Raw genomic sequence first — 67,819 nt, 5'->3', positions numbered from 1 at the left:
CAGTAATGAGAACGCATGTTCCGCGAATAGAACACAATTGCATGACCTTAGTGAACTCCAGCCCCTGTAACATACTGATTTTCGTTTATTGCCTTAGACTGCCCCCTAGTGGAGAAAGCACTACTTGACCACTACCTGATGACTTGACTACCACTTGATGATCATCGATTAATGACATGCGCCATCTAGTGGACAGTTAGGTTCACTGCCTCACAAGCTGTTCTACATGAAGAAGAAATGCAGTCTGTGTGAAATCACTTAAACACACACAAATACTTCCCAAGGGGAGTGTGAGAATACTCTGATGATGTTCCTGTAGTGTTTCTGTAGTATTTCTGAACATCACACTGCGCTTGTTTCACAGGGGTGGGTAGAGTACTGAAAATATATATTCAAGTAAAAGTACAATTACTCCCTTAAAAATGTAGGCCTACTCAAGTAAAAGTACAATTACTCCCTTAAAAATGTAGGCCTACTCAAGTAAAAGTACAATTACTGCCTTAAAAATGTAGGCCTACTCAAGTAAAAGTAAAAAATTCTTTTTGAGAAACTTACCTAAGTAAAAGTAAAATAGTATGTTGTTAATAATAAAGTACTCAAATAACAAGTTAATTTCCATTTTTTTTTATATATTAAAATAGTTAATATGGGTAAAAACTTTAAGCACTTAGCCTACAGGCATGTTATCAACTCCCACTATCTACCCCCCACTCCACCTACTGTATACCCTTCTCTCTTTGCTTTGCAAATGTTGATCTAAGAGCAGTTGTCAACAAGGTTTTCTTATTGGTGGCCTATATTCTGCAAATGCTGACGATGCGGTGTCTCTGACCAACAACCTGCTTGTCTGAAAGTGTTCTAATGAGAAACAGTAGCCTACTTATTTTTTCTTCGAGGCAGTTAGCACCTCGGTCTCTTTTTGGTGATGCCTCTGGCTCTCTCTCCCTGCCGATTTAGGGCTGATTAGTGGTATATCGATATGGAAAATGTAGTTGTAGGTATATAGAAAATGTATTTGAGTAAAAAGTAGATTATTGGCTCAAAATATTACTCAAGTAATAAGTAGAGGTACAATTTTAAAAAGGAATATGAAGAGTACACATTCCTTGAAAAAACAACTTTTTCACTCATGTGCGTTACAAGTAGTTGCGTGACTACCCACACCTGTTGTTTCATCTGTACAGGGTTTTAAAAAATACAACTACAGTGGTTATTTTTTTATTATAAGCTTGAATTTATAACAGTTCGAGACAAGCTGTTGGTAGACTTTATGTCTAATGCCATCCCCAGCCGCCATCTTTGTTTAAGTTTATTTCTGGGCTTTTTCTGTGGTGCAGAACACTGGCGTGCACAAGCAAAATATACTTAGATGTTCTGCCAAGTAAACTTAAGTATAACTGCCAACTATAGGTCAGATATACTTAAACCTTTATGTATACTTATCAGTACAAGCCAAGTATAAATCAATTTAGAATGTCTCTGGTCAGTACACAAAAAGTAAACTACATATTTTAACTAATTATACCAACAGTGCACTTCCATAAACTTTTGGTTAGGATATCAATCAGTTCCCACCTACTTGTCCAGTCTCTCACTCAGACACACAGGTATCTGATTGGCTACTCCCTCACCCCCCCCCCCCCCCCCCCACACACACACACACACATTCACAGGTATCTGATTAGCCACTCCCTCATCCCCACCCTCCCTCCTACAACCTACAAGTTCTGATGAAGCAAAACAGAATCAAACTCAGCTGTCACTCTGCTGCTGCTTGAGTGTGCACTTGGGTGTTTGTTAGAGCTAGAAAATGGCGGAAGTGATTTCTCAGGAGGAAGACTCTTTCACATGTCCAGTGTGTCTGGATATGCTGAAGGATCCAGTGACTATTCCCTGTGGACATAATTTCTGTATGAGGTGCATTGAGGGCTGCTGGGATCAGGAGGACCAGAAAGGAGTCTACAGCTGCCCCCTGTGCAAACACACCTTCACTCCCAGACCTGTCCTCTACAAAAACCCTCTGATTGCTGAAATGGTGGAGAAATTTAAAAAAGGCTGTAGTCTCCCCAAGGTGACGTAATGCAATGCATTGTGGGGGAAAGGAGAATCACTTCAAATGCTGTGAAATATTACCTGCTTTTTCGTATTATATTCCGTTTTGTGATACCCAACAACATCAAATACAATGGATAACAGTTTAAATGTTTATTATCAACAAGCAAATTGTGCAAATTCGTTGGAAAATGAACCCTGCAACACGGCCTGAGGCTGCAGGTGGCCTGAACACCTGGCATAGGATTCTAATTGCTTAATGGCCGTATTATGATGTCATAATCGGCAATGTTAAGTCTATGGGGATTTTTAAAAAGTTTTTCTTTAACCCTTAAAGGAGTACCGTCACACCAGTGTGACGGGAATGTTGAGAAATGAACGTTCTAAAGAATATCTGGGTTCATTGAATTCAACATAGAATTTTAGAACCTTCAATTGTTGCGGAACTTAGAACGTTCAAAAACCTACACCTTTAAGGGTTAATAGTTTAAAAAGTATAAAAGTTTCAAAGTTGAAAAGTCATACCAACCCGATCTGTTTGAAGACCTACGTTACAAAGTTTGAACGAAGTTTCTAAGTTAAACTGTTCAAGAGAATTTGCGTACGGAAAAAGTGGTAAGTGGAATAATAATAATAAGAAGTTGTTGAAGTTGCCTAGGAAGAACAGTACAGTGCATTTTCATGCACTGTAATATGAAGAAGAAGAAGAAGAAGAAGAAGACTTCGGATAACAGAACAGTGCATTTTCATGCACTGTAATTACTGAAATTGTATGATGAATGACATGGTTAACAGATATGAAACACATAAGCAGATGAATGGCATGGAAGACAGACATAACAAACACGTAAGCTGACGTTCGCGCTCAGTCTCAGTTAACGTAAGCAGCGTGTCACTGCGGTGGCGGTAGCTATGTGCCCCGTCACATATGCAGGGGCGGACCTGCCATTAGGCATGGTCAGGCAATTGCCTGGGGCCTCGGCCACCAGGGGGCCTCGTCATCCCTGTATCGTATTTTGTTTCTTTTTTTTTTTTTTAAATAAATTATCACTGCATCCAAACAATATATTCTAATCCATAATAAAGATTGAAAAAATATTTTGCCTCATGATTACTCATAAACTCATCATAAAATCAAATGACTGCAGGTCTGCTTCCTGTCACCATACACAGGTTTCCCGTTTACCAACAAAACTAGATGCGCGCGCAGCCGTGAGGCAGAAGACGCTTGGTGGCCGTCCATAACGTTATAAACTTAACCTAAATAGTCAGCTGCTGTAAGCTACAATCAGATTTTTTTGTATACCCCTGTTGTCTCAATGATAATAACATCTCATTTCAGACTATATTTCAAAGTTTGACGTTCATTTGGATTATTAATATAACATCGTATTTTGTCATTTTTGGCGAAGACACGCATTCCGTTAGGGATATTGAACATATTTAACATTCTCTAACCATCGTGATTTCGAATTGGTGCCCTTTTCAGCACAAAAACTCATTTTATTCTTTTGCTCTTTTGCATTGCTCTATGCTGTTCTGTGGTGCTTTCTGCCTCTTGGTTGCGCACGCATGTTTTCGTGACGTTCCATAGAAATCCATGTATAGCAGCAATTAGCTATCTGAACGAGGTCTTGTTGAGCGATTGACAGCCAGCCGTGAAACGTTTCCAGAGTGGAAGTGATAAAAGAAAAAGAAAAAGGGAGGAGGAAGAATTTAGAAAGAAATTGCCTAAATTAACCAACTTCTTCCAGTCGAAGAACTCTTCCACGGAAGAAAGTAGCCTAATTAGGATAGCTCTTGCACTAGGCCTACATATTCTTCTACTGATGATGCTTATAATGTTGATCTAAGTGAAACAGTCGTGAGGGACAAGATCACTGACACTGCCGAAGTCCGCATTGGTGCTGTTGGTGCTGCTACGGACACCATTTCAGTAGCAGAAGCTTTGGGTGCAAACGAAACCAGTACGTGAGTAGCCCTAACACGATACAGTTATCAGTGACGACCCTGCGTTATGGCCAGACACCGTAAGAGATGCAGAGCGAGTTGAAATCGTTAAAAAAGGCCCTGTGCAAATTAAGAACTTTGAATTCCCCAAAAATGCAGATAAACCACCCAGAAGATTCACGGTTGAACATTATTACATGACCATGAAAAATGGAGAAAAAATAAACAGAAAATGGCTAGTTTATTCGGTCAGTGCAGACGCTGTTTATTGTTTTAGATGTCGGCTTTTTGGAGGATCGAACACCTCACTTAGTTCGCACGCACACACTCCCTCTCTTCTACACATAGCCTACACAGACAGACTCTCATACATAGCTACATAAGAGTATATTCACACACAGAGACCCCAAACCCCTAGCCTACACTCTCTCTCTCTCTCTCTCTCTCTCTCTCTCTCTCACACACACACACTCACACCATTCATAATTGTAATACTTTCAAAGGTTTTTACTAATGTTTTTTGATTGTCATCTATGGCAATAAATATTTGTTGTATTTGAGTATGCCTCAGCGTCCCATTATTACAGAAAAAAAGTGTGTTTTAGTTTAAGGGTTGTGGTATGGGGCGTGGGGGGGGGGGGGGGGGGGGGGGGGCTCGGAGGGGCCTCGGGATCCTTTGCCTTGGGCCGCAAAGTGTCCAGGTCCGCCCCTGCACATATGGCTACTAAAGTTTCTAGAGTGCTTCACTTTGTGGAGTTCTTTGCCTCGTCCATTAATTCCGTATATATCGATACACCTCTGCGGCTGTTATCCCCAACATAACAGAGGATGTGTGGTCAGACATCAGTGCATGGTGTGGGGGAGTGTGTGTGTCAGCCTGAATCTAGGATCAAAAGGACAGAACATTTCAATATGCATTAAACAAGATATCGAGAGTCTCTGTATACTGCCCACCTATGGTGTCATCATTAACAAGGCAGCATTAGAAAACTCACAGTGGTGTATAATGACAGCATGAGGCTGCTGCTGAGAGCTCCAAGAAGCTCCAGCGCAAGCCAGTTATTTGTCAGTGTTGGGGTACTGTTTTATGTAATCTGATGTATAGATTTGTGTAGGGTATCTGTGTCAGAAAATGACTTAATTACTGTGTTGGCTAATCCTGTACGCAGTTCTGTCAGATTTTCTTCCAGACTGTGGAAACATTGGCGAAAATGTCTGTATGCTAGACATTGAACATTGTAGGACGCTTCTTTGTATCTTTGTATTTTTACCCTGTGTGTGTTTTTTTTCTACTGTTTTTTTTTACTGTGATATGGATCCCCCTGGGTCTGAAATAAATGATTATATATCTGTAGCCTCTCTGAGTCTCTGTATGATTTTAGAATGTTGATTTCTTTGGAGATTTGATCTCATCATAGCAACCTGCAGGTTTCTGTAATATTTGGAGACAAGGTCCTCATCATATTCATCAGTCCTGTCTGGCAGGTTTGCCACTAGGTGCTGGCTATGGAGGTAAAACTGCCTTTGCCAAATTATAATAATAACTAGATGTACCGCATAGTATTTTATGTGTATGTTTGCCTGTGTGTTTGTGTATTTTATGTGTGCGTTTGCTTCTGTGTATGTGTGTTTCTCTGTGTCTGTTTGTAGGGGTGTAGTGGTAAAGAGGTGGGTAAACTATGAATTTTATGATCACGGTTAAGTGGACTGCGCCATGCAGAACATGTTTGATTATGGGGGAGGTTATTGTCCAATGTTATATAACAATACTAGTGGTATTAAATTATTACTAGAGTGTTGATGAGTGTACATATTGTGAATGTGGATAATACAGTGTGATTTCTAAAAAGTTGCATTTGGTGAATAAACTCTTTTGAGAGGTGGATAAACTAATAAAAGGGTGGATAAACTCTAATAAAAAGTGGATAAACTCTATTTCTGATATTTCAGAGATGGATAAACTGTGTTTACTTGTGTTTAGCCTCCACTACAACCTGGTCTGTTTGTGTTCACTCGTGAGTGTGAGTGTGTGGGTCGGTGTGTGTGTACCAGTTTACTGTATGAGTGTGTGTATGACAGTCCTGCCTTTTCTCTCAATAGAAAATAAATACATTTCAACATCAATTCCACAGACCAGCATGTGGACTCAAAGCCTGGACCACTCCAACTGGTGTTGAACACGCACGTACACACACACACACAGCACACACACACACACTCAGGTTATTCCGTGTAAGAGCTGCTCTTGTGACATGATGTTGATTCCAAAATGCACAGCACAGGGGGTCCTGTTTTGTAAGTCACTCCAAGGCCCAGACACATACAATCACACACATGCACACAAATACATATTCCCTCACATACTCAGCCCATCATAATGGACAAGTACAGTATACATACATACATACATATATACATACATATTCAGAATTACTATGACCTTAGTGAACTCCAGCCCATGTAACATACCCCATGTAGTCATGATAATTAATTGGGTAACACTTTACTTGACACTTTACTTGAGTAACGGCATAAAAGTGACATGATACTGTCGTGAACACATGCCACTGTCATGACAAATGAAACCTAATCCTAATCTCTAACCCTAAACCTAACCCTAACTTGTTATGACAAAAACTGTGTCACTTAATAACAGAAGTGTTATGTCATAAATGTTTATGACTTGTTTATGACACATTCATGACAGTGTCATGTCACTCTTATGTCGACGCTGTCAAGTAAAGTGTAACCATTAATTGTACTGCACGGTAATAACCCTAAATCTCAAAAGCCCTGGAAAATACCGTAATGTGTGTATGTGAAGTCCTCCTCATGTGGAAGATCTAACATTTACGTTCTCAGTTTCAGTGAGCAGGGGGTGGCACTGTAGAGCCAAATCTAGAGAAACGTTCAAATGCAGCAAAGCAGAGACACAGGAGAGAAAGTGCATATTTATAGGGCTTGTCACTGTTGACGTGGTAGAGGTGATCCTCATTAGTTTGGGTAGCATACACTATGTGCAGAAATAAAGTGGCCTTAGTTAAATGGAATTGGTGAGTCTTCAAGTCATAATTTCTTCCTCCTGAAGTTTGTAAATGAAACGATTTCCAGATTCCACCCTGTTGTACAGGTAGTCGACTTCAGTTCACGCCCTTAATAATATAAAACAAATCTGTTCCAACCTGCTTTTCCAGTCTTTTACTCAGACACACAGGTATCTGATTGGTTACTCCCTCATCCCCACCCTCCCTCCCCCAACCTACATGTCCTGAGTTCTGATAAAGCGGAACAGAAACTAAACTCAGATGTCACTCTGCTGCTGTTTCTCAGAGTGTGCACTTGGTGTTTGTTAGAGCTAGAAAATGGCGGAAGCAATTTCTCAGGAGGAAGACTCTTTCACATGTCCAGTGTGTCTGGATCTGCTGAAGGATCCAGTGGCTATTCCCTGTGGACATAATTTCTGTATCAGGTGCATTAAGGGCTGCTGGGATACGGAGGACCAGAAAGGAGTCTACAGCTGCCCCCTGTGCAAACACACCTTCACTCCCAGACCTGTCCTCTACAAGAACCCTCTGATTGCTGAAATGGTGGAGAAATGTAGGAGGATCAGAATCCAAGCTGCTGCTCACAATTATGCTGGACCTGGAGATGTGGAGTGTGACGTCTGCACTGGGAGAAAACTCAAAGCTGTGAAGTCCTGTCTGGAGTGTCTGGTGTCTTACTGTGAAGCTCATTATAAAGTTCACAATAAAGTTAATCCTGGACGAAAACACTCAGTGATTGATGCCACAGGCCCGCTACAAGAGAGGATCTGCTGTCGTCATGAGAAGGTTGTTGAGATATTTTGTCGTACCGATCAGAGTTGTATCTGCCTTATGTGTCTGATGGACGAACATAAAGGTCACGACACAGTCACAGCTGCTGCAGAATGGACTAACAAACAGGTGAGCACTGGAGCTACACTTCATTTCATATGAGAGGTCTGATACACATATATAATGTGTTTAACAAGAACATTATACTTCTTAGTCAACTGATTTTCTGCAGAATCTCTTTCTCATAAGAGAAGACACAAAAGAGGAAATCATTATCTGGTGCAAAGTGCAAAATGATACAATACAATCTGACCATCTGTTAAAAATGGACATGGCAGTATCCACCTGAAAGTACACAAAACGTACATTTTGTTTTTGTTCACGCACTGAGCCAGCTTGACTTGTGTTTAATGCTTAATATCAGTTATACAACTGAAATGAATTAATGTTGTTTCTACACTATTTATTGTTCAACAAGAAATGATTCTGCTTTATTTGTAATCATGACTTTGCTAAATGAATAGGAAGCATAGTAAAAGGAGAATTCCAGCGTTTTTTCACATCGATTTCTTCACTTTGGGGGCATAAACATGATCACCGTACCGACAGTACTCAGTGACCTCCAGTACAGAGATCTATGTGAAGAATCGCTGGAATTCTCCTTGAAGCATGTCTGTATTTGAAACAACAGAAGCAGTTGGGGCAGAGCCAGAAGAGATTCCAGCAGAGAATCCAGGAGAGAGAGAAGGAGCTGCAGGAGCTGAGGAAGGCTGTGGAGACTCTCAAGGTGAGAAGATATCAGCAGACTGATGAAGGATTCAGCTCTCTGTTATTGTAATCAGTATGGCTGCTGTGATAAGCTATTAGCAGATCACAGATATCCATAATATAATTTCTTAGAATGAATTTTGTCTTGGTCTGTTGCTCAATGTTGGACATGTGCTGAAGTTGTGATAAAAAAAAAATTAAAAAAAACAGACACATGCAAAATCAACAGATATTAGAAATGAAGCTACAAAATATAAATGCTTAATCCTGGGGATAGTGAGGGGATAGAGCAGTGACCCCAGTCAGCCCGGATTTTCGGGACACTAAACCTGCAACTGGTAACACTTTACTTGACGGGTGAGTTAATAACACATTCATAGCAGCTGTCATAAACTGCACATAAAGCAATAATGACTGTTTCATGAGACATGACAACATTAATACCAAACCTTTCATGAATGTGGAAGACAGAACGACGAGAACTTGTCAAAATAAAAGTCCAAAGTCGCAAAGTAGCATTGCCGTTTTTGTTCCAAACCTCTTACCTGATCACATCACATCTGAGTCAACAGGCTACTCCAGTGCCAAAAAGTCAGAACAGGGTCAAGCAAATAATATTTGTTTCATAAAAATGTATTTGCTTTATGATGTAACCTTTGCAGATGATTTCTCATTTTTTGCTACTGGGAATCTCCAACCGCTCCAGGTTACACAAATACGGGTCAGCTGAATGTAGGCTAGTTTACCTCCCAGTGTTAAACTCTGTGATTACGAATACTTCACAACTTGTATAGTAAAGTGACATTTGATGTAGACTTCATAAGATATTCATGAAATATTTACAAAGGCTGGAGTGATTAAATTAATGGTATCCAGGTTACACAAATACATTGACTCAGATGTGACGTGATCAGGTAAAAGGTTTGGAACAAAAACGCAAATGCTGCCTTGCAATTGTTGGACTTTTATTTTGACAAGTTGTTGTCGTTCTGTCTTCCACATTCATGAAAGGTTTGGTATGAATGTTGAGTCATGTCTCATGAAACAGTCATGAATGCTTTATTTGCAGTTTATGACAGCTGCTATGAATGTGTTATGAACTCACCCGTCAAGTAAAGTGTTACCCTGCAACTTGACCGCAACACCAAATAGCCAACACCAAATAGACTTGTTGCTATGGCAGTCAGAACGCATGCTCAACCGTAGTGACAGCACTCCCGTCACACTGCCCTCATCTGCGGTGTGCCCATGTGTTCCACACACACTGACGTCCCTCACACATCCACTTAATTCTCCCATCCCACGGTGCCCCACACACTCTAGTGCTTCACACATCTCTGGGTGAACCCAGCCTGATCTGACAGCGGTTTCTTTTCCGCCCTGCAGCTCAGGCTGGAAGCCTGTACATCTCTTTCTCCTGCTTCCGTTACACTTTTGCGGGGGCCAATCACAAACTGGCTTATCCACCTGGCGCGCTATTGGCATGTATAAAACGATGATGATAGCGGGAGAGCCTGGAGTCACCCGGTTTGTTGGTCAGATTGGTGAATGACTATCCAATTGCGTACAGAGTCATTTGAACTATGCCCGTTGATCACACCTCTTGTACAGTAGAAAATACATAGCGGACTCCCCAGACTAATGTTCAATCTTAAAAGACAAGTTCTACTTGTCTAGCAGTAAGAAGTTGTAATTCTTTGCCACACCTCCCTGTGTGTGTCTCCTGCCCTCCTCTTTGTGTGTCTTCTAACAGAGCTCTGCACAGACAGCAGTGGAGGACAGTGAGAGGATCTTTACTGAGATGATCCGCTCCATTGAGAGAAGGCGCTCTGAGGTGAAAGAGCTGATCAGAGTTCAGGAGAAGGCTGAGGTGAGTCGGGCTGAAGGACTCCTGAAGCGAATGGAGCAGGAGATTGCTGAGCTGAAGAGGAGAGATGCTGAGCTGGAGCAGCTTTCACACACAAAAGATCACATCCATTTCCTCAAGGTAACATCCACCTGTACTCCTTAAACGGAAATTAATCTATAAAAGTGTTAGTGGGCGAGGTGGAGAAGAGGTAACGTCATTGACTGGTGATTGGTTGACCATCGTTTGATTCCTGAACTAGCCACTGTAAGTCTGTGACACTTTGGATAAAAGTGCCTGCTAAATATCAGTTAACTTTTTTATTTCATACCTTCCTGTGCAACGTATAATATATTTAAAAATTAACGGTGTGTCATCAAATCTATATGTGTGCTGTGATGAGGTAAAAAAAACATATTGTATTTATTGCTTTACAGTAGAGTATCTAACAGGAACAAACACTTAAACACACTAATGCATTATTACACACACACACACTAAACAGACTAATTTAATCCATTATTGTCTGCAGCCTTTGGGGAAACAGCCCTCACTGAATATTCAGGTGGACCGTCTCACTGTGTGTGTTTCTCTCTGCAGAATGTTGTGTCAGTTCACTTATGATGCACCCTTTGAACACAACCCTAACTGAATATTCAGATATTTTTATCTGTAGAATGTCCCATCAATCAAAGAGTCTCCTCACTCTAAAGACTTACCCAGCGTGACCTTCAATCAGAGTCTCTCTTTTGAGGCTGTGAAGGAATCTGTGTCTGCAGTGAAGGTGCAGCTGGATGGCATCTTCAAGCAGGAAGCCGCCAAGATATCTGCAGCAGGTTGAACAAACTACTTGAGACATTGTACATTTCTAATTGTTATGGATTCATTCTGACTATTTTCTGTCTCTCAACAGTGACACATATCCAGATCATCCAGTCTTTAGAATGTGAGTCTGTCAAAATTGCATTCCCTTCTACAGTTGAGATTTAAAAAAAAAGGGTGAGGCTATTTGCAGTGAATGCTGTTTGTACCCCGGTGCACACAGCAATGTGTTCTATTAATACCCCGTCTGGTAGAAATATCAGTGTATGGTATTTGTTGCCCTGTGCATTTACCCTGACATATTGATCACACAATGTAATTATTATTTTTTTGTTTAAAAAAAACGAGCAACGTGTTTTTGTTGTTACATCAAAGGGTGTGAATAGCTCAGCTGTGTGGCCTATGCTATTCATACTAGGGCTGCAAATAGACACTCTGAATAAGGTATGCTGTTTGCATCACTTGTCAGGTTTCTTAAAAAGTTCGGACCCAAGTGCAGAGTTAGTTCGAAAGTTTATTTAACAGAAGAAAACAACTCCAACAAAAACCGTCCCGTCATACGGTGAAAACTGAACAAAGGCAGAACCTCGGTCACAAAACAGAAAAAATGGCAAAAGGCTAGTGATGTGCCCAATGAAGCGAGGCTTCGGAGCTTGTGTCGAGCAGAAAGGGGCGTGCCAGATGAAGCCCCGGTTCGAGGCTTGTGTCGTTTCCATAAAAATCACGTGACTGATGACAAACGAGGCCTCGGTTTGTGAGTGTGACATCTGAAGCTTCGTTTGGGACACACACCCACGTGACTGCTTCGGAATCTGACTCAAAGGCTTTTGTTTCATAAAAATCTATTTGTTTTATGACCTTTGCAGATGATTTCTCAACTTTTGCTACTGGGAATGTCCAACCGTTCCAGGTTACACAAATACGGGTCAGCTAAATGTAGGCTAGTTTACCTCCTAGTAACTCAGTGATTACGAATACTTCACAACTTGTATAGTAAAGTGAGATTCGATGTAGACTTCATAAGATATTCATGAAATATTTACAAAGGCTGGAGAGATTAAATTAAAGGTATCCAGATTACACAAATACGATGTTGGACTTTTATTTTGACAAGTTGTCGTCAGTCTGTCTTCCACATTCATGAAATGTTTGGTATGAATGTTGAGTAATGTCTCATGAAACAGTCATGAATGCTTTATTGTGCAGTTTATGACAGCTGCTATGAATGTGTTATGAAATCACCCGTCAAGTAAAGTGTTACCAATATCCCTAACGGAATGCATGTCTTCGCCAAAAATGACAAAATACGATGTTATATTAATAATGCAAATGAACGGCAAACTTTGAAATATAGTCTGAAATGAGATGTTATTATCATTTAGACAACAGGGATATACACGGTTTATAACGTTGTGGACGGCCACCAAGCGTCTTCTGCCCCACGGCTGCGCGCGCATCTAGTTTTGTTGGTAAACGGGAAACCCGTGTATTTTTTTATTTAAAAATACTGCAAAATATTCTCTATGTGATGATGTCATAAAAGCACAAAATGATGCAAGGAGCCTCTAATTGGTGCTGACTTATAGAACTGCTATTTTAGCCCACAATCAGTTGGCTCCGACAAACATTTGAATCTGGTCTGTTGGATTTGTTGTGTGGTTTGAGCAGTCTCACGACACACACACACATATATATATATATATATATATATATATATATATATATATATATATATACAGTACAGTATATCATTTAAATGTGAGTGGAGTGTGGGCACACTAAAAAAAAAGTAGATACTACACACAGGTGTAATGAATAATTGGTAATTAGCCAACAATGGTTTATGTTTATCGCAATCAGCTAATGTGAGAACAGCTGTTGCTGAAGCATCAGCTCTGGTCTGAAGCACTGGTGTGAAGTCGTACGCTAGTAAAGATGAGCAAGTTTACCTCAGAGCAAAGGACACCGACAAAGGCAACCATGTCCTATTGTCTCCATGCCAATCTTTAACAGAAAAAATGTCAGATATCTCAATGAACCACAATGACATCAATAGATGGTAAGGTGTTGAGTGTGTTTGAATTCCCTTCCCATCCTTTTCAGCATTCTACAGTGGGGACAAGTTCACCTTGTTTAATTAAATAACAATTCTATTTCCTTATTAGCTGCATACTTGAGGTTGGAGATATTAAGGAGAGAAGAAATACTCTTTTCTGATTGGCTGGCGGGTGGCCTTTAATTCTGAATAACAGGACACCGTTCCATATCAATGCTTATGAATGGTAACTATAACAACCATAGTAGGACGACGGTTGCAGCGCTCTAGAATCTTTTGGTTGCAGGCTTCCCAACAATGGAATCAACTGTAAACAAGCTAACTGTCCATGCTAAAGTTGTACAACAAGCTGAACTAGTGAGCTTCTTTTTAAACAGAACCGCGTGTTTACAGTGTTTACAGTGGCAACCGGGTGATAAGCGGGATAACGGCCTTCGAGGTGAGTCCAGTTATACGGAATTAATGGACTTCCGCTGCGCGTCGGGGAGTTTTTGCCCCTCGCCCTCGTCCATTAATTCCGTATAACAGGACACCTCGGCGGCCGTTATCCCTTACATATCAAGTTTCTCACATACTAGAACTTCAAGATACATAGGCTTATGATTTTCTTATTCAGTTCTGCACTGGACTTGAATTACGAAATTTGGCACAGATACACAATTATGATTTTGGCCTATTCATTATAATGTGGTTAATTGAAAGCTCTGTCAGTCGTTTTGGATAAGCATCAGCTAGATGACTAAATGTAATTGTAAATTCTTGAATTATTCTTCTGATCACACTACATGGACTTGCATACGGTATTTTGGTATGACGGGCCAAATTGAATTGTTTTTTTCTATATAGTTTTAATAGGCTAAATGTTTGGGATATTAAAAAGCTTTTTTTGCAGTGCTTCCATACTTCCTTGAAAAAAGTATTTTGAGTATTTTCTAAATACAAAAATACAGTATTTTATTTTGATACATAATATGGTTACTGTATTTTGTAGTTTATTTTGATACATTAAAAATGAGGGTATTAGGTATTTTATTTTGAAATACATTCTGATGTACAGTATTTTTGCCCATCCCTGCCTATTCCCTAGCCTGACGAGCCAGACCCACATTAACATGTAGGGTCTGGACACTCACCGTTCGCAGTGCTCAGTCCGAGGGGCGGGATAATCAGTTGTCTTTCAAATTCCCTCTGCACGCAATAGGACAGCGGCAGCGCTATGAGTCCCATGCGTTTCCCACCAGAGGAGCTAGTTGGCTAGTTCAAACGTTTGCCAACTTAATAAAAGCTTAACTCGTGTCACACTGTTCGCCAACAGCAACATCCATCTTATTTGTTTTCAAGTAGCAGGGAATTCAAGCCAAACCGTTGCAACTCTGCCATCAATCATTATGTTAAGCCCATCTAACGACTCTATACACGATTTCATTGGCCCGGAGAAGTTTCGATATCTGGAGCTCACAAGCCAACGGAGAGTTGCTAGACTAGCCCTGGCAGCAAATGTAATTTGCTGCCGCTAGGGGCGCGTCTAGATTTTTAGGCTACCTATTCCCAGCATTAGAACAACACTTTGCGATGGTTAGCTTGTCACCTGTGACGATATATGCTAGGCCCATACGCGTAGATTACGGTGGGGATGGGGGGGATATGTCCCCACCCCTATTTATAATTAGAATTTTGTCCCCACCACTTCTAAAAAAGTGCAAACCAATTGCGACCGAAAAAATCCCCACATACTGAAATCATCGAGTCTAAACCATGCGATAGGCGCGCACAATGACATCCTCACAGCATGCACACCTGCCTCGATATGTGTGGATCGAGTGTTGCGTGGTTAAGGTTTTTTAACATCCGCACCCACCCGACCCTCCAGTCATGTAATGGCTGTTAGAGTTGACTGTAGCTCGGAATGCAATCGGTTGCCATAGTAGGCTATCCTAAAATCCAGCGATAAAACAAAGCATGAACTCGAGCGTCGGTCTGGCCTATATGTACTGTATATTGTAGGCCTAAGTGACTGACCTAACTGGGTGCGTTTGAAGATGTCTGATGAAATCAGACGTTGTTGAATAGGCATAATTTATCCTGGTGCCACACACCTTGCATGTAGCTGTTCGCTTATTTCCTCTGTGCACAAAGTTATTGTAACCGAAAGTAATGATAAAAGGCACAACTCCGGAAGGACTTGTTGTCGCCATGGTCAATGCATTTGTTTTAAATATATCTGTGAGTGTGCGCACATAGCGCATGCGTTGCACATTATGGCAAAGGGGCCATGCCGCTCATTATACGTTTCCCAAAGTATATGTAGCAATAAAATAAAATAGAAATACATTAATAAATTTAGATCAAAAAAAGCAATAATTGCATGAAATACAGCTTGTTCAGGAGTCTCGAAGCTCGAGTCCGAGTCAAGTCTGAAGTCTTTTGAGTGGAGTCGCAAGTCAAGCAACCTTGTTTTTGCAACCTATAAGTACAAGTCCTATAAGTACAAGTTTTTTTACATTTCTATCCCTTAATTCTCTTTAATTCAAGTTCACAGCACAAAGATGACATGCACTAGAAGAGCATTTATGCTTTATCAAGAATAAAAAAGATAAGCGTGGCACCGTTCTAGATGTGTCATTAAATTAATTGTGCTATTTTGCGAGGTATGGAGAGATCTTTCGGTTTCACACACAAAGTGCACTTCATATCCTAGTTGTCTCTGACAAATTGAAAATAATGAGCGTAGGATTATGTCCAGGACCAGTAACAGGAGATAACGTTCTGCTATTTGCGCAGATTTTTTCTCCTCTGTTGTTCTTGCAGTGTTGTTTGCGAATATGTATCAAAACAAAACACCACTTAATTTCAGGTTAAAATTCATTGTAATGCACATTACTGAAGTTTGTACCAAGTAAAATATTACCCAATTTTTTTTGTAATGCCTTACATTAGCGTTACAGCAAAAAGCAATATATTACAGTAATTACATTACTTTTGTAACTCGTTACTCCTAACACTGCCACTGAGCTATCTACATCCTCACCCATAGAAGATTTTGCAGGCCTGAGTGTCATAATCACGGAATTTCTGTTAACAAACTGACATTTGTATGTATTCACTGAACAAAGATTATGCAAATAAAACACAACTTTTCCACCTGAAACTTAATTTGAACAAATATTAGTACCGAAACCTTTCAGAATTCTTCACTTTCTGCTGACGAAACAACTAATGTCCACCATGCTTTGTGTGCACTAGAGCAACGTGTTTTGTTGTTACGTCACAAGGTGTGACAAGCTCTGCTGTGTGGCCAAGGCTATTCGTACCAGGGGTGCAAATAGACATGCATGTCACAGATAATAAAAACAAACATTTGTCCAAAGGTGGAGTACACATGAAAATAATATAAATATTCAGAGCAAATCTGTGTTGGTTTGTTCTGTAGATTCTGCATGAATGAGTGTCTCTGTGTTTGTTCCCAGGTACTGATCCTGAACTCCCAGTCAGAAGAACTGACAGTAAGGAACGTCTGCCACCTGAGAGTACGTTTTTACTGACTGATTCTATCAGCTTCTATACCTTTATTTCTGGGGTCTAGCAAAGGACTTATAGTTGCATTGAATCTTTTCATCTGTAAAAATGCTTTCAGCTGCCAAATCTAATAAGCATGGGGGTGTGGTTTGGCCCCAGAGTTAAGAAATTGAAGGGGAATTCTGGCAATTTTTCACATAGATCAACGTTTCTCGTGGTCACAGAGTACGGTGGGTAGCCTACGGAAAAAAAAACTAAAACAATCGGTTTTACCTAGCTCGAGTTGCCTCAGCCAACAGCAGACAGGCAGCTACAGCGCTACACTCTGTGGGCATGAACATGGGGGCTCATGAATATCCCGCCAGAGTATAGCATTCATTTTCTTTCCTACCGACAGTACTCTGTGACTTCGAAAACAAAGATATGTGAAAACTCACCAGAATTTCCCTTTAAGGCACTGTATTTTTTATGTCTAAAATTGCCTTAAGACTTTTATGAGGGGTTTAGGAGTGTCAAAACAACAAATACACTAGATCTTTAAATTTGTCAGACGTTGATTTAGATCAGAGATCAGAGTAAGAATTCAGCTTTAATGAACAGTAACCTTACAATTGAATCCAAACCAGTAGATTACACCCTTTATGTCTACTGTCGTCTTGTGATAGTGAACTGATTGAGGTGGGTGAACTGGAAACATGCCCTTTCCCTCCTCATGAAGATGAGGGACTCTTGAAACTCTCATCTCCATCTTTACTTGTCAGTGGGATGTTGGAGGCCTTTAACATGCAGCTGGGGACTCATAATGCCACATAACCTTCTTTAATACAATCTCTACTGATGTGATATGAAAATGAGTGTGCTGTCATCAGTATGTATTCTCTCTGTGCTGTATAATGTAACTAAGTTGTATTGGTAGTAAAGTGATATTTGCTGTTTCAGTGTCTGATGTCCAGGCTGTTTATTCAGAATCAGTGACCAGAGAGGAGCTCTTGCGGTGTAAGTTGGACACACAAACAAACAAACAAACACACACACACACACACACACATTTAAAATGTGTGAATCAATTAAGTAAGGGATAATGTATAGAACGCCGGTCATTATTGGGAAAATAAGTCCCGGCAGGGTGAACCGGACCCCGACGCGCAGCGGAGGGGTCTTGTTCCGCCCTGAAGGGACTTATTTTCCTAATAATGACCGGCGTTCTATACATTATCCCGCTTATTACACGGCTGCTTGACAAAACAAAACAATAAACTCCCCACGATGTGACTCTTTAGCCTAGGTAGCCTAAGCTATAACCTATTTGTTACCGTTTCGTCGTGGCTTTTGGTGAGAAACAAATAGTTTGCAACAGCACACGCTGAACTTGAATCAAACATTCTTTAGAACACAGCTGATCAACCATCTGCTTTCACTTTTGAATGAAGTTCCAGTCCTTGCGCAGTAATATGAAAGACGTAAATTAGAAGCACAAAGCCCATTTTCCTTGACAGTGGTCTGTTATACTTATAGCAAAGGTCTGTTATTGAGAATTAGCAGACCGCCGAACGTTGGGAAGGCCCATTCAAGTGCATGGAGCATTCTGCAGCACTCTGAAGAGCCGTGTAATAATTGAGAATAATTTTTTTTTTTAAATAATAAGAAGTAAAGGTGGTAGCCTGGTCTACCTGTGCTGCTGCCGGTAGGTGACGTCATAGGCTATCAACGTGCCATTTAAATTTTGCCTGCCTGCAAGATGCGCGCATCGTATTGTTGTTTTAAGAGACTGTGAAAAGCAGGGTAAGATCACTACAGGCAGTCTGTTTCCAAAACCATTTAGCTGATGTTGAAAAATAAACTTGAACATTTATCTCGTTTTGTAGTGTTATTTTGAAGTATATGTTTGCCAGCAAAAGATTTTTAACAAACATAATTTTAAATTTTATTGACTGGTGAAAGTGGCTCGGTTTCTTTTCTATACCAGCTTTTGAAATTGCAATGGGAAAGCATGCATTGTTATATTGAATCATGTATACTCTGTTATTTAGTAACCTACTAGGCCACATGGGCAAATCCGTTTTATGTCCACTATCTCTGGCAGTAGGCTAGTTTACGCAAGCAACTCCTCGAGGCACTTGTAGAAGAAGGCAGGCAGGTAGGCTGTTATGAAATATGCTCCCTACTTCATCTTCCCGTAGAACGGTGTTAAATTGTGGTCCAACTCAGCCAGATGTCCCTAGTGGTCAGCAAGCAATTGTGATTAAAAAAAGTTGTTTTTGTTGTTGTTTTAGGGCTGTCTAAATGAAGGTGTTAGCAGAGAGGGTTAAAGCGGAAAAACAAGGATCTTTGGTGTTAGCGTTACAAATAAAATGAACACAATTGTCGCGGTTACTCCGCTATTGAGATTAATCTGCTGTATCCTCTGTATTAAGATCAATTCTAAGGCTTGGATGGCGACCACCAGGGTATCACATTAAACTCATATCACATTAAACTCATACACATGTTATTGTCATTCCTGACATCCTAGAATGAAGTTAAGAAGGCGAAAAAAACTGTACTTTTCCAAACCTCAACTCTCCTCAACATTATGAACAAGTATAATTCAAGATGACATACAGTTAAGAACAAAATTATTCATACCCCTGGCAAATATTGATTTAATGATGATTTTCTATTTGTCAATATGCTTGTTCTGACTGAAAATGACACTGCCATGCCAAAGGTTGTAAGACAATATGGGGGAAACATGGAATCAAAAAAAGAAGCGTTTTCATCTTTTTTAACATTTTTATGAAAATCTGTGTGAATGAGTGTCTCTGTGTTTGTTCCCAGGTACTGATCCTGAACTCCCAGTCAGAAGAACTCACAGTTTGACATATCTGCCACCATGCAGTAAGTTTTTACTGATTGATTCTATCAGCTTCTATACCTTTATTTCTGGGGTCTAGCAAAGGACTTAGAAGTCGAATAAGCATGGGGGTGTGGTTTGGCCCCAGAGTTAAGAAATTGAAGGGGAATTCTGGCAATTTTTCACATAGATCAACGTTTCTCGTGGTCACTGAGTGCGGTGGGTAGCCTATGGAAAATAAAACTAATACAATCGGTTTTACCTAGCTCGAGTTGCCTCAGCCAACAGCAGACAGGCAGCTACAGCGCTACACTCTGTGCAGTGGCGTAACAAGCCAATGGTAGGCCCAGGTGCGAGAGCGCTAAGCGGGCCCCATACCGACAAACTATGGCCCAGGATGAATTAGCTCTGATACATGCAATACACATTAAGGGCGACTTCAATTGTTTATGCAAAGGGCCTGAGGCACCGAAGTAGTTTAGTAGTTACAGATTACAATTTCAAATAAAAAACACACGACTACATAACCATTACATGTAAAAAATATAAAAAAATAATTTTATTAACAGCCTGCAGGCCAGGGTAATCTAATATTACTGCATTAACATCAACTCGCATGGAATTATGGGAACACTCAATGCGCTTCTTCAACCCTCTGCTGAAACTGCAAGCGTATTGCTTGCTTATAAACTCGCACTGCGCAGAAACAAAACTTAATGTAGCCTAACTTATTTAACCGTCCAGAAACCAAATAAAATCATTCATATGCATACAATCCCCAATATGCGTGAATTAGGCCATTAGAAGAAGGGCATCTTACGAGCCTTTCGTTGTGCAAAATCGTCAACGATGTTCCCAATATTTAATGCTCTGGCTCTCGTATTTTCAATGGACAGGATAGCTAACCCACGGAGCCTCTCCTGCCCCATGCTGCTTATAGGTATAGGTCTTAATAAGTTTGAGTTTGGAAAAAGATCGCTTAGCTGTTGCCACAGTCACAGGCAATGTCAGAAACAACATGAGCCCGAATGTGGATGTTACACTGTCAATCTACCACCAGCATTTTGGCAAGTTGAAAAATAGATGACTTCTGTGAAATCTCTGCTTTAAAGCAAGACCTGAATGAGAGGAGTTGTGTTTGGAATGTCGGTGCAATGTCCCTGCTATAATGGTCTGACAAACGTCTTGCCTTTTCAAGCAGTTCATCATCACCTGCGAGTTGAAGGGTCATAGGACGTAAAGACTCAAACACATGACAAGTTTCCCGCATACTTGCAAATCTTTGGGAGAGCTGACTGATTATGATGTCCAGAGTTGCATTAAATACCTGCACTTTGAAGTATCTCTCTGCATCGGTTAAGCGCTCATCTTCCGATAGATCGTCAAAGTGACGCTTCACTCTCCGTGCTCTAACATTCTAAAGTTCAAAAAAAAAAAAAAGGGCGGGGGTAGCGACGGGCCCCGGGAGGTCACGGGCCCTGGTGCGACTGCACTTGCTGCACCTACTATAGTTACGCCACTGACTCTGTGGGCATGAACATGGGGACTCATGAATATCCCGCCAGAGTATAGCATTCATTTTCTTTCTTACCGACAGTACTCTGTGACTTCGAAAACAGAGATATGTGAAAACTCGCCAGAATTTCCCTTTAAGGCCCTGTATTTTTTATGTCTAAAATTGCCTTAAGACTTTTATGAGGGGTTTAGGAGAGTCAAAACAACAAATACACTAGATCTTTAAATTTGTCTAAAGAAACAGACAAAGGCAGACGTTGATTTAGATCAGAGATGAGAGTAAGAATTCAGCTTTAATGAACAGTAACCTTACAATTAAATCCAAACCAGTAGATTACTCCCTTTATGTCTACTGTCATCTTGTGATAGTGAACTGATTGAGGTGGGTTAGAACTGAAGGTCCTCTAAACATGCCCTTACCCTCCTAATGAAGATGAGGGACTCTTGAAACTCTCATCTCCATCTTTACTTGTCAGTGGGATGTTGGAGGCCTTTAACATGCAGCTGGGGACTCATAATGCCACATAACCTTCTTTAATACAATCTCTACTGATGTGATATGAAAATGAGTGTGCTGTCATCAGTATGTATTCTCTCTGTGCTGTATAATGTAACTAAGTTGTATTGGTAGTAAAGTGATATTTGCTGTTTCAGTGTCTGATGTCCAGGCTGTTTATTCAGAATCAGTGACCAGAGAGGAGCTCTTGCGGTGTAAGTTGGACACACAAACAAACAAACAAACAAACAAACAAACACACACACACACACACACACATTTAAAATGTGTGAATCAATTAAGTAAGGGATAATGTAGCCTATATGTGACCGACTGTACGTATAGGGTCTTGGCTCTACATAAGTGCACGACTACGCCACTTGGGGCCTTTCACACCAAGATATGTTGTAAACCCAAGGATACTTGCTGAGACACACAGATAAGATAAGTAAAGACAGAGACGTGATTCCAGTACAAAAAATAAACAAGATTTATTCATATGGAATTCACTTAAAAGGCCATTTATGCGGTTAAGCACTAGAGCGCGCACCCGCTGGGGTGAACGGCAAGGGGAAGTGGTAATGGCTGCCACCAGGGATATTACTCTTTGGGACAGTAGCAGGGGAGAGATAGCTAGTAAGCTGATGGGGAGCGGTTACCTGTCCTGGGAGAAGTGTGAGGCCGACATAACACTCGTGCTCTTGACTCTGGTGCCTATTCACACAGACACACATACACACACACGCATAGGCACAACTACTGCAACAATGTGATCACAGCAAATGGTGAGGTGCACGTTACCACTACAAAATACTGTGAGCAGTGCGCGAAGCGGAGGACTCAGATCCGGCAACCTGCCCCGTGAGCAGCTTCACTATTACTCTGGAGAAGAGAGAAGGGGGGGGGGGGGATGGTTAGCACTCGGTGACTGAGAAAACAGTAGAGCAAAGCTGAAGGAAGGATTTTACTGGTAGCAAACTACTGGGGCAGCCAGTACCACACATGTCCTAATGCCGTGAAGGAGAGAGGCAACAGGAGGCTAAAAGGTAACGGCCAAGTCAAATAATACCAAGTGAAACCAAGGTCCTTTTAGGCCAAGTCCCTCCACTGGGCGGCCATATACCAACGTTTTTTGGGCACTCATCGGGCACAGTCTTTGGGTCGAACTGCGCGTGCGCAAGGCATCACGACACCAGTGGCGAGATCACAACACATGATTGGCACGATGTCTTCACAACAAACCATATGATTGGCTCAATGTATTCACATCACACCACATGATTGGCTCAATGTATTCACATGTCGACGTTTTGCCAAGGAAGGGGTGGGATATGTGTAGACAACGGCCATATTGGCGTGACAAACTAGCCCCATGCATTTCTATGGAGTATTTTTTGAGTGCTGTGTCTCCTCATTAGAAAGTCTCTGGTGAAACCAACTAAACAGAAAAGAAAACAAACAAAACGGCAAAGCTACTTTACATTAATTTTACATTAAGCAAAACAGCAGTGGCAACTGGTTCTGGAGACACAAAATAGTCAGAATCAGCCATCCATAAACAATACACAATCAACAAATAACAGTTTTCCATTGACAGGATTTACACATTCACACTAGGCATCATTCTACTTTACCTCAGCGCATCCTAAAAGCAAACACAACACGGCAAGGGGACCCCTGGCGCTCGTCACCACAAGCCGGCGTGAGAACACTGCTGTACACAAGCATATGTCAGATACAGCGAGACAGGCATTTGCATCATAGACTGAGGACATGATTAGCTCACATGTGTTACACCATACTACAGCGGCAACAATCACATATAGGTAGTAAACAGACATACATAAGAGCAAAGGAGTTTACAGGCAAATGTTTCTCCTCAAACGAGTTACAAATAAATTTACCTCTGTTGGCTAGGTTCCTTAGTAAACAGTGCAGGGCTTCGTTGAACCGTCCTTCGCCCGAGACCTACGTTACAATGTGGCTATTAAATATATGTACAACCTCACAAACATGGTAGCCTGACGTTGAACAACAATGATTAAAATAGTGTACTATTACCTTCAGTAGTAGGGCCAAAGATTGTTAAGGCGGAGCAAGATATTTCATCAGGAGCCACTTCCGGGAACCCGGATCGCACGAGGGGGGTCAAAATCCCCCTTTATGCAGAGCAGAGGCAGCGACTGCTCCATTGAAGTCTATGGCCATAGCTCAGAATTTTACCACATATGCTAAGGTCTTAGTTCTATAGAGTTAGGAATGTGAATTTCGGGCACGTTTTCATGATCCTCAAACCCTTGTGAACATTTCAGGTACATTTTTAGCATTTTTGAGCATTCCAATCTGGAGAAAATCGACTTTATATCAGTTGTGCGCCGGTTATTTATGCCGCTGCTGTTGGCGGGTTGCAACGTACGCTCATCAATACGTCATCGACACGCCTCTTTATGCAGACAGGATTCGATCCCCATTTCGCGCCCATAGACATGAACTACGACGAAGTATCTTGCTCCGCCTTAACAATCTTTGCTAGCCACTTAGAAGCTAACTGGAAGGCGTGACAAAGGGGAAAGGAGCTACGGTAACAGCAGGAGCAGTGGCTCTGCCGGTTACATATAGAACGCCGGTCATTATTGGGAAAATAAGTCCCGGCAGGGCGAACCGGTCTTGTTCCGCCCTGAAGGGACTTATTTTCCCAATAATGACCGGCGTTCTATACATTATCCCGCTTATTACATGGCTGCTTGACCAAACGAAACAATAAACTCCCCACAATGTGACTCTTTAGCCTAGATAGCCTAAGCTATAGCCTATTTCAGGCCTATTCAATTAGCGGCCCGCGGGCCACATGCGGCCCAGACGCAGCCTCCGAGTGGCCCGGCCGATGGTCCAGACAGAAAAGCAAAACACCGTTCATTATCAGATTTTTTATCATTCATGCACAGCAGATATCTTTTACTTGCTTTGAGTATTATTATTTTGTATTATTATTAAGGCTAGTTAAATGCACTTTGTGATGTGTCAGGGTCAGATATATGAGTGTCCAGTGTTCATTTCATGAGGCAAACAAATGCTATTGCTTAATTGCACTTTCTTGATTATCTACACAAGATGTGCCTAGGTCAGATGTAGCCTAACCAAAAATATATGTTAACTAGATGTACCGCAGAGCGGTACAAAATATGACCGCCGCCCAGTCCAGCACATTTTTTCCACAAAAATAAATCACGCTGAAAGGCCTATATGATTCTAACTGTCTCACTAAATTCCATTATCCACACGTACTCAATTCTCACTGATATCTGCTAGACAACAAGTACCAAAACATGATTAGTTCATAGATTTCACATGTAAAATTCATTTTATACAACCCCACCTCCATCTTGCCTGTTCATAATTCTGAGAAATTCTTGAATTGTGTGCATGTGTGCATGTTCATGTTTATGTTGTGTGTGTGTGTGTGTGTGTGTGTGTGTGTGTGTGTGTGCGTGTGCGTGCGTGCGTGCGTGTGCGTGCGCTTGTGTGTGTGCCTGCGTATGTGCCTGTGCAAGCGTACATATGTCTACTGTGTGAGTATGTGTCATACGTATGATTACTGTGAATGTATGTGTGTGTGTGTGTGTGTATCTGTTTGTGCACATGTGTGTACATGAAATGGGTTAACATGACCCCTGGAGGCAAACATACGGAAAAAAATGGTCATCCTAGTCCCTACAGTTCTCAAGATATTCACAGAGAACTGTGTCTGCCCTACCCTCCTTCCGGGGGTCCAGTCCAGCGGGGGGGCTACAGATCAAAACGAAAAACGACGGTTCCATGCTATCCATGTGGGGTTACATGCCCACCAAGTTTTGTGTACCCCGGTCTTTCAGTGTCCCGGGAATCATTGTTGGTGTACGTCACTAAATGTACACATAAATTATTTTATTGTAAGGCTCCCCATGAACGAAAGTACACAAAACTTGGCATGCATTCGGAGGGTGTCATAATGATCCTACTCTTTTAATTTCGTGCAGTTTTGACCTTGTCAGCCAGAGATATTGTGATGAAAACACCTAATTTTTTGCTTTTTAATTTTTAATTAGGTGGCGCTATACATGAAATAAGTGGTAATGGGATGGGTTGACATGCCCCCTTAAGACCAACATACATAAAAAAGGTGGACCTCCTAGGCCCTACGGTTCTCGAGATATTCACAGAAAACTGTCTCCGGCCACCTACAGGCCAGTTGGTGTATAGTAACATAAATTAATTTATTGTGTGGCCCCCCATGAACGGAATTCCACAAAATTTGGCGTGCATACAGAGGGTGTCATAATGATCATACACTTCCAATTTCGTGCAGTTTTGACTATGTTAGGGCACAGATACCTTCAATTACAACACCTCATTTTTACTTTTTTGTGTTTAACTAGGTGGCGCTATACATGAAATGAGTGGTTATGGAATGGGTTGACATGGCCCCTTGAGATCAACATACCAAAAAAAATGGTCCTCCTAAACCCTACGGTTCTCGAGATATTCACAGAAAACTGTGTCTGCCCTACCCTCCTTTCGGGGGGTCCAGTCCAGCGGGGGGGCTACAGATCAAAACGAAAAACGATGGTTCCATGCTATCCATGTGGGGTTACATGCCCACCAAGTTTCGTGTACCCCGGTCTTTCAGTGTCCCGGGACTCATTGACGGAAATATGGGCATGCGAAAAAGAAAAAAAAAAAAAAAAAACAATCTGACTAAACCTATATGACCGCCGCTTCGCTGCGCGGCGGTCATAATTAGGCTATGCTTATAATTTCAAAAACAAAAGCAGCATATCAGGTTCTGTTTAATCTCTGTCTGCAAGATGCGCGCATCGTATTGTTGATTTAAGAGACGGTGAAAAGCAGGGTAAGATCACTACAGGCAGTCTGTTTCCAAAACCATTTAGCTGATGTTGAAAAATAAACTTTAAGATTTATCTCGTTTTGTAGTGTCATTTTGAAATATATGTTTGCCAGCATAAGATTTTTAACAAACATAATTTTAAACTGAATTGACCGGTGAAAGTGGCTCGGTTTCTTTTCTATACCAGCTTTTGAAATTGCAATGGGAAAGCATGCATCGTTATATTGAATCATGTATAGGCGGCATTGGACCATTATACCACACAATGATCTAAAACATACAGCCAAACAAGGCAAGAAATGGACAACAATATCAATATTTTAGAGTGGCCCAGCCAGATTCCAGACCTCAATCCATCAATGGCAGTGTCATTTTCAGTTAGAACAAGCATATTGATAAAGAGAAAATTAACATTAAATCAATATTTGCCAGGGGTATTCTCATTTTGTTTTTAACTGTATATTGTTCCATGTGCCCTTTTTGAATTTGAGCCCCTGCCCCGCAAAAGGTCTCTGCACAGCCCTGACACACATGCAAACAAACACACACACTCATACACACGTGTGCGCACACACACACACACACACACACACACACACACTAGCTACAGCCACACCCCCAGCCCTACACATACACATAGACATATAAACACACACAAACTAAAGTTAAAGGTTGCACCAGGCTCTTTTTGTTGCCATTTTTGGAGTCTGGTCTGTCAGGCAGCTAGCAGATTGTGAGAAATGTTTGCTGTATGTGACAAAAAATGTTTTAGCTTAGTAACAACGTAACACTGCTTAGAAACCAAGTAAGATCGCTTAGAGCACCTTTAAAGTTAACTCATTGAGTGCCAAAAACTTAATATTAAGTTTTTCCTTCCCATGCGTTGAGTGCCAAAAACGTAATATTACGTTTTTAGCTTTTTTTTTAAAATTACGAAACTAGACACTCTAACACACCTATATGTGATTTTGGGAACTCTGTGATGAATGGAAAGGAAATATATGACGATCGAAAACGCACAATCTGGACATTTTATCTGGACATTTTATCATAACTCGGTTGCCGCTTTGTCAGGCCATTTTCGTGGGTCTATCACTAGGTGGCAGTCTCGCCAGGTCTCGCTGATCACTTCCCGGAAAGTTTACACAAGTAAGTAACAGGCAACACTTCATATTTCATGAAAGACGTTATATCTCCATTTCTAGAAAAAAACAGCGATTTTGATGAAAACTAGCCACTGTTTAGCTTGGGATTTCTCAGGAACAGAGGCGTGTAGAAATACACGGTTTGCACCCACCGAGAGCTTAAAGTCTCACCTTTTAATCGAGCTATTGTATGTGTTCATAGCTATAACACAGAATATGCTGTGTCTGTACAAAAATCATCAACAATGGTCTAGATTGCTGGCACTCTAGGACAAAGCTCCCGAAAACAGCTTGGCATTCAATGAGTTAACTGATATTTAGCAGACACTTTTAATGTACATACTGAAAAAAAAAGAAAATGCATACAGAAATGCACACACACACACTCATACACAGACACACACACTCACACACACACGCACCATACACTCTCTCTCACACACACACACACACACACAGACACACACACAGACACACACACTCAACACAAGAGAAAATATATATGACTGACACTGCAACACACAACACACACACTATGATACACAAATACAAGTCTGTCCTGTTTTCTCTTGTCCTTCATCAGATTGCTGTCACTTCACACTGGATCCAAACACAGCACACAGAAACCTCTATCTGTCTGAGGGGAACAGGAGGGTGGAGTGGAGACATGGGCTCCAGTCATATCCTGATCATCCAGAGAGATTTGATGGGTTGCCTCAGGTGCTGTGTAGAAAGGGTGTGTCTGGACGCTGCTACTGGGAGGTGGAGTGGAGTCAGGGGGTTCGTATAGCAGTCTTATATAAAAGCATCAGCAGGAAAGGAGTGGGTAATGATTGTGTGTTTGGACTTAATGGTCAGTCCTGGAATCTGTACCTCAGCAGTTTAAGCTCCTTTTTCTGGCACAATAAGAAAAAGACTGAACTCCCTCCAGTGCACAGCTCCAGAATAGGAGTGTATGTGGATCACAGGGCAGGAACTCTGGCCTTCTACAGCGTCTCTGACACAATGACCCTCCTGCACAGAGTCCAGACCACATTCACTCACACACTCTACCCTGGGTATTATATATGTAGTGGATCTTCAGTGAAGTTATTGTGACTCACATATACAAATGCTCTTAGTAATGCTACACACACACATACATCCATTCATATCACATCTCAGCACATATAAAGTGTCACACAGGTACCCCTTAGTCCAGACCACATTCACTCACACAGCTGTTGTGACCCACACTGTATAAAGATGGACAGAAATGTAAAGACCCCAGATGCAGATAGATGCTGTTACCACATCCACACAGACCCCCATAAACACATCCCATCTCATCAGCACACACATAAGCCACCACTCACATGTAAGGATCTGGCAGCTGCCTGATATTCTCTGTTGTTGGGCAAAACAAAAGCCCAAAAGCACTCCCTCATCTCTGGACCCCAGCAGATATTACAGCGTCTGCACCTCTGGACCTCTGCTGGAACACACATCAGCACACCACACATACACTATTGGGTGGGACATGTGTTGAGGAGCCCAGTGTTTCACCCCCTCTGATCCTCTCCCACAATCCACTTCCTCTCCCTCCTGCCCCCCCCAACCCTCCTTCCCCTCCCCCAGGTGTTCAGGCCTTTCGTCCCTCTGTGATTGGACACGTTTATATTTACATGTATTCATTTAGCGAATGTTGTCCAAAGTGTCTTACATATGTCAACTATATTACAAGTGATTACATCGTCCCCGGAGCAACTTGGAGTTAAGAGTCTTGCTGAAGGGCACTATGGTGGACACGTATCTGATGGGAGGTTGAAAGTGAAGCTCATTAGGTTCAGTTGTCTAGATGTAAATATGTATGTGATTGTACTCATAGACGGTATAAGGTTGCACTCAAGAGATCAAAAAAGATGTTTGATGTAAGATGAAATGTACACTTCTTGTTGAAGCATGACTGATATGGCTGTCCTAATCTCCAAAAAACAAAACTTCACATGATTTGTATTGGGTGTTAAGATGGATCATAAAAAAGCGTCATGTTATGGCTACTAAAGCGTCATGTTATGGCTACTAAAGTTTCTAGAGTGCGTCTGTTTGTGGAGTTCTTTGCCTCCGCCTCGTCCATTAATTCCATATATCGCTACACGTCCGCGGCCGTTATCCCTTACATAACAGAGGATGTGGGGTCAGACATCAGGACATGATGTGGGGGAGTGTGTGTGTCAGCCTGAATCACACACACTCAGGTTATTCAGTATAAGAGCTGCTCTTGTGACATGATTCCAAACTGCACAGCACAGGGGGTCCTGTTTGTAAGTCACTGCAAGGCCCAGACCATTATGTGAGCTGATCCTGGCTTTCCTCTTGTCTAAGCTCTTATCTGCTTGTACACATACAATCACACACATGCACACAAATACATATTCCCTCACATACTCAGCCCATCATAACGGACAAGTACAGTATAGTACATACATACATACATACATACATACATAATACATACATACGTACATACATAATACATACATACATACATACAGAATTACTATGACCTTAGTGAACTCCAGCCCATGTAACATACCCCATGTAGTCATGATAATTAATTGGGTAACACTTTACTTGACACTTTACTTGAGTAACGGCATAAAAGTGACATGACACTGTCGTGAACACATGCCACTGTCATGACAAATGAAACCTAACCCTAATCCTAATCTCTAACCCTAAACCTAACCCAAACTTGTTATGACAAAAATCAAATGTCACTTAATAACAGAAGCATTACTGTTTATAACGTTTATGACTTGTTTATGACATGTTCATGACAGTGTCTTGTCACTCTTATGTCGACGCTGTCAAGTAAAGTGTAACCATTAATTGTACTGTACGGTAATAACCCTAAATCTCAAAAGCCCTGGAAAATACCGTAATGTGTGTATGTGAAGTCCTCCTCATGTGGAAAATCTAACATTTACGTTCTCAGTTTCAGTGAGCAGGGGGTGGCGCTGTAGAGCCAAATCTAGAGAAACGTTCAAATGCAGCAAAGCAGAGAGACACAGGAGAGAAAGTGCATATTTATAGGGTTTGTCACTGTAGACGTGGTAGAGGTGATCCTCATTAGTTTGGGTAGCATACACTACGTGCAGAAATAAAGTGGCCTCAGTTAAATGTAATTGGTGAGTCTTCAGGTCATAATTTCTTTCTCCTGAAGTTTATAAATTAAACGATTTCCTGATTCCACCCTGTTGTACAGGTAGTCGACTTCAGTACATGCCATTAATATAACTTGTAATAACTTCGTACAAACAAACTGTCTCACTGTAGACTGTTAAGTATTTTTAATCTTTAACGGTTACACAGGTGACCACATCGGACTCTGCTATGCTTCTAACTCATGTAGAATCGCACTTCTTCTACTTTAGCTTAACGGTACCCAAACACTATAACTAATGTTGGAGCGCCATCTCCTGGGCAAACAGGTTTAAACAGTTTAAACAGGTGTCAACAATACAAAGGTCATAAACATTTCAACATTTCAACATCTTTCTTTTTTTTTTTTTTTTTTTAAACAAGTTCCTAACTAGGAAGGTACGTCCTTCCAGTGAGATCAGAGCGCATTGTTGCTCTATTCCTGGAAAAGATCTCACTCTATCTAACAAAGTCTTTTAGATGCGGAGGTGACCGTCTCCCCCGCTCTGAGCGTCGCACCTCTGTGACCACTGGTGGACCTGGTGGAACTTCGACCCCTGATGTAGACTGCTGATCCGGCTCACTATTGGGTGGGACATGTGTTGAGGAGCCCAGTGTTTCACCCCCTCTGATCCTCTCCCACAATCCACTTCCTCTCCCTCCTGCCACCCCCCCCCCATCCCTCCTTCCTCCCCCAGGAGTTTTCGTCTCTCTGTGATTGGACACGTTTATATTTACAGGTATTCATTTAGCAAATGTTGTCCAAAGTGTCTTACATATGTCAACTATATTACAAGTGATTACATCGTCCCTGGAGCAACTTGGAGTTAAGAGCCTTGCTGAAGGGCACTATGATGGACACGTGTCTGATGGGAGGTTGAAAGTGAAGTTCATTATGTTCAGTTGTCTAGATGTAAATATGTGTGTGGTTGCACTCATAGACTGTACAGTATATAATGTACTTGATGTAAGATTAAATGTACACTTTTTTGTTAAAGCATGGCTGATATGGCTGTCCCAATCTCTAAAAGACTTGATATGTAAAAACTGATTTACATATCATATTTACGCAGAGCGGTACAAAATATGACCGCCGCCCAGTCCAGCACATTTTTTCCACAAAAAGAAATCACGCTGAAAGGCCTATATGATTCTAACTGTCTCACTAAATTGCATTATCCACACTCAATTCTCACTGGTATCTGCTAGACAACAAGTCCCAAAACATGATTAGTTCATAGATTTCACATGTAAAATTCATTTTATACAACCCCACCTCCATCTTGCCTGTTCATAATTCTGAGAAATTCTTGATTGTTTGTGTTATGTTTATGTTATGTGTGTGGGTGTGTGTGTGTGTGAGTGTGTGTGTGTGTGTGTGTGCGTGCTTGTGTGTGTGCCTGCGTATGTGCCTGTGCATGGAAGCGTACATATGTCTACTGTGTGAGTATGTGTCATACGTATGATTACTGTGAATGTGTGTGTGTGCGTGTGTATCTGTTTGTGCACATGTGTGCACATGAAATGGGTTAACATGACCCCTGGAGGCAAATATACGGAAAAAAAATGGTCATCCTAGGCCCTACAGTTCTCAAGATATTCACAGAGAACTGTGTCTGGCCTACCCTTCTTTCGGGGGGTCCAGTCCAGCGGGGGGGCTACAGATCAAAACGAAAAATGACGGTTCCATGCTATCCATGTGGGGGTACATGCCCACCAAGTTTTGTGTACCCCGGTCTTTCAGTGTCCCGGGAATCCTTGTTGGTGTACGTCACTAAATGTACACATAAATTATTTTATTGTAAGGCCCCCCATGAACGAAAGTACACAAAACTTGGCATGCATTCGGAGGGTGTCATAATGATCCTACACTTTCAATTTCGTGCAGTTTTGACCATGTCAGCCAGAGATATTGTGATGAAAACACCTAAATTTTTGCTTTTTAATTTTTAACTAGGTGGCGCTATACATGAAATAAATGGTAATGGGATGGGTTGACATGGCCCCTTGAGATCAACATACAAAAAAAAGGTGGACCTCCTAGGCCCTACGGTTCTCGAGATATTCACAGAAAACTGTCTCCGGCCACCTACAGGCCAGTTGGTGTATAGTAACATAAATTAATTTATTGTGTGGCCCCCCATGAACGGAATTCCACGAAACTTGGCGTGCATTCAGAGGGTGTCATAATGATCATACACTTCCAATTTCGTGCAGTTTTGACTATGTTAGGTCACAGATACCTGTGATTACAACACCTCATTTTTACTTTTTTGTGTTTAACTAGGTGGCGCTATACATGAAATGAGTGGTTATGGAATGGGTTGACATGGCCCCTTGAGATCAACTTACAAAAAAAAAATGGTCCTCCTAAACCTTACGGTTCTCGAGATATTCACAGAAAACTGTGTCTGCCCTACCCTCCTTTCGGGGGGTGCAGTCCAGCGGGGGGGCTACAGATCAAAACGAAAAACGATGGTTCCATGCTATCCATATGGGGTTACATGCCCACCAAGTTTCGTCTACCCCGGTCTTTCAGTGTCCCGGGACTCATTGACGGAAATTTGGACATGCGAAAAAGAAAAAAAAAAAAAAAAAATCTGACTAAACCTATATGACCGCCGCTTCGTGCGCGGCGGTCATAATAATAATGATATGTATTGGATCTTAGTGGGGAAAGCACTTCAATACTTGACCACTACTTGATGACTGTAAGCTGCTTCACCCATTAATGACATGCGCCATCTAGTGGACATTTAGGTTCACTGCCTCACAATTGTTCTATTTGAGGAAGAAATGCAGTCTGTGTGAAATCACCTAAATCCAGAGGGCGTGTGAGAATGCCCTGATGATGGTCCTCTAGTACTGCTGAGAGATTAACTGATACATGGAAGAGTGCTCATGGGAGTTGTATTCCTTTAGTACTTCTGAGAGATTAACTGACACATGGAAGAGTGCTCATGGGAGTTGTAGTCCTCTAGTACTGTTGAGAGATTAACTGACACATGGAAGAGTGCTCATGGGAGTTGTAGTATTTCTGATCACACTGCACTTGTTTCATCTGTACAGGGTTTTAAAAAAATACAATTACAGTTGGTTACTTTTTTATTCTAAGTTTGAATTCATTACAGTTTGAGTCAAGCTGTTGGTAGACTTTATGTCTAAAGCCGTCCCCAGCAGTAATCTTTGTTTAAGTGTATTTCTGGGCTTTTAATGAGGCAGGAGAGTGACAGGTAGCGAGCGGTAGAGAGTGATGGGATGTGATCGGGATACGACCCAGGCTGGACTGGAACCCAGGTGAGAACTTGGACACGAATGTGGTATGTGACCAGGATTACTGATTGGTCAACCAGACTGGAAGATGACTGGAGGAATGAGAAGCGATGGTCACTAATTTTGATGACCAGTGTGATGGGTTGCAATCAAGGAATGGACCTCATGATATGGACCAGGTAGAGCCATGCTGTGGTGATATGGACCAGGTAGAGTTATGCTGTGGTGATATGGACCAGGTAGAGCCATGCTGTGGTGATATGGACCAGGTAGAGCCATGCTGTGGTGATATGGACCAGGTAGAGCCATGCTGTGGTGACCTCATGATATGGACCAGGTAGAGCCATGCTGTGGTGATATGGACCAGGTAGAGTTATGCTGTGGTGATATGGACCAGGTAGAGCCATGCTGTGGTGAGCTTTTGTGTGTGATGAGACGTTTTGGGCTCAATTCTTCATCATAGTTTCAATTCATCATAGTTTCAATTCTTTATTTTAAGTCTTCATTTCAATTCATAGTTTCAATTCTTCATCATAGTTACAATTCTTCATTTCAATTCTTCATCATAGTTTCAATTCTTTATTTTAATTCTTCATTTCATTTCATCATAGTTTCAATTCTTCATTTCAATTCGTCATCATAGTTTCAATTCTTCATTCCAATTCTTCATGATAGTTTGTCATCACAGACAGCAGGCTGAAGAGAGTCTAAGTGGACTAATCTGGTGTTAGATGACCTTTGACCTCCCTCTCCTTCTCCTCGCTCTTGGCCTTGGCACTGGAGGGCGATGTGTGCACATCGAAGGTCTTGTCGAAAGCGCCGTAGTCGACGCGGAAGGCCCCCTCCTCCAGCAGCATGCACGACTCGAATCGGTGACCCCACAGAATCTCGTCCTCCGTGTAGGACGTCCGAGCCTGGCACGTCATACCTGCAGGTAAACAAGTAAACAAACAACAAACAAACAAAGTTGCTTTACCTGCTTCCTCTGCACTTCATCTGCTTTACCTGCTTCCTCTGCACTTCATCTGCTTTACCTGCTTCCTCTGCACTTCATCTGCTTTACCTGCTTCCTCTGCACTTCAGGCACATTCACAAGTACAAATGTTCTACTTTACTGTTATCAGTATGGTGTAAGCGGCCGTTACAGTCTGCAGTGCAGTACACACACACACACACACACACACACACACACACACACACACACACACACACACACGGCACACTCAGTGCAGTGCAGTGCAGTACACACACACACACGGCACACTCAGTGCAGTGCAGTGCAGTACACACACACACGGCACACTCAGTGCAGTGTAGTGCAGTGCAGTACACACACACACACACACACACAGCGCAGTACACACTGAACAACAATGCAGGCCTGGTTTTATGCAAATAAGAAAGACAGCTGGAAGCTTAGGAGGTGAAGTGCCGCGGTTTCAGCCAGTGAGTGTGTGTGTCTCCAGGGACAGTAAGAGTACTGTGTGTGTGTGTATCAGGGCAGTGAGAGGGCTGTGTGTGTGTGTGTGTGTGTCTATGTGTCTGTGTGTGTGTCTGTGTGCACATGTGCGTGTTAGGGCAGTGAGTGCGCTCTGTGTGTGTGTGTGTGTGTGTGTCAGGGCAGTGAGTGTGCTCTCTGTGTGTATGTGTGAATGCGCTCTGTGTGTGTGTGTGTGTGTGTGTGTGTGTGTGTCAGGGCAGTGAGTGCGCTCTGTGTGTGTGTGTGTGTGTGTGTGTGTGTGTGTGTGTGTGTGTGTGTGTGTGTGTGTGTGTGTGTGTATTGACCCGAGGCCTCCACGATGCCTTCAAGGATGACGATGATCTCGAAGCGCTCCCTCCTGAGCGACTCGCCCCCCACGTCCCAGAAGGGGCTGCTGTTGTTGATCACGTGTGTGATGGTCTGTGGCTCGACCAGCAGCAGACGATCTCCACCCGTGTCATACCTGCACACAACCACAGGTTACATACAGGTGTGTCATACCTGCACACAGGTTACCATACAGGTGTGTCATACCTGCACACAACCACAGGTTACAAATACAGGTGTGTCATACCTGCACATAGGTTACCATACAGGTGTGTCATACCTGCACACAACCACAGGTTACAAATACAGGTGTGTCATACCTGCACACAACCCCAGGTTACAATACAGGTGTGTCATACCTGCACACAACCACAGGTTACAATACAGGTGTGTCTTACCTGCACACAGATTACAATACAGGTGTGTCATACTGTACCTGGACCCAACCACAGGTTACAATACAGGTGTGTCATACCTGCACACAACCACAGGTTACAATACAGGTGTGTCATACCTGCACACAACCACAGGTTATAACTAGATGTACCGCATAGCGGTACAAAATATGACCGCCGCTCAGTCCTGTACATCCGTTCTGCGAAAATAAATAACACTTCAATGTGTCTCCATATTTTACTCCATCCCCCACTCTTGAAACTTTTGTGTATGCTTGTTTGGCATGCCTGAGTGTGTGTGTGCGGCTGCACAGAAAGTAGCCTACTGGTGCTGAAAAGGTGAATAGATTGTAGAATAGCCAAAGAAGATTTAGCATTGTTATAAAACCTTTAAAATCTCTAAACAATCACAAGTAGGGCAGTTCATCACAGTTCATCCATTGCAACTGGATTGATGAAAGGTCACTTACACCTGTAGGCTACATTGTATTTGGGAAAAGCAAAAGGTATCAGCATAATTTTATTTATTTATTTATAAATAAACAAAAACATCTCTGTCAGTTCCATGCCGTTTTCAACAGCTATCAAAAACAAAAGTCATTTTTGGATGGATGGATTTTTTGTGAATGTTTCTTCTTCTACATAAGATTTTAGTTTTTAGATTTTATGGGAAGCCGTGGCCTACTGTTTAGCACTTCGGACTTGTAACCGGAGGGTTGCCGGTTCGAACCCCGACCAGTAGGCACGGCTGAAGTGCCCTTGAGCAAGGCATCTAACCCCTCACTGCTCCCCGAGCGCCGCTGTTGTTGCAGGCAGCTCACTGCGCCGGGGTTAGTGTGTGCTTCATCACTCTGTGTTTACTGTGTGTTGAGTGTGTTTCACGGATTGGGATAAATGCAGAGACCAAATTTCCCTCACGGGATCAAAAGAGTATATATACTTATACTTTAGTTCATGTAATACTTTATTGTCAATGCACAAATTAAGTAACAGTAGTCTGAAACGTTATTGTTAATGCACAAATTAAGTAACAGTAGTCTGAAACGAAATGCTGTTTTACATCTAACCAGTGGTGCAAATAACTGACATGTCCAAATGGGCCTTGATGAAATGCGTCGCTAGACTGTTGAATACACATTTTAACGGGCCAAAGTTGAAGAGCTGTTGTCCGTTATTGTTCGTGCAAATATAGGCTGATTCATGTTCCCTTGCATTGTGTAACTGAGGTCCATGGCTAGTCTGGCTTTCATCAGACCAAGCTCAATCTTTTAAGAAATCAAAAAATAAATAGCGGGCAGATCAGGCTGGGTTCACCCAGCCTAGTCCATAGGCACCCGATATTGTTTCATTTTCCAATTGAGATATCCACGCTTTGGCTATTCGAAATGCAAAAATGCATCAGGGAGTTATGACAAAACTGTAACTAACAAACTAGATCCTAATAGAAAGCTGTTAGTTTCCCTAAGCTACAGGTAGGCTTATAAGGTAGGCCTATTTACAACATAAATTGTCAATAGGCTATGCTGGCGACACAAATAAAATCTCCTTTGGAAACCAATAGCTTACGCCTTACAGTATCAAGCGGACTTAAACTGCCATATCGTGGCGAAAAGTTGTAATAAAATTCACGCAGCTCCATGAGTCAAGGAAAGCGCGATAGTTTTCTACAAATGCAATCAATCAAATTGGCCTCCATCACTCAACCAACGCTAACGGTAACATTACCTAGGTCCTTATTGATATTATAAGATTAACGTACCTGCAGTAAAAACCAAGCATGTCCGATAAACATCCTCAGATTTATTTTGGCTTCAAGAAGAAATGGGAATTACATTTCATGTGAACATTGTCCTATCCTTATTAGACGTTCTCTGCTCCAACCCACTTTGAACTTCCAACAAAATTACGTCTCACTGCAACGATGCGCCATCTAGTGGACAAACGACTACTTATCGCCAATACTGGAAATGCAGCCATGATGATGATGATGATGAATATTTATTTTTGGCTTTCTTTTAATCCTACTGAATTTGTAATTATGTATCGGCCGTTCTAATACCGATAGTATGTGGGTGCCTGTGTGTGTGTGCATGTGTATATGTGTGCACCGCCATGTACAGGCCAATGAGTGTACAGTCACTAAATGTACACATAACCTAATTTTTTTAGGACCCCCCCATGGATGAAATTCTATGAAACTTGGCATACCCCCAGAGAATGGCAGGTCAATCATACACATAAAATTTGGTGCAGTTCTGAACATCTTAACTGAAGATAGGGGCGATTAAAGGAGAATAACATTGCATTTGAATTTTTTACCGGGGGGGTGCAAATCACAAATGAGTGATTATGGGCCAGGTTGATGTGGGCCCTTGAGACCAACATACCATAAAAGATTCTTCATCCTCAGTGCCACGGTTCAGGTAGTTATTTAGGAAAAACTGCTTTTTTTGCGGTTCGGGGGGCCCAGCACCGGGAGGGAGTGGCCCCCGGGGACGAAACGAAAATTTTCCGTAAAAGTCTAGTGGGGCGGGGGGCGCTTCCGGTCATGGAGCCGAGCAGACGTAGTTAAGTGAGCTCCTTGGAAATGTGATAGGAATTGTTATTTTCAAGACGAGTACCATCTCAAAGTTTAATATTTATACACTGGGTTGATCTAGTGTGCATTATTTCATTGGTCACCGGTTATTTAATCGGACTTTTGCGACGTTTCAAAGTTTTTCAGTCAGGTCAGCCACAATGCGTAGTGCTAAGCAGCGAGTTGCCAATGCTAAAGATGGTGAAAATTCTGCACGTGGTCAGGATGACCAGTCTAGTGCTCCTTTAAATGTGGCGACTTTCACTGACCAGTTAAACATATTGAAGACGGAACTTTTTGGGAAAATTGAGTCAGTGGTTGGAGTATTGAGAACTGAAATATCATCTGTGCGTGAAGAATTGACCTCCACTACCAGTGCTCTGCAAGTTACATTGGACTCTCATGCTAACCGGCTAGTCGAAGTTGAGAACAGTGCAGTTTTTTGTGGAGATTCTGTACGGGATTTGCACACTACCGTCACCACCCTGACCGGTGAGGTGTCGTCCTTGAAAGCTAAATGTGAGGAGCTAGAAAGTAGATCTAGACGGAATAACATCCGAGTGATTGGCTTGAAAGAGGGCGCAGAGGGTCCTCAAGCAGCTAGCTGGCTAGCTAAATGGCTGCATGATATTCTGGATCTTAGCTTTGAGCCAGCCATCGATCGTGCTCACAGAGCCTTACGTCCTAAACCGAAGAGTAACGAGGCACCACGGCCGGTGATTTTACGACTGCTGTATCAGAGGGACAGGGCCGTTCTACTTCGCAAAGCCAGGGAGATGGGCGACTCACTACAACATGATGGCAGAAGGGTGCATTTATTTCCCGACCTCACGGCTGCTCAATCTAAGAAACGCGAGGAATTTACTGATGTCAAACGCTTACTGCGTGGGAATTCTGCAGTCAAGGACTATGGATTTTTCTACCCGGGCCATCTGAGGATCACTCTACTCAACGGCGAACAACACAGATTCGAAAATCCAGCCGCAGCTGAATGCTTTATACGGCAGCATCCACTGATTCAAGAAAGCCCCGCCGAGGTGAATGACAACGTCGCTCCTAATGATCGTGCGGATGTGGACTAATGACCGCGCAGATGTGACATAACTTGGGAAGGTAGGCTAATGTGGGCCAAGTTTGACAGCAGAGTTAATTTAAATGGAAGTGGGGGAAATGTTGACTCTTTACCTCCTGTGTTCACCAACTGGCCTCCACTCTCTCCCACTCAGGCCGTTTAATGTTTTTGTTCTATTGGCCCGCTGCTTCAGGCTAGTGGATCTCTCAACCTTACAATAAGATTTATTTTAGTACTCCCTCATTGGTATGTGTGTTATTACCATCACATGTTCCTATTGAAGCGTATAGCTTCTTGAAGTTCTGGAAGATAACAAAATGTTCATAGCTGCAGCTTGTTTGGGAAGCTGTATCTGGCTTTCGTTTGTGCTTACATTTTCTAAATGCTCTCAGTTTTGTATTGTCATTGTGCATTTTTTGTGTCCTTCTTTTCTTTTGGTTTTGTTTTGTTTTGTTTTGTATGGTTGTTTTTGTCCCGCTCCCACTACATGGTCTTATATTATACCCCTGCCTATCTGTCCTCTTTTATTTATCTACTCTTTATTTTTTGCAACATTGACTGATATGGCGTCATATGACAGCAGCTAATGGTTCTTCAACACAGGGAGGTGACCTCTCTGTTGTGAGCTGGAATGTAAAGGGCTTGAATTCACCAGTCAAGTGCAACAAGGTCCTAAACCATTTACATAGCCTAAAGGCGATGGTGGCATTTTTACAAGAAACCCATTTGGGGGCTTTGGAGCACACAAAATTAAGGCGTAAATGGGTTGGGCAACTATATCATTCTAATTTTTCTAGCAGATCAAGGGGGGCAGCTATTATAATTCATAAAGCAGTCCCATTTAAAGCGCTACATACTGTTGCAGACCCTAACGGGCGCTTTGTTTTTGTTTCAGGCTCTTTATATAACATGCCAGTAGTTTTTGCCAGTGTATATGCACCCAATTGGGATAATGACGGATTTTTTCAGAAGCTTTTTTCAGCAATCCCCGACCTTCAATCCCATTATCTCATATTGGGTGGTGACTTTAATTGTTGTTTAAATACTTCTCTGGACCGGTCTTCCACTAGAGCCATTTGTGACTCAAAATCAGCTCATGTGATCAAATCTTTTATGGAGGAATATGGTGTTAGCGATCCTTGGCGGTTTCTGTATCCTCAAGCTAAAAAGTTTTCTTTTTTCTCTCCAGTACATCACTCCTTCTCTCGTATTGACTTTTTTCTTTTAGATAATAGGCTCCTTTCTCATACACGTACAGTGTCTTATAATCCAATTGTAATCTCTGACCATGCTCCAGTTTCTTTAGTGCTATCTTTTCCTGAGAAGCCCACCTCCCGCATCCCCTGGCGTTTTAACTCACTTTTGCTTTCAGATGAGGCATTTGTCCACTTTATATCAGTCCAGATAGATGTCTTTGTATCTACTAATGTTTCTCCAGGGGTTTCTGCCTCACTTATTTGGGAGACTTTCAAGGCGTTTATTAGGGGACAAATTATAGGCTTTTGTGGATTCCGGGGAAAACAGCGCAGAGAGCGTCAAGCTCAGCTTCTTACTGAAATAGCCCGGCTGGATGATGACTATGCTTCTAGCCCAACACCAGAGAGATTTAAAAGACTTATTGCCTTAAAATCTGAGTTTGATATTTTGGCTACTGAACAGGCAGAAGCTAAACTCTTAAAATTGAGACATTCTTTATATGAATGTGGGGATAGGCCATCCAGGTTACTGGCATACCAACTTAGACAGGCCTCCATCTCCAATCTAATTCCTAGAATAGCTACTCCATCAGGCATAGTGACTGATCCTTTAGAAATAAATAAAGCATTTAAAGGCTTTTACAGTGCCCTTTACACATCTGAACTTAACACTGATCCTCATGCATTGACATCCTTCTTTAATAAAATTAAACAAGAAATGCCTACCATTACTTCTAACCAGAGGGATACCCTTGATCAAACTCTCCATGGAGACGAAATTATTAAGGCAATCTGTTCTATGCAGTCTGGAAAGTCCCCTGGACCTGACGGACTGCCAATAGAATTTTATAAAAAGTTTTCCGTCCAAATTGTGCCTCTTTTGTTAAATATGTTCAGTGAATCCTTATCGTCTGGCACGCTGCCCCCCTCTCTCCGACAAGCCTCTATCTCCTTAATATTAAAGAAGAATAAAGATCCAGACTACTGCTCTTCATACCGCCCCATATCACTACTAAACGCAGATATTAAGATTCTTGCTAAAGCCCTATCTCTTAGATTGGAAGTTGCTCTTCCCTCCATTATACACCCAGACCAAACTGGATTTATCAAAAACAGACACTCTTTTTTCAATTTACGACGCCTCTTTAATATTATATATGATAACAACAACTCTCAAAGTTCTGAGGTAGTTGTCTCTATGGACGCCGAGAAAGCTTTCGACAGAGTGGAGTGGGGCTATCTTTTCACATGTCTTTCTAGATTTGGCTTTGGTGAGGGCTTTCTTGCGTGGGTGCGGCTGCTTTACTCCTCTCCTCTGGCCTCAGTCCGCACAAATAGTAATTTCTCTGAATGCTTTCCACTGTTTAGAGGTACTAGGCAGGGCTGTCCCCTTTCTCCCCTCCTTTTTGCAGTGGCAATTGAACCGCTGGCTATTGCACTCCGCAACCTAACGACTTTTAAGGGTATCGTCCGCTATGGCATACAACAAAAAGTTTCTTTATATGCGGATGACCTCCTTTTATATATTTCGCAGCCAATTGAGTCTATGCCACATATTCTTGAGACCTTAACACGCTTTGGAGCTATATCAGGATATAAACTCAATCTTGATAAAAGTGAAGTCTTTCCTGTTAACCAAACTACCCCCTTGAGTTCACTGTTACAACTTCCGTTTAAAGTGGCAAAAGATGGCTTTAAATACCTGGGCGTAGCAATTTCTCCTAAATTTAATAATCTCCTCAAGATAAACTTTGAAACTCTACTTTCACGTGTTAAGGATGACCTCAATCGCTGGTCATTACTGCCCTTATCGCTAGCTGGTAGAATAAACTCAGTAAAAATGAATATCCTCCCTAAATTTCTCTATTTCTTTCAGTGTATCCCAGTGTTTATCCCTAAATCTTTTTTTCACCGCTTGGATGTGGTAATATCACAATTCATTTGGAACAGGGGGGTCCCAAGGCTACGCAAGACAGTCCTACAAAAATCTAAAAATGATGGAGGGATGGCTTTACCCAATTTTTTATTTTATTACTGGGCAGCCAACATGCAAATAGTCATGTACTGGATGCGGGCAGATCAAGAGAAATCCCCGGCTTGGTGTCGGATGGAGGCCCTTTCAAGTGCACCTGACACTTTATATGCACTAGTCACCTGTTCACCTCTATTAAAAAACTCTAACAGTGGAAAGAACACACTTGTCACATCCACATTGCGTATTTGGAAACAGTTCTGTAAATATTTGGGAATCAAAACTCCATCTCTCCACATGCCGCTTAGCTACAACCCACTGTTCCCTCCTTCTATGGAGCATGGTGGTTTCAGGCTGTGGCACCAGAAGGGCCTAGTCACAATTAGGGACTTGTTTGTAGATCGTGTATTTGCCTCATTTGAACAGCTAGTTGAGAAATTTGAGCTTCCCCGTACTCATTTTTTTAAGTACTTACAAGTACGACACTTTTATAGAAAGATATACACAGATTTTCCTAATATGCCTGCAGATATTTCTATTGATAGGATTTTTAAGTTGCCCCTCTTAATCAAGGGGCTGGTATCCACACTGTATAGAGTTATATTATCTCTATGTTCTCCTCCTGACCAATCCCTTTTAACCCTCTGGTCCCAAGATTTGGGGATGGATTTGACACTGGCCTGGGGGTCTATTCTTGGCCGTGTCCACTCATCTTCAGTGTGTGCTAGGCATGGGGTGATTCAATGTAAGCTTTTACACCGTGTGTACTGGACCAAGGCCAGACTATCCCGTGTTTATCCCAACACTGATCCAATTTGTGATAGGTGCCGTCAGCACCGTGGCACTTTGGTGCATATGTTTTGGACATGTCCCTCTTTGTATACATACTGGTGTTCTGTATTTTCTTCTGTCTCAGACATGCTGCAGATACAATTAGAGCCATGCCCCGTCGCGGCCTTGTTTGGTGTCCTTCCTGACACTGTCAAATTATCTAGGTCTAAATCAGACTTTGTTGCATTTCTTTTACTCATAGCTAGGAGGTTAATTTTGATTCACTGGAAAGCTAAATATCCTCCCTCACACTCTTTATGGATAAGAGATGTGCTATTTTTTTCAAAGCTTGAAAAGATTAGACACTTGAAGAGAGGTGCTGTGTCGAAATTTGATAAAGTCTGGCAGCCTTTTCTTGCTTATGTTGACTCCTTGGACATACAGCTTCCAGAGGCTTTATAATTCAGTAATTGCCATAAAAATGCCTATAGCCTGGTGAAGTTGACCCTAGACTTCATCCCTCCCACATATATATATATATATATATATTTTTTTTTTTTTTTTTTGACATAAGACCATAACCCCCCCCCCCCCCCCCATGTTCTGTCTTTCGTTTTGTTTGGTTTGGTTTGGTGTTGTTTTACTGCATTGTTTGGATTTGCTTTGTTTGTGTATTTGTTTTTTGTTTGTCATATAATTTTGGTTTATCTTTCTTTATTGACTAGTGCAACCTAAGCTCAGGATGGGTGGGCGGGTGGGGAGGGTGTGGGTGTAGTTTATAATATTGTCTTGCTTTATTGATTTTGTTTTATTTCTTGTATTTGACTGTATTGTCAATCTAAATTGCATATGTATATCTTACATGCATACGTATATTTACTGATTCTATCTTTGCATGGATTTTGAACTGTAAAAAAAAAAAAAATCAAAATAAACCATGGGGAAAAAAAAAAAAAAAGTCTAGTGGGGCTACATACCCACCAAATTTCATGTGCCCCGGTGGTTCGGTGTCCCGGGTATCGTTGACCAAAAATTCAGGAAGTAGATGACGGGGGAAAAAAAATGACAATCCCTATATGACCGCCGCTAGCGAAGCTAGCGAAGCGGTCATATAGGGATTGTCATTTTTTTTTAAAGGTGTGTCATACCTGCACGCAACCACAGGTTACAATACAGGTGTGTCATCCTGTACCTGGACCCAACCACAGGTTACAATACAGGTGTGTCATACCTGCACACAACCACAGGTTACTATATAGGTGTCATACCTGCACACAACCAGGGTTCTGTTAAAGTTTGTAACGTTATTGAAACGTATCAATTAATTTCAGATTTGTGCAGTAGGATAGGGGTGGCAAGGGCACATAGGGCTGGCAAGAAAAGAATGTAGAACATTAGAGAACCCTTTTGCAATTATGTAAGCACATGATGTAATCTGAAAACTGCTACCCTGAGTAAAAAAAAACAATGCAAACTAGAAACGTAATGCCAGAGGAATTACAATAGTGGATGGAAAGCTGCTGGCTTAGTGTTGGTGGGGAGATTCCTGAAAAAAAAAACCTTAATCTTTGAGTTCATACAAACCCTCGTACCAAAAAACCTTGTGTGTCAAGGCGTGTTTTTGACCTTGAAATTTGACCTTTGACCTCCAACATCAATTCACTTCATCTTTGAGTCCATACAAACACTCATACCATATTTCAGGCATGTATGTAAAGACATTCTTCAGATATCGCACTCAGAGTAGTCATGGACTTGACCTTTGACCTGCAACATCAACTCACGTCATCTTTGAGTCCATACAAACACTCGTACCAAATTTGAAGCACGTGCGTCAAGCCGTTCTGGAGATATAATGCGCAAAGCATGAGATATGACTGTGACTTTTATTTTGACACACGGGAAACATTTTAACAGGATGTGTAGTTCAGGGAGAGCCATATTGTATGCTTAGAAGCTGAGACAGTTGGATTCACAGGTGACTGTGCTGGTGTTCTGATTAGCCCAGGAACTACTCTGGGAGCTTAACGAGCGCAGCTGGCTTTAGGCCATTATGACATCACAGCCTCCATTCAAGTCTATTGGGGGAAAATGAGCTTAACATTTGTAATCCCCTATTTCTCAAAAAGTATAAACTTTTCGAAAAATCTGAAATGATAACTCTCTTGTCCAATTCCAGACCTACACAACAGTTATTTCAACATGTCTGTAAGTTAAGCGGTTAGAGCTGCATTCATTTTTGAAAAGGTAAAAAGAAAAGGTTATAAGAAGAAGAAGAAGAAGCCAGGGGATTTCATGATAGTAGATTACATCCACTATAATGATCTCAGCTGGTACTCTGTCTATAATGGAGTAGAATGGAAAAGTGTCTCCAAACTTGACTGGTAGTGTCAGTGGCGTCGTTAGACCTGGGCATTCGAGGCTATAGCCCCAGATGTCTTAGGAATAGCCTCGGATCTCTGTGCCTCAAAAAAAATAATAATGAAACCGCCCCAGAGATTTTTATGAGGTTCCAACCGAACGCCACGGCCAGCAGCCACAACTGCAACAACTGCAACATTGTTACTAACGCTGACCTGGCGTTCCTTATGGAGTTGTAATAATTTGTTGCAAATCGGTGTTATAAACTTCCCATCTCTGTCGAACTGATATTTCCAGAGCCTGTCTACAGAAAAAACTGTCAACGCAAGTAGGGGTTGAGAGTGAGACATCGTCTCCCTCAACCCCTGATACTTCCATCAGCTCAGGTTTGTGAAAAAAACAGCCAGCACTAGCTTTGAATTAATGGTCTGTGTTACCAGCTAGTAGCCAGCCTTTGTACCTTGCTAGCTTTAAGAAACTTCATTTGGATAACTAAAGAGATAAACTTACTTACGTATCCTACCGGCTCTGTGGGATCGAATCACATTCTTTATAAGCAGTATATATGTGTGTGTGTGTGTGTGTGTGTGTGTGTACCCCAGGTTAAATTCCGACTGCTCCAGTGGTATGAATTCCCCTTCCTTGGTCTGGCGTGACTTGATGAGCTTGGCGCGGATCTTGGCGTCCACCATGTGGCTCTCTCGCAGGTCGCCGATGCGGAAGAGCAGGCAGAGCTTCTCGTCGCGCTCGGAGATGACGCAGTGCTTGCTGAAGATGAGCGTCTGCGCTCGCTGCTGCGGCCGCGAGATCTTCACGAACATGCAGCCCACCATGAGCGCGTCAATGATGGACCCCAGGATGGACTGCAGCATGATGAGCAGCACCCCCTCCCAGCAGTGCGCCGACACCTGCCGGCTGCCGTAGCCAATCGTGCGCTGGCTCTCCACCGACAGCAGCAGCGCCGACAGGAAGCCGTCCACGTTCTCGAAGCAGGCCGGCCAGTCGGGGTCGCCGGCGTGAGCCACGTCGCCGCGGAGCCAGGCGTCCAGGAGGTAGACGAGTCCGAATGCCAGCCAGGTGCTGAGGTAGCAGGCGGTGAAGACGCACAGGAACCAGCGGTACTTGAGGTCCACCAGCGTGGTGAAGATGTCCGACAGGAAGCGGCTCTTGTCCTCGATGGGCCCCAGGTTCACGCGGCACTTCCCGTCCTTGGTCACGTAGCGCTGTCGCTGCATCCCCATGACAACGGCGCTCTCGTCGCCGAGCAGCTTGCAGCGCTGATTCCGCTGGATGTGTTTGGTGGCAGGGTTCGCAGGGCCATTCCGGTCGGCGTTCCGGTCAGAGCCGAGCACACTGGCCTGCCAGCGGGAGCTGAAGCGTTTGAGGTGTCGGCCGGGGAGCGTGCGCAGGGCTTTGCTCAGATCGTCCGGCGCCGCAGCGTCCTGGACAGCAGGGGGAGGGGCGGTTTGGGGGGACGGGGGGGACGGGGGGGACGGAATGACGGGTGGACTGGGAAGAGCCGGAGTGTTTGGAAAACTGGGAATGGCTGGCTGTGAGGAGCTGACCCTGTGGGAGAGGATGGGAATGTTGTGGGAGTTTAGCGCTGCTACCGCCACAGCTGCAGCCTTCATCCCCACCTGCACACACAGCAGAGGGACACATTAGTGCAATGTATACAATGTTACAAGTTGGTAAACTAGTTATTAGCCGTATTGGCTAGTGGTAGTTGATATTGTTTTCATTATGGCTGTCTGTTTAATTGCGCTTAGACTGGCCTTGGTGTGGTGAGTTTTTAGAGGGGGTGGTTTTCCGCGTGATCAATTAGGACTAGCATTTTAAAGTGTTTATTGTGCTGGAGCGTCAGCGGAGGCGTCAGCGCTCGTGTGCAGCCGTCCTCGTGTGAAGACTTACTCGTGTCAAGACGAATCGAGTCTACCTGCGACGAGTCCACCGAGCAAGGTCACAAGCAAGGCACCTCTCAGATAAGTTTCACTCTTGTCTCACCTTGTTTTGTTATCTGACAATCCTTCTAATAATGTGCCTTCAACATATCCCTGTACCCGGTCAGGTTAATAAGCGCACTGATGTTGAAAGGCAACAATCAGTTCAGCAGGCTTGTCCTACTTTTTCTGTAGGGTTGTGGAATTGCCAATCTGCAGTGAATAAAGCGGACTTCATTCCTGCTCTGGCCTCACAGTTATCGCTTCAATTGCTTGCGCTTACAGAGACGTGGATTAGGCAAGAGAATACTGCGTTTACAGAGACGTGGATTAGGCAAGAGAATACTGCGCTTACAGAGACGTGGATTAGGCCAGAGAATACTGCCACGCCTGCAGCGTTGTCGACCAATTATGCTTTTTCGCATACCAGTCGTTAGAGGAGGCGGGACAGGCTTTCTCTGATGATTAGAGGTTTACACAGTTGCTGCCTGCTCAGGTCCACAACTTGTTTGAATATCATGCCATCATGATAACTGAGCCATACAAATTATACTTGGTGGTTATTTATCGCCCTCCAGGACAACTTGGGAACTTTGTGAACGACTTGGACATTCTACTGTCTGCTATTCCAATGGATGCATGCCCATTATTAATCCTTGGCGATTTTAATATTCATTTGGATAACTCGTCTTCAATTGACTTCCTGTCCTTACTCACCTCATTTAATATCACACGTGTCCACAGTCCTCCTACTCACAAGGCTGGTAAAGATCTTGATTTAATTCTGGTATGTAACTGTAATACAGACAACGTTTTGGTTAATCCATTACATGTATCGGATCATCACTTTATCAGATTCTCTGTGCGTCTCCTGGATAACCCAGCAGCTCCTCCTCCGACAATTTCGTTCCGGCGTAACCTCAGATGCCTCTCAAGCGACCATTTTGCAACATTAGTAACATCTGCTTTACCTACTCCTAGCTCATTCTTGGCACTTGAGGTTAATGACGCTACAGAGACTCTCTGCTCTATACTGGCATCTTGTCTGAATGCAGCATGTCCTCTTTCATCAAGACCTACTCGTTCTAAACCTCGTCATCCATGACTGACGGACAGTAAGGAACTTAGAGCTGCTGAGAGGAAATGGTGTAAATTCAGAGATGGAAATGATCTTAGTAACTACCAGTCTTTGCTGTCATCCTTTTCATCCACTGTTACACTTGCAAAAAAGGCATTCTATCAAAGCAAGATTGAGAGCGCCACTGACAGTAGAAAACTTTTTCTACTTTCAAATCTCTTCTCAATCCTCCACCACCACCATCAACTACTTCACTGTCAGCAGACGACTTTGCAACATTTTTCACTGAAAAAGTTGCTAAAATAAGTGCTCAGTTTGATGTACCTATAAGGAGGGCTATGCCTTGTGTTAGTATGACAGCATCATTGGACTTTCTCTCCTCTTGATGAGGAAGCAGTCTCTCAATTGCTTCAGCGAAGTCGTCCAACAACATGCCCATTGGATCCTGTCCCGTGCACTCTTCTACAGTCTGTCTCACCCGCTGTTCTACCAGCAGTCACACGTGTATTTAATGCTTCACTCAGTTCTGGAATAGTTCCTTATTCTTTTAAACAGGCTAGGGTTAGCTAAGTTTGTGACTTTCTTCATCAGAATAATCTACTAGACCCTATGCAGTCTGGTTTCAAGATTGGTCATTCTACTGAAACTGCTCTTCTGTCTGTGACTGAAGCATTGAGAGTAGCTAAGTCCTTTGCTCAGTCATCAGTATTAATTCTACTAGATCTATCTGCAGCCTTTGATACTGTTAACCATGACATTCTCCTTTCTATACTATCTGAACTGGGAATTTCTGGAAAAGCTCTTGACTGCGTTCTTTCAACGTGTTTTGGCAAGGACAGGTATCTAAGTCTCATGACCTCATCACAGGTGTGCCTCAGGGATCAGTATTAGGACCCTTGCTTTTCTCTATTTACACCACTTCCTTAGGTGATACCATTCGCTCCCATGGATTTGACTATCACTGTTATGCAGACGACACTCAACTTTACCTGTCTTTCCCACCTGATGACTCTAGTGTTTCCCACCGGATTTCTGCATGCCTTAAGGATATTTCAGCCTGGATGAAAGATCGGCACCTTCATCTTAATCTGTTTCCAGATGTGTTTCCAGCTAAAACAGCTATTCCCCAACAGATTAACATCCAGCTTGACTCAACTTCACTGATCCCAACTAGATCGGCACGTAACTTGGGCGTTGTAATTGATGACTGACTTAACTTCTCTGAGCATGTAGCTTCTATTGCAAAATCATGTCGGTTTATGCTTTACAATATTAGGAAGATCAGACCTTATCTGACACAAGATTCCACACAAGACCATGGTCATCTCTAAGCTGGACTATTGTAATTCACTATTATCTGGCTTACCCGCTTATGTAATAAGATCATTACAGCTGATTCAGAATGCTGGAGCACGCCTGGTCTTCAATCAGCCAAAGAGGACACATGTAACTCCTCTCTTAGTTACTCTCCATTGGCTCCCTATAGTAGCCAGAATTAAATTTAAATCTCTCACTTTGGCCTATAGAACACTGACTGGATCTGCTCCTAGTTATTTTAATTCAATAATCAAGCCTTACATCCCCAACCGCCCACTGCGGTCTTCTGATGAGCGTCTGTTATGTCGACCAGTCATAAAAACTAGGTCTAATTCCAGACTCTATTCCTCAGTGGTTCCATGTTGGTGGAATGAGTTGCCCTGTGCTCTTCGTTCCTGTGGTAGTTTTGGGTCGTTTAAGAGGGGTCTAAAGACATTCCTATTCAACATGTGCTTAGTTGTTAAATCGCTTATGTGTTATGGTTTGTATAATATTGTTTTATTTTCATTAGGCTGTTAATTAATTTGACATTATTGTTTATTATTGATATTCTCCTTAATGTAGTCTTAGCATGTCATTGTTTTTATATTATTGATTGAATGGACATTATTGTTTTATTATTGCCTTTCCCCTCATTTTCATTGCTTATTTTTACAATTAGGCTATTGATTGAATTGATATTATTGTTTATTATAACTATTCTCCTTATTATATTTGACCAACATTCTAATCTGTTCCCTGTTCAATTTTAAATATTATTATTTTGTTTTGTATTTATGTGTCGCTTTGGACAAAGGCGTCTGCTAAATCCATAACCATATATATATGATATACACACACCACGATCTTCTTGAATTTCCCCTTGGGGGTCAATAAAGTATCTATCTATCTATCTATCTATCTATCTATCTACACTAGAATATCCCTTGTATCATTTATTAGTCACACACACACACACACCACAATCTACTGTACACACTTCAGGATGTCACACACACATCGAGATCCACACCCCACAGAATATCAGTCATATTAAAACCACACACACACCATGACCCATACACTGTGTAAAGAACCCTGAGAAAAAGTATGGAAGCCAGAGAGATAAAACTCCATCAGACCTTAGTATGGAAGCCAGAGAGATAAAACTCCATCAGACCTTAGTATGGAAGCCAGAGAGATAAAACTCCATCAGACCTTCCATAGCAACAGATGCATCTATGATGGAGCAGGACTGGTTCATATTGGCACGCTCTGATGGAGCGGGACTGGTTCATATTGGCACACTCTGATTGCATCCGTGATGGAGCTGGACTGGTTCATATTGGCATGCTCTGAATGAGGTCAGGGGCCACAGTGACTTGTTCAGGCCAAAATGGTGGCTGCACTACAACAGCGCCATCTAGTGACTGTTGACAGGAAAGCAACCGAGTGTTGCCTCAGTACTCCTTTACTCTTTGACCTTTAGACAGGTCAAGTTTGTATTCACAAGGTCTTGCACCATAAATATATACATAGAATGGCTAGATGTCTCATGGCGGAGTCTCCAACATCACCAGCGGCCATCTTGTCACAGACAAGCTATCTGGTGGGCTCTGTGGTACCTGATGGCTCTTCTACTAAAGGCAGAACAATGCCCCCAGGCTATAACAATGACACCTTCAGGTCACTACCTGTCATTACAGTGCACCATTGAAACACAATGTTGAGTTAGCGAGCTGGCCGCAAGATGGCCGCGAGGTGCGGACGTCGACCTCCATTGGCCAGCAGCGCGGACGAGACATCTAGCCATTCTTTATATATCTATGTCTTGCACTGCCTAGATGTCTGTGATTGTGAGAATTACAGATGTGTGTGTGTGTGTGTGTGTGTGTGTGTGTGTGTGTGTGTACCTTCTTTGAGTAGGGTGTGTATCTGGTCTTTACAGGTGTTGGGCGGGGCAGGTATGCCAACAGGTGTTTGGCCGTGAGAGCCTGAGCAGGCGGGATGGAGTTCCTCCTGGGGTCCAATCGCGTTGGAGAACCATGCTGCTGGCCAATCAGAGCAGGAGAACTCTTCCGCTGTCCAAGAAAGCCAGGAGAACTACACTGCTGCCGAATCAAAACTGGACACCGATGCCGCTGTCCAATCAAAACTGGAGAAGCGCCCTGCTGTCCAGTCAGAAGAGAGGATTGGACCTGCTGTCCAGAGGGTCGGACCTGCTGTCCACTCAGAAGAGAGGATTGGACCTGCTGTCCACTCAGAAGAGAGGGTTGGACCTGCTGTCCATTCAGAAGAGAGGATTGGTCCTGCTGGTCAGCAGGTTCCTGAGATGCCATTCTGCTACAGCTGACTGTGGAGGCCATCACAGCGCTCATCTGCCTGACACACAAACAAACAAATAAATAAATAAACAAATAAAAACAGTCCCAGAAAACCTAGCACATGAAGACAGCTGATTTGTGTAATGTTATGAGGCAAAGAGGGAGAGAGAGAGAGAGAGAGATGTTTCTCTAAGTTTGTTTTGTGTGGACATATCACAAATAGACCTTAGAGATCTTAATGATGTACAGGATCTGTGTGTGTGTGTGTGTGTGCGTGCATGCGTGCATGGGTGTGTGTGTGTGTGTGTGTGTATGTGCGTGTGTGTGTAAGAGAGTTTGCTGTGATATCAGTGGGAATTGGGTTGCTTCTTAAACTAAGCTTTTGCATAATCCTGCGATCTCATTTGTAAAAAAAAAAAAAAAAACAGTTGTAGCTAGACCCTTGTCTTTCTCTGTGTGTGTGTGTGTCGGGGGGGGGGGGGGGGCTTCTTCACCCCTCCCCCTGCTGTTCAGGACGCTGTTTCAGTGTGTGTGTGTGTGTGTTTGATGTTTCAGTGTTTGACTGCTCATCCACCATCTTGTGTGCTGATGACATCTTTCATCTCTGACTGGAGTGCCCCCTTCAAAGCTTTTTGAGCCCCTCAGTCAGTTCACATAAATATATATAATACATATCTCTGTTTTCCTCTCCTCCTCTTTAAATATATATAATACATATCTCTGTTTTCCTCTCCTCCTCTTTTAATATATATAATACATATCTCTGTTTTCCTCTCCTCCTCTTTAAAATAAATATATATAATACATATCTCTGTTTTCCTCTCCTCCTCTTTAAAATAAATATATATAATACATATCTCTGTTTTCCTCTCCTCCTCTTTAAATATATATAATACATATCTCTGTTTTCCTCTCCTCCTCTTTAAATATATATAATACATATCTCTGTTTTCCTCTCCTCCTCTTTAAATATATATAATACATATCTCTGTTTTCCTCTCCTCTTTAAAATAAATATATATAATACATATCTCTGTTTTCCTCTCCTCCTCTTTAAATATATATAATACATATCTCTGTTTTCCTCTCCTCTTTAAAATAAATATATATAATACATATCTCTGTTTTCCTCTCCTCCTCTTTAAATATATATAATACATATCTCTGTTTTCCTCTCCTCCTCTTTAAATATATATAATACATATCTCTGTTTTCCTCTCCTCCTCTTTAAAATAAATATATATAATACATATCTCTGTTTTCCTCTCCTCTTTAAAATAAATATATATAATACATATCTCTGTTTTCCTCTCCTCCTCTTTAAATATATATAATACATATCTCTGTTTTCCTCTCCTCCTCTTTAAATATATATAATACATATCTCTGTTTTCCTCTCCTCCTCTTTAAATATATATAATACATATCTCTGTTTTCCTCTCCTCCTCTTTAAATATATATAATACATATCTCTGTTTTCCTCTCCTCCTCTTTAAATATATATAATACATATCTCTGTTTTCCTCTCCTCTTTTATTGTGTCTCTTCTTCTCTCTTTCTCTCTTCTTCTTCTATTTCTTTTCTTCTCTCTCTCTCTTCTTTTTCTTTCTCTTCCTCTCTCTCTCTTCTCTCTTTCTCTTCTCTCTTTCTCTCTTCCCCTCTCTGTCTCTCTTCTTCTCTTCTCTCTTTCTCTCTCTCTCTGTCTCTCTTTCTCTTCTTCTCTCTTCCTCTCTTCCCCTCTCTGAACATCTCTAATATTGTCCCCTCTCTCTCTCCACCCTCCTGTCCTTCTGATGTGTGGGGCATTACTGTCATTTCCCCATGCAGGGCTCAAGGCATAATCCTTACAAGATCTTCATCGTACAGCATGTAACTTTATGTAACGGATAAGAAATTGTGTGTGTTTGTGTGTGTGTGTGTGTATTTGTGTGTGTGTGTGTGTGTGTGTGTGTGTGTGTGTGTGTGTGTGTGTATTTGTGTGTGTGTGTGTGTGAGAGAGAGAGAGAGAGCTACAGAGAAAATGTGTGTGTGTGAGTGTCTGTGTTTGTATTTTTGCAGATGCATTTTTGACTGTGACTGTGTGCGTGACATTTGAGTGTCTGTGTGTGAGAGAAAATGACAGCTTGTCATGATTTTGTGACTTTGTCAAGACTATTCCAATATGGTCCAAATGCCAATTTCATCTGCAATCTGCTCTCTTATAAATCACAAGACAGAGAGCATGATTGGCCGATGTTAACTGTCAATCACGCCCCACCCTGACATGGGAACAGACCTTGTATTGTTATAAATGTTGCTCCTGTGACAGTCTAGGAACTTTACAGAAGCTTTTAAAAATGAAACCTTCATTATCAAATTATTTCGTAGTAGCAGTAGTAGTAGCAGTAGTAGTAGTATTTAACCACTGTAACTATAGTGTTGTTGTATATCACTCACTTTACTCAAAACCTCAAAACCTCAATCATCCTCTTCATCACGCGTTCACTGAACTCGGAAGTTATCGTAAGATCACGAAGCTGTGCCCCAGAGATTACCAGGGCAACACCAAGTTAATCTGAGCGCAGCAGAGCAGAGCGGCACGGGCGGCTGGTTTGGGATTATACGGAGATTATTCAAGAGGAGAAGGAAGAAGCTGAGAAATGGAGATCTCCTCCCAGATCAGACCTGGCCGAGAGGACCTAAGAACACCGGCCAAGGGCGGAGGAGCGGTCCTGTCCCGTCAGCTGGGCGTGTGAACACATTCCAGTCCAGGCCCTGCACCATCTGGCCAGGGCTACTTGAGCTGTTTTACAGCCTTAAAGGGGGACTGCCTTTGCCAAAGAGATTTCAAATTGTGATGGAAATCAAAGTGATTTTGCATTAAATTAAATCAATTACAGAGATTCCATGATGTTGGGATGTCTCGGATTGCCTCTCAGGCATAGATACATGGATGAAGGCACACCACCTCCAGCTGAACCTCTCAAAGACTGAACTGCTGGTTCTCCCAGCTAAACCTACCATACACCACGACATCAACATCAAATTTGACTCCCTGTCTGTTTCACCTACCAGGACTGCAAGAAATCTAGGAGTTGTTCTCGACAACCAACTAAACTTCTCAGATAATGTTGCCTCAGTCGCCCGGTCTTGCCGTTTCGCACTCTACAACATACGGAAAATCAGGACTTCAGGCAATAGTCATCTCTCGACTACTCTGGAACTCAGAACTCAGTCTGGAACATGGTCCTAAACTTAAAACAGAACATTAACATCTGGAACATTACCCTAAAGCTAGAATATTAGAATTATCTAAAGAGTTAAGGGAAAAAAAGAATCCACGAGAGGGTGCCTAGAAGGAACTTTTGAGGATATGGAAACATGTTGCAGAACATGAAATTTGTTTCTGAGATCTGTGAATGTTTGTGGTTCTGAGGTCTGTGAGTGTTTTTTGTTCTGAGGTCTGTGAATGTTTGTGTCTGTGAAAGCATTCCGACTCCCCACAGCGTCACACACACACACACACACACACACAGAGAGAGAGAGAGACACACACACACACACACACACACACACACACACTCCTACCTGAGATCTGCAGTTGAAAGCAAAGACACTGAAAGTCACAGGTCATGACAGTATCCTCTTCAGATGGACCGATGGAAATCCGCCGAAAAACGATGACCCAATTTGTAGTGTCTAAATCAAATCATAAACGAAAGACACAAAAAAAGAAAATATATGGGGAGAATGAAAGGATAGCTGTATCTGTCCTCTGACACTCGAAGAACTGGCAAGGGTCTGGATGAAGGGTCGAAGAAAGAGAGAGCGAGAGAATAAGAGAAGAGAGACAAGGAGAGGGGAGAGAAAGCGAAATAGTGAAAGAATAGAGAGCAAGAGAGAGAGAGAGAGAGAGTTGACTCTTAATTCAGCAGTAATCCATGCTGAAAGGTCACCATAGGCCAGAAGGGGAGCTTAGATCATGTCTGTTTACACATCTGTGTGTGACTGCATGTTTGTCCGAGTGTGTGAACACATGTGTGTGTGAGTATGTGAGATCATTGTGTGTGTGTGAGGCTGTTTTTAGCCTGATGCACAGTAGCACCAGTATGAACTGATAGAATATAAAAAAGATCTCATTGTAACTTATCAACGTGAGGAAGACTTCAAAAGATGATTAAAGTACCAGCTATTTTGATGAAGATGATTATTAAAGTACCAGGTATTGCGATGAAGAACAGAGCAACCTTTAATCTACTATTCAAATTAATAAAAAGCTATACACTCATATCTCCTGTGTGTATTTATGTTTGTTATTTAGTTTGTGTGTGTGTGTACAGTATGTGTGTGTGTGTGTCTGAATGTGTGTGTGTGTGTGTTTGTGTGTGGGTGCGTGTGTGTAAGCGTGACATGTCATAACATATCAATTCGACTGAGATAAGCAAACCAGTGCAAACAAAGAGACACAAAAAGGAAGATGATCTTTTATTAAAAGCTGTGACAGACTTGCTGTGGTGGAGCAAAGACGTGAGAAGGCCCCTTTACATGAAGCTATAGTGACTCACACACTGCCATTTAGGACTTACACGGCTAAAACGGTATCCACATCCAAAATCACAACTTTTCACATCACTGTACAGTTATTTTATTTTGATTGTTTTCTCTTTTTTTTACTGTCACTGCCAAAAAACGCTTTGAGAGAAAAAAACAAGGCACTTTAAGATATCTGACCAAACATCTCTTAACATCATTAGTGTGTATGAAGTCAAGGTTCATTCGCATATTCCTTTTATACCACAGTTATGTCTCAGTGAAGTTAACGGTTGCTCACCTTTGGGTGAACTTACGCCAGACAAACAGATAGACTAACAGATCATCAGTCTAATAATGATCACTTCCTTTTCTCTGTAGCCCTGTAGCTACTGTGTGCTTCCAATGAAATGGTTTAAATGAGAACACTAGCTACGCTAGCGGCATACCACATGCTAATCATAATGCGTATTAGCCCAACAAGCTAAATGCTCTATGCCACTGGCTTCTTTTCCCAATAGTGCAGCTTCTAGTCTACAAGGATCCATACATCTTGCCTTAGCTCAGAAACTAACTTAGCTAACGGTGTGGCCGCAGTGCTCACCAATACACAGGGCTATAAACCAGTACAGCGGCTAACTGCTTACTTTGAAGTCTCAGAGTGCCAACCGCTTTAGCACATGTTTTACGCCAAACTGCCCCGTTCTCAATGGCAAATACTGTAACTGCCTGTCTATTCAGGAGCACATTTACATCGTACATACCAACAACACTCCCCTGTCTGAACACATTAGGGGTGAGAATCACAGACTCAACAACATATAACTTTCATAATCTTTATCTTGATAAGGTATAAATATATATAAAAAATCCTACGTTGCATTGTTACTAGTGCGACAAACAATCCAGTGTTTGACATGTTGGCGTGCTTTATTATAGTGTCTGCTTCTGCACCCTTGTGGCGTGGTTGCTATAGCGCCTGTCAATCTCAGGAATCATATTGCATGACCTCACACATATGGCAAGCCATTTCAGCTGGTAAGTTAATGTTCACTATTGCTTGCATTATGACTACCGTAGTTTCTATAGCTTAGTAGTAAATTCTCGTAAACATTCTTACTAAACCAAACATTCTTACAGTAGAAACAGTATTAATTAAATGACTCTAAACATGCTAGTTCAAGTCATTCTAATAATATTGGAAGTTATTAGGTCATTCAGTATTACGGCACCTCTACCTCATACTTTTTTAGCATATAGAAAACTAACAATACCTCAATGTCAACAAATGTTATAAAACCTCAAAATGGCTTGCCACAGCATATTTTCCATAAATTAGAATTATAATTCAGCTTGACCAACACTGAATCTATGAAAGGCCTTGATGTTTCCGAGTAGGTCTCAATAGTGGTGATGGTATCCCTCTGCAGAGATCAGGCTGCAGAAGATCCTGAGAGTGTCCAGTTGAAGTCTCTGATGGTGACCATTTTCCAGACTTCAAAAGCCTGACTGGCTTGCCACGGTGCTTGACCAGTTCTTCTGTGAGTTGGACGGCACGGCATGGTTCTATGTGACCGTAACCATGGAGGATCCGTGGATGGACTCCATGACAGCAGCCAGTCGGCTCTCCAGGTCATGAGGAGAGTTGGAACAGACTTGGGGAGGTTCCTTTAGAACCACCCTCTCCGTGGAACAGTCTAGAACTCTGGGCAGGAACTCACTGAGCTTCTCCTGAAGGGAATCTGTGGAGGGGGCAGAGAGATGAAAGCCTTTAAAGCATGAATACACACACACACAAACACACACACACACAGATACACACACACACACAGATACACAGACATACACACACACACACACACAGTATACACACAGATACACGCATGCACGTACGTACGCATACACACACAAAGGCACGTGCACACACACACACGCACACATAGACACACACACACCCTCACCCTTCATGTCCTGTCCAAGGTATCCACACCACACACCCCTGATGTGCTCGATGGCGTCCAGGTCCTCCTGACACACACTGTCTCGGGCCATGAGGTGGACACAGGGAATAACACAGTCGTTCACCATGGCAACGGCGTCCTCCGCCTCCTCCACCTCCTCACTCTTGAAGAGCTTCGCCGCGCGCTCATTCAGCTCCTGTACAGGAGGGAGCGAGGGATGGAGGGAGGGAGGAATGGATAGAATGGGGATGAAATAAAGGGAGAGGGAGAGGAAGGGGGAAAGAGAGAGGGAGAGGGGGAAAGAGGGAGGGAGAGATGACAAAAGGCAAAAGAATATAAAGAGTAAAACAAAAAAACATTTTTCATTGAGGGAGAGTGAGAGAGGAGAGGAGAGAAGACTGAAGGCATTCAGCTTATGGTTAGGAGGAGAGAAGAGAGAGTGGAAGAGAGAAGAAAGAAAGGAGGAGAAGAGAAAGGAGAGGAATCAGGGGAGGAATGGGGAAAGAGGAGAAGAGTGCAGAGAGAGGAGAGAGGAGAGGAATCATAAGAGAGGAGCAGAGAAGAGAGGAAAGGAATCATGAGAGAGGAGGAGAGAAGAGGAATCATGAGAGAGGAGGAGAGAAGAGGAATCATGAGAGGAGGAGAGGAGCAGAGAGGAGAGGAGAGAAGAGAGTAGAGGATTCATGAGAGAGGAGAGGAGAGGAGCAGAGAGGAGATGAGAGGAGGTGTTGATTCTCACCATGAGGCATTTCCTCCTGTAGCGTCCAATGAGTGTTTGCTCCACTCCTTTCCTGTCTCCTCCCCTCATCAGCGTGGCGTTGTCCTGGTACGCATGCGCCAGGTAGATCAGAGCCTCCCGCAGTCTGAGCACACAAGCAGAGATGTAGTCATTTAACACCAGCAGGTCTGGGACCAGCGCACACAAGCAGAGATGTAGTCATTTAACACCAGCAGGTCTGGGACCAGCGCACACAAGCAGAGATGTAGTCATTTAACACCAGCAGGTCTGGGACCAGCATGGCCAAGCAGACATGGTAGACAAGTAGATATGTAGTCATTTAAAACAGGTCAGGAACCAGTATGGCCAAAGAGTGGCTAGAGTGAAAGTGGCTGAATGAAAACTGTAGAATAGTTTGACTGTGATATACATGTGGAAGAAAATAAATGCAGATACAGTATGGGAAATACTGACTGTACGGAGGTGCAAGTGTAAGATATACTGACGGAACCGTGAGGAAGTGTAGGAACTACCGATAGAACCGTGAGGAAGTGTAAGATATACTGGCGGAACCGTGAGGAAGTGTAGGAACTACCGATAGAACCGTGAGGAAGTGTAAGATATACTGGCGGAACCGTGAGTAAGTGTTAAGATATACTGACGGAACCGTGAGTAAGTGTAAGATATACTGACGGAACCGTGAGGAAGATATACTGACGGAACCGTGAGCAAGTGTAAGATATACTGACGGAACCGTGAGGAAGTGTAATATATACTGACGGAACCGTGAGGAAGATATACTGACGGAACCGTGAGCAAGTGTAAGATATACTGACGGAACCGTGAGGAAGATATACTGACGGAACCGTGAGCAAGTGTAAGATATACTGACGGAACCGTGAGGAAGTGTAATATATACTGATGGAACCATGAGTGAGTGTAAGATATTCTGACGGAACCGTGAGGAAGTGTAGGAACTACCGATAGAACCGTGAGGAAGTGTAAGATATACTGACGGAACTGTGAGGAGGTGTAAGATATAATGACGGAACCGTGAGGAAGATATACTGACGGAACCGTGAGCAAGTGTAAGATATACTGACGGAACCGTGAGGAAGTGTAATATATACTGATGGAACCATGAGTGAGTGTAAGATATTCTGACGGAACCGTGAGGAAGTGCAAGATATACTGACGGAACTGTGAGGAGGTGTAAGACAGGTGTAAGGTGCAGACAGATCGGTGGAAACGCGTGTGGTTCTTACTTTCCATTCTGGTATTGTTCCAGGCCTGTGAGCAGGTAGGCAAACACCGTCTTGAACATGCTGTAGTCATCGTGCCACTTCTGCAGAACACACACACACACACACACACAGACACACAGTATTATACATTTATCACACTCCAGTCAGTATTAAATGTGTTGTGTGGTGTTGATTCTGGTGTTGGAATGGAATGGAAATCTATTTATTTGAATCAGGGACAATGCACAAAATAACATTTATCCTGGGATCCAGGAAAATATGTCTTGGGCCAGGTTGTAGCAGCAATTGCTAATTTGCACCTGTAGTCCCTGGGCAAGTATAAAAACATAAAATAAAATAACAGTAATATAATTACATAGGACTAAAGATGATGTGATGGCCATAGTATTTAACAAACAAGCAGTCTTAGAATAGAAAACATGGACCCCAGCAGCCCACTCACACTCTCTTACCCCCCTCCCCAGCATACACATATAACTAAAGCCTGTTTAGTATTATCCAGCTCCACACACAGATACACACACACAACACCCCCCCCCCCCACACACACACACACACACACACACACAACATCTTAAAAATGTGTGCAAACTGTTAGTGTTGTTAGTGTTGTTTCTGGTGTTAGTGTTGTGTAGTGTTGCTTCTGGTGTTAGTGTTGTGTAGTGTTGTGTAGTGTTGTTTCTGGTGTTAATGTTGTGTAGTGTTGTTTCTGGTGTTAGTGTTGTGTAGTGTTGTGTAGTGTTGCTTCTGGTGCTAGTGTTGTGTAGTGTTGCTTCTAGCGTTAGTGTTGATTCTGATGTTTGTGTTGTGTTGTTTCTGGTGTTAGTGTTGTGTAGTGTTGTTTCTGGTGTTAGTGTTGTGTAGTGTTGTTTCTGGTGTTAGTTGTTTCTGGTGTTAGTGTTGTGTAGTGTTGTTTCTGGTGTTACTGTTGTGTAGTGTTGTTTCTGGTGTTAGGGTTGTGTAGTGTTGTGTAGTGTTGTTAGTGTTGTTAGTGTTGTTTCTGGTGTTAGTGTTGTGTAGTTTTGCTTCTGGTGTTAGTGTTGCGTAGTGTTGTTTCTGGTGTTGGTGTTGTTAGTGTTGTTTCTGGTGTTAGTGTTGTGTAGTGTTGCTTCTGGTGTTAGTGTTGTGTAGTGTTGTGTAATGTTGTTTCTGGTGTTAGTTGTTTCTGGTGTTAGTGTTTTGTAGTGTTAGTGTTGTGTAGTGTTGTTTCTGGTGTTAGTGTTGTGCAGTGTTGTATAAAGTACTAGAAAGCAATACTTGAGTAAAAGTACAAGTATCGTACTAGAAAAAGACTTTGGTAGAAGTGAAAGTTGCCTTTTAGAATATTACTTAAGTAAAAGTCTTAAAGTATCTTATATATACTGTACTTAAGTATCAAAAGTAATTTTCTGATATTTAATGTACTTAAGTATTTGAAGTAAAAGTAAAAAGTAAAAAGCAAGCGGTTTTATTTTGAACTTTTATTGTAAACTTTATTTTGGCTTTCTTATAGTAAAGCATAAAGCATATTCAGGGTTCCCATATCTTCTTAATCTCACTCATCAAATCAAATCACATTCTTTTCTAGGACTTTTCAGGCACAATTCTCTGAAATGAAAAATAAATAACTTATTTCTTTCACAAAAAAAAATGACCTGCTTGTAGGGAGAACATTTTGGTTGTGGCATGAGCATTTCTAGGGCTTACTCCCCAGGTCACCGTCACTCACACACACACACACAGGCCACCTATGTCCAGCAGCTACTAATATGCCAGTCATTAGTTGAAACTGAAAAGGTGTCTGTTCATCTTCAAAAGAAGCTGGTTTTCAAAGTTGCCAGAATTCAGTGCCCAGGAGTTTCAGGCCCAAGACCGACCATAGTGGTGGAAATTGGATAAATTAAGCAACATTTCAGCTCTTACTATCCTGTAGTTTTTATTAGTACCATGGTTCAACAAATGTGTAAAGGTTATATAATAATTCACTTTAACTGAGAAGTTAACAAAATATTCCACAAGTTACCAAAACAGAAAGAAAGAAAGAAAGCCTTTGAAATGTAGCCTATCCCATGCTTCCACAAAGAGGCATATTGAACTAATGTTTAGGCTACATGTTTTTTGCATGGGTAGGCTATATTGTTGTTTGGTGATTTAGCCTACTCCTTTACTACACCCTCTTCTGAGCAAACAAGGCATATAGGTTTATCATGTAGGGTAATTGTTCTTTCTTACATTAAATAACTTTAATTTATCCTCTCTACTTGTCCCTGTAGTCATGGCCTCCTCATCACTAATTTCGGGCTCATCATTTTCAGTGGTCGACTGCTTGATCTGCTGCTCAGTCTCTCCTGGCCTCTTTCTACCATCCATCCTTCCTGACGCTTGTGTCTACTGTAGGGCCGGCTTGGCTATCCGTATCTGAGAAAACTTTTTGGAAAAGACGGGCTATATGGACCCAACCAACTCTTTTTGGAAGGGGAGAACTCCCTCACGTAGGCTACAACCCATGCAGAGACATTGCATTGGTGTCATGCACAGAATGTGGAACGTGTCCTACTTTAAGAAAAGATAGACTAACGTGACAAATGTCAATATTTGTTTCCTCGACCGGCCCAAAAGTGAAGCGGCCCACCGGGAATTCTCCCGATTACCCACCCCGGGCCTGATTCAGTCTTAAGACAACTCCTGCGATGCTATGGATAAATAGCCTTTCACAGGCCGCTATGGCAGGTAGCCGATGTACAGAAACATTTCTTGCAAATACGGCCACGGGTGTATGACGTTATATTCACCACTACCCTGTTCACCGAGTTCACCACTATCGGCGGGGTGGTCGTCTATGATAACGGGAGGTCCTCCAGTAGGTGCTCGTGCTTCCATGGCGGTTTCAGTTGTGCGTCCTCCTCCTTTAGCAACAAACAAGAGCTGAAATAGAGCGCGCAGCGTGCGGAGCGTGCGTAATGCAATCTAGGAGCAGTGATTCGCCAAACCTCCCTTATTGCAGTCGCACACATTTTTTCTAATTTTATGTTTTAGTAACGAGTAACGAAGATGCTTAGTGGAAATATAACGGAGTAAAAGTATACATTTTATCTAGGAAATGTAGTGGAGTAAAAGTGGAAGTTGACATAAATTTAAATAGCGAAGTAAAGTACAGATACGTGAAATTTCTACTTAAGTACAGTAACGAAGTATTTGTACTCCGTTACATTACAACACTGGTGTTGTGTAGTGTTGTTTCTGGTGTTAGTGTTGTGTAGTGTTGTTTCTGGTGTTAGTTGTTTCTGGTGTTGGTGTTGTGTAGTGTTGTTTCTGGTGTTAGTGTTTTGTAGTGTTAGTGTTGTGTAGTGTTATTTCTGGTGTTGGTGTTGTGTAGTGTTGTGTAGTGTTGATTCTGGTGTTAGTTGTTTCTGGTGTTAGTGTTGTGTAGTGTTCTGGTGTTAGTTGTTTCTGGTGTTAGTGTTGTGTAGTGTTGTTTCGGGTGTTAGTTGTTTCTGGTGTTAGTTTTGTGTAGTGTTAGTGTTGTGTAGTGTTGTTTCTGGTGTTGGTGTTGTGTAGTGTTGTTTCTGGTGTTAATGTTAGTGTTGATTCTGGTGTTAGTTGTTTCTGTTGTTAGTGTTGTGTAGTGTTGTTTCTGGTGTTAGTTGTTTCTGGTGTTAATGTTGTGTAGTGTTAGTGTTGTGTAGTGTTAGTGTTATGTAGTGTTAGTGTTGTGTAGTGTTGTTTCTGGGGTTGGTGTTGTGTAGTGTTGTTTCTGGTGTTAATGTTAGTGTTGTTTCTGATGTTAGTTGTTTCTGGTGTTAGTGATGTTTCTGGTGTTAGTGTTGTTTCTGGTGTTGGTGTGTTATCTGCATGTACCAGGTACTCCTCCATGTCCATGTCCTCTGGTTTGATGAGGCGTATTTTGGAGCGAGCTTCTCTCATGATGCTCATGGACCTGGAGAGAGATTAGGATGATGAAAGAATAACTCTTTCTCTCCTCTCCTCCTCCTGTCCTCGCCTCTATTCCTCTCCTCCTCCTCTAACTCTCCTGTCTCTCCTCCTCCTCCTCTCCTCTCATATTCTGTCTTCTCTTCTCCTCCTCTCCTCTCTTCCTCCTCTCTCTCCCCTCATCCTCCTCTCCTCTCTCTCCTCTCCTCTCCTATCTCTCTTTTCTCCTCCTCTCTTCTAACTCTCCTCTACTTTACTCTGCTCCACTTTCCTCTCCTCTCCTCTCCTCCTCTTCTCCTCTCTCATCTTCTCTTTTTTTCCACCTCTCTTCTAACTCTCCTCTACTTTACTCTGCTCCACTTTCCTCTCCTCTCCTCTCCCCTCTTCTCCCCTCCCTCCCTCTCTCACCCCCTGTTCTTTCTCCTCTCTTCTCCCACAGGTGTGTCTCCTACCTGTCGTCGAAGCTGAGGTTGCGATCGCCGAACTGTTCCAGCAGGGTTCTCTCGATGATGCGCTTGGGCGCGCGGTTCTGGAAGAGGTAGACGAGGACGTGCTGCAGGCGGGCGTCCTGCTGGGGGGTGCCGCTCTCCTGGGACAGCTCGAACAGACGAGAGTACTCCTCGTGGAACGCCTGCAGAGACAAGCAGACGGAGGGAGGGAGGGGGAGAGGGGGAAGAAAAAGGGAGATAGAGAGAGAAAGGAAGGGTGAAAGGGAATGAAAGAGGGAGGGAGAGAGTAAAGGAGAGGGAAAAAGGTAGGGAGAGAGAGAGAGAGAAGAAAGGAAGAGAGAGAGAGGGAGAGAGAGAGGGAGAGAGGGAGAAAAGAAAGGAAGAGAGAGAGAGGAGAGAGAGAGAGAGAGAGAGAGAAAGAGGGAGAGAGAGGGAGGGAGAGAGGGAGAGAGAGAGAGAGGGAAGGAAAGAGGGAGGTAGAGAGAGAGAGGAGAGAGAGGGAGAGAGAGAGAGAGAGGGAGAGAGGCAACATTGTTTAGGGAATGAGGGTATGGGCAGTAGGCAGCACTGGGGCAGGAGTGATTATGAACACCTGCAGAGAGGAACTAAAGGAGGAAGTAAAAAAAACACCTTGTACATGAAGACAGGAAGAGGAAGAGGAAGAGGAAGAGGGAGAGGAAGAGGAAGAGGAAGGTTGACAGAGGGTCTCTTAGTAGCATCTCTGATATGAAGTGTAGTATAGCTAGTGTAGTATTTTACAGAAAAATACATACCGGTATTTCACTAAATTAATGTTTATACCCAACAAGCCCTGGGTTTAGTAGCATCTCTGATATGAAGTGTAGTATAGCTGATGTAGTATTTTACAGAAAAATACATACCGGTATTTCACTAAATTAATGTTTATACCCAACAAGCCCTGGGTTTAGTAGCATCTCTGATATGAAGTGTAGTATAGCTGATGTAGTATTTTACAGAAAAATACATACCGGTATTTCACTAAATTAATGTTTATACCCAACAAGCCCTGGGTTTAGTAGCATCTCTGATATGAAGTGTAGTATAGCTAGTGTAGTATTTTACAGAAAAATACATACCGGTATTTCGCTCAATTAATGTTTATACCCAACAAGCCCTGGGTTTAGTAGCTTCTCTTATATGAAGTGTAGTATTGCTAGTGTAGTATTTTACAGAAAGCCCTAGGCTTAGTAGCTTCTCTGATATGAAGTGTAGTATAGCTAGTGTAGTATTTTACAGAAAGCCCTGGGCTTAGTAGCTTCTCTGATATGAAGTGTAGTATAGCTAGTGTAGTATTTTACAGAAAGCCCTAGGCTTAGTAGCTTCTCTGATATGAAGTGTAGTATAGCTAGTGTAGTATTTTACAGAAAGCCCTGGGCTTAGTAGCTTCTCTGATACGACATGTAGTATAGCTAGTGTAGTATTTTACAGAAAGTCCTGGGCTTAGTAGCTTCTCTGATATGAAGTGTAGTATAGCTAGTGTAGTATAGCTAGTTTAGTATAGCTAGTGTAGTATAGCTAGTGTAGTATTTTACAGAAAGCCCTGGGCTTAGTAGCTTCTCTGATATGAAGTGTAGTATAGCTAGTGTAGTATACTGTAAGTATAGCTAGTGTAGTATAGCTAGTGTAGTATAGCTAGTGTAGTATAGCTAGTGTAGTATAGTATAGCTAGTGTAGTATAGCTAGTGTAGTATAGCTAGTGCAGAAAGCCCTGAGCAGAGGGCAGCCGCTGCTCGTTACCTTAATGAGTCCAGCCTCTGGACCGTCCTTGTCGATGACTTTGCTGGCTTTGGCGATGGCCAGAATGATCCCCTGCATGGCCGGGGTCAGGATCATCTAAACACAAGCAGTCACACAGCCACGTCACTTCATCTGGCAGATTAGATTAGATTACAGTATGTTCCATCTGGGGATGTGGGATCCTACAGGAAGAGGACTCGGGATGTTCTCACTTAATCTTCTGAAATAAAGTGACTACTTGTACGAATGGGCTTCTCTGTTTCTCTGTAAATGTGTACCTATTGTACAGTATCTATGCTTATGTA

At 42.4% G+C, this 67,819-nt stretch overlaps 3 protein-coding genes across 3 annotated transcripts in view; 1 reads left to right on the top strand and 2 right to left on the bottom strand.

Annotated features, from left to right (window-relative positions):
• Nucleotides 1-7,319: 7,319 nt before the first annotated feature.
• On the top strand, nt 7,320-31,572 carry LOC143112860 (tripartite motif-containing protein 16-like). The gene is made up of 10 exons (XM_076275238.1): nt 7,320-7,946; nt 8,509-8,604; nt 10,339-10,572; nt 11,108-11,267; nt 11,345-11,377; nt 16,777-16,836; nt 17,765-17,821; nt 19,643-19,702; nt 21,828-21,884; nt 28,283-31,572. The coding sequence occupies exons 1-10, from the start codon at nt 7,365-7,367 to the stop codon at nt 28,795-28,797; spliced, it is 1,854 nt and encodes a 617-aa protein (XP_076131353.1). The 5' UTR covers nt 7,320-7,364; the 3' UTR covers nt 28,798-31,572.
• Nucleotides 31,359-52,960, bottom strand: LOC143112058 (G protein-activated inward rectifier potassium channel 4-like). The gene is made up of 5 exons (XM_076274309.1): nt 52,535-52,960; nt 46,905-47,944; nt 35,941-36,098; nt 34,892-35,083; nt 31,359-31,465 (listed from the first exon to the last, which is right to left on the bottom strand). The coding sequence occupies exons 1-5, from the start codon at nt 52,958-52,960 to the stop codon at nt 31,359-31,361; spliced, it is 1,923 nt and encodes a 640-aa protein (XP_076130424.1).
• Nucleotides 52,961-58,346: 5,386 nt separating this feature from the next.
• The window catches only part of usp28 (ubiquitin specific peptidase 28), a 32,763-nt gene continuing 23,290 nt past the window's right edge, over nt 58,347-67,819 (bottom strand). The window contains exons 21-27 of the mRNA XM_076274038.1: nt 67,515-67,610; nt 65,760-65,938; nt 65,236-65,314; nt 61,399-61,478; nt 60,155-60,278; nt 59,416-59,611; nt 58,347-59,196 (exon numbers count right to left, since the gene is read on the bottom strand). Of these exons, the coding sequence (XP_076130153.1) occupies nt 59,021-59,196; nt 59,416-59,611; nt 60,155-60,278; nt 61,399-61,478; nt 65,236-65,314; nt 65,760-65,938; nt 67,515-67,610 (930 nt within the window). The 3' untranslated portion in view covers nt 58,347-59,020. The remainder of the gene's footprint in view (nt 59,197-59,415; nt 59,612-60,154; nt 60,279-61,398; nt 61,479-65,235; nt 65,315-65,759; nt 65,939-67,514; nt 67,611-67,819) is intronic.

This window comes from Alosa pseudoharengus, unplaced genomic scaffold (genome assembly GCF_046254945.1).
Source record: "Alosa pseudoharengus isolate Yale_2024_CS ecotype anadromous, Long Island Sound unplaced genomic scaffold, YU_APseudo_1.1 YU_APseudo_1.1_scf_8, whole genome shotgun sequence".
Taxonomy (NCBI): Eukaryota; Metazoa; Chordata; class Actinopteri; order Clupeiformes; family Clupeidae; genus Alosa; species Alosa pseudoharengus.
The sequence above is the reverse complement of the archived record's forward strand: the minus strand, read 5'-3'. Positions and strand labels throughout refer to the sequence as shown.

Excerpts from the sequence above, each read along its gene's own strand:
- LOC143112058 (XM_076274309.1), bottom strand. The coding sequence starts at position 52,960 with ATGGCATCTCAGGAACCTGCTGACCAGCAGGACCAATCCTCTCTTCTG. Across the intron at positions 35,084-35,940 it reads AGGCATCGTGGAGGCCTCGG|GTATGACGTGCCAGGCTCGG; the intron begins GTCAATACACAC and ends GTTTACCTGCAG. Across the intron at positions 31,466-34,891 it reads GAAGGAGAGGGAGGTCAAAG|TGAGCCGGATCAGCAGTCTA; the intron begins GTCATCTAACAC and ends CCCACCCAATAG.
- LOC143112860 (XM_076275238.1), top strand. The coding sequence starts at position 7,365 with ATGGCGGAAGCAATTTCTCAGGAGGAAGACTCTTTCACATGTCCAGTG. Across the intron at positions 8,605-10,338 it reads AGGCTGTGGAGACTCTCAAG|AGCTCTGCACAGACAGCAGT; the intron begins GTGAGAAGATAT and ends GTCTTCTAACAG. Across the intron at positions 17,822-19,642 it reads CAGAGAGGAGCTCTTGCGGT|GTACTGATCCTGAACTCCCA; the intron begins GTAAGTTGGACA and ends GTTTGTTCCCAG.